Genomic DNA, 71633 nt, shown 5'->3' on the forward strand with positions numbered 1-71633 from the left:
TGCGAGCGTTGCAGACGTTTTTAGACGGGAGCGGAATAGCGGACGGACAAAGGTGAAGACGGACGCCGACGGGCATATTTGAAGTCCGTGTCTGTGCATGGCAGACGACGATAGACCGTGCATTACTCTGGAATAGCAGACGATGCCGAAGGCTGCCGCGCGTTTGCTCGCACGACTAGCAGGCGGTGTCAAACTTCCAGACTATAGAAAGTACCGGATGTCGCGAAAATGGAGACAGTAGGCATTCGAGCACGTTCGGCCGAGCAGCCAAGCCAATCCAGTAAAAATGAGTGAGGCTAGTAGTGTGTGGGCGGCGTAAATATTGCACAATTTTTTTTTTTGTGGAAAATTTATATATAAAAGAATTAGGTATCCCAGTTATGCCCTTAAACCAGACATGTGCAAATTACTCAAAAAACGTAGTTAAGTTAAGTTACTGAGTATCGAGGCCAAAAGTAGTTAGAGTAGAGTAGAAGTTACGCATTTGTAATAGTAATTGAGTAAACTACTAACTACTGTAAAAAAGTAGCGAGTTACTTTGAAGTTACTTTCGAAGTTACTTTTTATGTTCTTGTGGCAGCAAAATGAACAGCAGTTTTGATCAGTGAAAAACCCTGCCAGCCTGGAATAAATGTAGTCATTTTATGACTTCCAAAATAGTAAATTCGCTTGCAGAAGCAATTGTCTTTCAAACTTGTTATCGGAGAGTTTCCCCTTTTCCTTCTAATGACGTCCTCAGTCAATCTAAACAGATGTTCCACCGTGGCTGGATGCAAAGCCAGCGTTCAATTTCAGAAGCAGGCTGTGCAGGGTCGGGTAAGCGAGTGTCGGCACCTTTGGTGTCCATGACGAAACATGTGAGGCTTGCCTCGGCTAGAGGGTCTTTTGTAACAAACTCTCCTCCTTTTTTCCTTTTTTCTTCGGCAAGTTGAGATTGTTATAACTGGCCCCTCTTTATTCTCACAACGTTCAGAGATTTTGCCGAGCGAGTGCACCTGACCGTCAAGGGATCAAGTCTCGCGCCACGACGATCAGATCATCCGGACGACTGCGCGTCTCGTTGCAGGGTTATAGCTACGCCACTGAAAAAAAAAAAAGAAAGAAAATTGATTTTCGCCGTTGACGTTGGGTCCAACAAAATGATCTCCCAAAAGTAACTCGAAATCCTCCCCGGCGACTACGGTATCCTCACGCGCCTAAAGGGGTGTCCAAACAGGACACTACAAAACGCACGACTCCGACAAATCGTGAAATTTGAAGCGGGCGCGTCCGCTTCAATTTTCAAGATTTGTCGGAGTCGTGCGTTTTGTAGTGTCCTGTTTGGACACCCTTTAACACGCCCTGACAAGTAAAACGTTTTCAACAAAGAGGAGGTCTCCCTGGCGTGGCAGGTCGGAAGGACGCGAAAGGTTACGTGAACAAGCATCGGCGCTTGTACAGCTGCAGCTGAAAGCGGGAACGTGCTCCCATGATCGGATTATCCGTATCTGCGCTTGTGCGCGGGGGAGTCCGGCTTTGCAAGGGAGTGTGCGCTGACGACGAGGCGACCATGGGAACAGGCGTCCAGCTGCGAGGTCATTCCAGTGGCGCCTACCATCGAACCTACCACTTGAGTCAGAACTCACTAAAAACACGCAACATGAAAACAACAACAACCTTTGGAGTGTCCCCGTCTTTCACGGTTGCAGCTGGAGGCGCGGCGCCTGCTTGCATTACCGGATCAGGTCAATACCCGACCAAGGCTTGTTAAGAATCTCTGCGTTCGTGCGCGCCGGTGCTATGTTTTGGCTGCTCGTCGCCACCTTGGCCCAAGGACGCCTCTGATTCCGTTTCTACGCCTGCCGAGTATAAGTACGTGGGAACGGAATGTGAGGGGGCCCCTTGTTCGGGAATACCACTTAATCTGCCAGCGTCTTATTTATATCTGCGCTCAAACTTTTGTGATGAAAAAAAAAATAATAGGATTAGATTTCGAAAGTAGTTAGTAATTTGAGTAGAAGTTACCTGAAAAACGTAGTTAAATTAAACTACTAATTACCCAAATAAAGTTGTAATTGAAAGTTACAAAGTTACTCGAAAAAGTAGTTAAACTACAGTAGTTTGAGTAGAGTAGTTGAACTACGTCCAAGTCTGCCTTAAACTTCCCTTTCACTTCATTGTCCCTTTAAACCGCAGTCCGACTCCTGATACATCGAACAAAAGAGTCAATGTTCGCCACAGACGCGATAACAGAAGTATATCTTCGTACACGCCTGAAGCGTGTTTGCTTCACACGTGTATACTTCTGTAACATTGCTGCAGACATTTCTTGTATGACCAATGTGGCCATCATATAAGGAAGGCCTCAGACATCGTCTGCACACTGTCGTTTGAACGATGTATTCGTAGTGCGACCGCGGCTTTGGATTGCGTATGACTATATGGAGAGCAAGTCGTCTGCTGCTTGCACAGGGGTTGCGGTCTCGTCAGAACGATGCCGAGTTCTGATTGGCCCTGATTATAAACAGAGTGGGTAGAGCTAAATGCTAGATGCCTCGAGGTCTACCCACTATTCTCTTTTCAATCACCCAATAGGAGCTCGGCGTTCTGACGTCATCGCAACGCCTGTGCAAGAAGCAGGCTGAGGCGGTGGCGTAGTATGGGACATTGCGTTTGGAGTCATCAAAGCGATCTACTAAAAGCCTCTTTTGTATCGTTATCGGGTATCGTTATCGGGGGTATCGAAGGTACCGAAAATTTCTACTATCTTGAACTCTCTACTCTCACGCGGCAATGGACTGTCTTCGCGGTGGCTCGTAGCGACCGCTGCGGACAGTAGCAAGGTGAAACGGAGTGTAGAGCACGCGAAGTGTCCGCCTTCCCAAATTGCGCTTTTATTTTCTGTGCTTTTCGATGCTTCAATTTACCTTCCGGAACTCTTCTTTCTTTCTAAAATCCTTTGTATGTTTTTTTTTTTTTTTTTTTTTTGTAGAATTTATGGCATTTTCACCCCAGGAGCGAACAAATAGGGGATCCAACTGATCCAACTGTGGCCGAAAGGCTTTTGTCCGCGGCGCCATTCTTTCCTTTTGGGCTCGCGCAATAAAATAGAGAAGCTCACGCCGCGCTTTTGTGAGCCCGGCTGGCAAGAACGCGACAAGAGAGAGTTGACCCCCCTTATTGGATTGCCAAAAAAAAAAAAAGTTATTGAAAAACAAAAAAACGCATTTCAAGTTTTTGCACTCTTTTTTAGTTTTTTTTTACTAATGCTCACCCGCCCCGCGAAGAGATGCGATTGTCTCTTTTGAGGACTTTTATGGCAAGTTCAGGTGACCATTCGAAGGCATCTCAGAAAAAAGTTCTTACAAGACGCGAACTTGTGCAATCTACTTTTCTTTCATTAAGGCCGGTAATTATTGAGTAAATTATCGTTGTTCTTTTTTAACAGACTCCAATAGACTATTTCCAGACATCCCTGCATGTATATCACTGCGCCAATTGCATTATAAGACCCCTTTGGCCAGGGGGGGAGGGGCATGGTTTCGATTTTGATTGCCCCCTTCGACGAAGTACTGCATCTCCGCCCTGTATGAAAAAAGAAGTGAGTGCTCGCTTGCGTTGTAGCCACTCATCATCGCGAGAGCCACCCTTAAAACACGGACCTCCAGGACCGTAAGGACTTGCGCAGATTTGAAGAGAAGCAGTAGTAAGTAAGGCCTGCCGCGTCAGATACCTTCCTGGCGGCCCGGATGCCATTCCAGAGTGCGGCATGACCCTCCAGGGTCACGGGTCAGTTTAGAATCCTAGGACATTGAGACAGTGGAACGGGATGATCGGCCTATAGTCCAATTCTTATACGTCCTTCGTTTATTTACCTGCGCACAAAATACGGTATACGTCGGGAGCCCCCAAGAACGTGCCCCACCAATTCTGTCCGTATTGGTAGGCAACACCATGTATACATTCGAGGATATTCGGCTATTCGAAAATGCGTGCACTGTATTTGGTCGTGACGCTAAGTTCGTAAACTGAGGTTGGCAAATCGAAACCGAAACGGTGGCCAAAAGGTACCCAACATGCTTCGCGCAGTACTACGCCACTATAGGATCGCCTTGATTTTGCAAGAGGTCTCTTGCACGCCTGCACTTCTAAAAAGAGACAAGATGGCGCTTTTTTTTTGTTTTGTTAACAACCTTGTTTTTTTTTAAAAATAAATATAAGAAATATCATAATCCCAATGGAGCTATACTCGTCTCCCCCCCCCCCCCCCCCCCCCCCCAAAAAAAAAAAAAAACAACGGAAGTTTGCGGCATTATTCTTACGCTGTTGTTGGAGAAAGAGGTGATGTTTTCGACATTTGAAACGTGTACGTTTTGATAAGATAACATACATCTATTCTTAAATGCCCTTGCATATATCGTTATTCTCCACAAAAAAGTGGACATTAGTAATGCCCGGCAAGGAACCCGAACTTTTTCTTTCTTTGTTTTTTGCTCCAGTTGTTGGGGTGAAAGCGAGTATAGTTAAACTATTCGCACAGTTAGTTCACACGCATACAGAAAAAAAGGAAACACACGAAAATAATTTAAAGAATACAAAAAAAAAAAAAAAAGAACCATCGGCTGCTGCCACTGAACACAAGGCGTTGTTTATTATTTTAAGGCTTCATAATTCGTGTCTTGTTAATCGGCGTTTTAGAGGCAAATACCGATATTCCATTAGCTGCAGAGCGATAATATGATGCCCACGACAGACCACCACCTGCGATTCTTAAACTTTCGCTAACTATAAATCGTTTTTTTTTTTTTTGTGGTTATTGCTATATTAATATTTGACGTAGTTGGGTTTGTGCAATATATATCATATACCATTTTTAGCCGGCTGGAAGGCGCAAGACTTGAAGGGGCTCGAGCGAATAGGTTCTTTCACGGCTGTATTCTTTCTCTTTTTCTTTTTTTTTAAGATTGTAATTACGTTTGAATGATTTAGATTACGCTTCGCCGCCCAACCCAACTACGTCGTATTTCGAAATTGGGACCGTCGCACGAAAACGGTCTACACGAGTCTTTGAGCCATGTGCCGCACAGAAATGAAATATTTATCGACATCTTGTAAACCCTGAGATGGGGAACGATAAAAGAACGGACGAACACAACAAAATCTCAAGTTTGTTGTGTTGTGATTGAATTTTGTTTTGTTATGAAGTTTTGGTAATGCCAAAAAAACTCCCTTCCCTCTGTTTTTTTTTTTTTTTTTTTTTCTGACGTCCAGGATTGAGGCACAACCTCGGTTTTCTCCAGGGAAGATAATCCATAATACTCTTGGCGCCCTCCTCTCCTAAACTGCGCGGGCAATGGATACCGCCAAGTGTACGTCGGTCTTTAAGGCACGGAAACGTATCTAAAGACAAAGGAGATTGTTTTGGGCCGCTGCCATCGAACCATAGTAAGGTCCGCGCCGTCGGGAGTTCTGCTGGACGGAAGACGGGGGCTGCAAACTGAGGACTGCGGAGGGAAGGAATGTCAACGGGATTCCGTTATCCGTCTTCTGTCCAGTAATGGCTCCAAAGGGAAAAAGTCCAGCTGCCGCCTCTGCCACGTGACTGGAACACAGACCAAGGCGGTCCTTCGTACGCCTCGGAAGCCCGTCAACGGCGACGTCACCCGACCTTAGGTTTCTGGATTTGTCTTGTGCTTCGACGTTTTCTCTTCTCGTTGGACGCTGTCAAGAAGAAATCGAACTTAGAGATAGAGGGGTTATGTTGGTACACACGTGAAACATACGTGAAACAAAGCATACAGAAAGCTTGACTGTAGCTTTGACATTTTTCAAAAGGCGTTCTAAATGCACAGCAGTCATAACGCCTTTGCTCAAGTCCGCCCGAAATCACAATCTGTCGAACACATCACACCGGATCGAACGGATTGTCCGTGACCTCTAGCGTTTGGACTCCCTGTTGGCCTCTTACTGAGCTGCGCAGATTGGACGCTGGGCCGGGGGTTTGTAAACATTAAGAGTGACGCATGAATGCCATTCGCGTTTATTGAGCTTGTTATAATGCCCAAATTGCAGCGTTAAAGGTATCCTAAATGGAAGGAGGCCCACGTGGGCTCAGGTGGTAACGTGGGATCCCTGGGAGACCAGGTAGTCCTTCTATAACACCAAGTGAGGGAACAATGAACCCCGGACAGGCTGCTAGACTATGCGCTACTTAAAGGTAAATTAATCAGAAAATAACCAAAGTAATCCCAGTTGTCATTCAATTTATGTATATGCCCTGCGATAAAGATTTTTCTCTTTCTTCTAAACTCCTCAGGTCGGCACTAGAAAAAGATCATTTCTTTTTATATAGTGTCCACCGGAGCTCAAAAACAGTCGTGGTCGACACTAGACATGCATATGTTACTAAAATAAAGTAACTAAATATAATTGCTCGTTGTCACTCAGGAAGTGACTCTGTGTTACTCGTAATGGCGATTCAAAAGGAACGCCTTACCTCAGTTTGAATATAGCGCGTTATTTTCTCGCTTCTCCGAATGTGTCGTTTTCAGGAAGCACTAGCCACCTCCAAAATTTGTCGTCTTAATAATTCCTCGATTTTAGCGCGTTCATTGGGAGAATAATGTGGCTACTTTCACATGGCTTGTGAATATCTTTTATGGTATATCGAGCGTTTTGTCGTTGTTTAAATCGCGAGCGTGAGCCCTGGGTGAGGAGAACTATGTTTTGTTTTTGTGTTCATTTATTTATTTACAAATACTGCTGATTCCTATAAGGGATCTTAGCAGGGTGGAAAGTAACATAAAATGAAGCGATAACGTACCAAGGCGTTGCTCATTCGGAACACAAAGCGGAAACAATTGCACTTACAGACTCTTGGTTAATAATTTCGTAAGGAAACCCATTCCATTCTACAATCGTTCGAGAAAAAAAGAAGAATTTGAAACTGTTGAAGCGTTCCCCTTTATACGTAACTAGATACCGCTCCTCGTTACTTCATCAAAAAGTAACGAAATTATGTGACTCGTCTCTTCTCTTAGGGAAGTAACTGTAGTCGGTGTAAAAGGGAAGCTCCTTCCATCTTTCTGCACGTCATCAGAGCGAACTCTGGAGACGAAGCTACCTCCTTTTCAACGTTCGCTCTTCTAAAGTGGAAAGGGGTGGGAGGAGCTTGCACTTTGCTTTTAACCTGCCACCGGCTATAAGTCGTTTCTTCGTTACCGAAAAAAAGTGACTAGGTACAAGTAACGCGTTACTCACAAGTCTGGTCGACACTACCCAGGCCGTGCTTCGTGAGACCCAGCGGTCTAAACGTAGCTCCTTGAGGCCCGAAGATGAAGTTCGTGGCGGCGTCCTTCATCAATCTTGGTCGGCCTTCCCTACTCGGGTCTGGAAGGCCGCTTCCGGCACCTTCTCTTCCGGGGTTCTCTTCCGTGTCGTCCGTGTCGCTAACGGTCAAAGCTCTGCCACCCCCGACCACCAAATGAGAACGGTGATCCCGACCCTAATGAGAAGGTCCGAAAGGGTGACTCTCGATCCCATAGGGATAATTATCGTTGTCCTCGGAAGGTGTCTCCGGTCCGGTAACTCCGCCGATTTCGGCCCTTTAGTAAACTTTCTCATAGGCCGGTGTTACTGCCTGTTAACTTTTGGGGGTGAAAAAAAAGATAAAGAAGCTTGCGAGAAACTAAATACTCTTAAAACGATACGTATGGATTTTATGTTAATGATTTATTAGAGTGGGAACATACATTGCTCATGCGTTAGGACAAGCATATGGATATCTATATAAACAGTCGCAGGTCGCTGCGCCATATGACGCCTCCAGTTCTCACGTTTTGCCAATAGTGCGATCTCATCAGCCCGCCACTGCCGGCATGCACTCCGGCATACACTCTGGGAGTCCGTCTGCAAGCACAACAACGTACTCCGCTTCTGGTCTGCGAGGCAAAAGCGCGAGACAACACGTTCAGCGCCGCCTAAGGTCACCGGATCCCGGGCAAGTAGCGCCATTGCCTTCCCTGCCTGCTAGCCTTACACAAACGAATGTTAAGATCGGTCGCCACGGGAATCGCCATTTTGGTTATTCGAGTCTTTGAAGCTTCCAAAGGGTCGTTCTGTACCAGTCGCTCCAAGATCGCTATGGGGCACCATGGTATCGAAAGCGTTCCTCACCAATATAAGAATCTTTGCCACTGTGCATGCAATCAACTTATCAATCATGCTTCTCTCTACAGTTATCTTACAATGATATTGCTCTTCTCGCATGTTTTGAAACAGGGAAATTATTTTTAAAGGCCTTCAAGGACCGACGCCGCACGTTGTGGTGGTACGAAGAGGTGCTCTCGTTTCGCCCGTGTGTGGATAGCAGAACCTCGGTATACAAGAAACGTCTCTATAGAGCTACCCGCCACCAGGGAATCTAGACCAGCTCACTAAGAATGGAAAGATAAAGGGGAGAAACTGTTCACTCCGTGAACCAAAATGGCGACCACAAGTGTAGCTTGGCGCTATATACTTTCCCAGGATTCACTTACTTCAGTGCCGCCTACATCCTGTGGATTACAGTTATGGCGTAGTAACGCATGCCTGGAGCGCTTAGTTAGATCGGTCTGTTCTGGCTTTCGGCATGACTGTCTTCATAAAGAACCATCTGGCATTAAAAGTCGCAAAGACTTCTCGTTCGCTGGGCGAAGTTTTGAAGCGAGTCAACGCCTTTCTCCTTTTGATAGTCGGCTAATCGTCCGTGTGATTGCCCCCCTCCCCTCTCATTAACTTCAAAAAGTGCGCCTCGTGGTGCTTCAATTTGTAGGCAGAAAAAGCTCTCGCATAGCACAACGAAAATATTGTAGACCAAAGTCAGTTAATGACCGTGTCAGTCTTGGCCTATACACGTTCATGTAAGGAGTATTCAAGTATCGTTACAATTGCTTAATAGAAAAATTAATTTTATTCATCAATTACGCATCCTCTGAAAAGTTATTGAAAAGTGCCAAAATGTAATAATTTACTTTAAGTGTTACTTTCTCCCCGACTATGCGTTCGCTGAGACTATAGGTAGAACTTCGATAATGTGGGCTGCAGCAAATTGTTCTAATTTCCGACGACCATTGCCCTCTCATTTACAGGCTTTTGTTGACACGTGAGGGACGGAAGAGCTGTTATGCACTTTTATTTAATGCAGTACAATTCGTTTTATTAGCCCGAAAGCATGCACATTCGCTATTGAAAGGAGTCCTCAAGGAAATAAACATAGTTTGGTGAGGTACACTGCCTGGTTTCCCTTTTTTCAGGTGTTACATTCGGAAGCCTGACACACCACGACATAACGTGCACTTCAAGATCGCACCCGTCTAAAATCATTAAACGCATATTCAAACAAACAAACAAAAAAAGTCTTTTGAAACGACTCAAAATAACAGCGCATTATGGGGTTACACACAAACACACGCCACCACCGGCCATAAGAACAATCACACTAGGTAACACAATCACAGCAGACTAGGGTGCCTACATGTCTGTCTGTCTCAGGGTGAAGACATCCATCGTTGCCCCGAATGTGCCGGCGCGTGACGCTCTCGCGCACTCGGTGCGTTACTTGGGCGGTAAGACGGCGTCTATAGGCATTAGCCAAAGCTGCACGCTCGAGCTGAACGACACCGGATTGCGCGTATATTAAAATGGATAAAAAAACGATTGGGCGGAAAAATGGCTGAGATGTCACCACTCAAGCAAACGCGCGCGTGTGTATGAAGGCACTCTATAGCAGAGAAAACACCCACACAACGCGGACTCACAACTCAATTTATATTTGCGCTTCTTTTTCTTCTACGCCTTTTTGATACATTCGTGAATATTGGGTTCTTTTTCTTCAACGTCCCATGAAATGACGATCATGTGCGTTTATGAAAGATATGCCATAGTGAAAGATAAGCTAAATCTTTTCCTGATAAAGTGAATTAGCTTATCTTTCACTATAGGATGAACGCACACGATCGTCATTTCATGTTACGTCGAAGAAAAAGAACCCAATATTCACGAATATATCGAAAAGGCGTTGAAGAAAATGAAGTGTTGTGAGTCAGCGCTGTGTGTGTGTGTGTGTTTTGTCTGCTGTGATTGTGTTACTAATGCCCGTGTTCCACTAGAGCCACATACAGAAACCAGAGCCGTATATGTAGAGAGTTTGGTCAATGGGCCGATCGATCATCGAAGGTCTCTGTTCGTATATGGTTTTAATAAGTGCGTAAGAGTGAAGTGTAGAAACTCTTTATGGTTGAAAATAGGGTTCACGTGTTGTTTCATCATGATCATGCAAAAAGATGTAAGAAACGAATGCGCCGCTCAACTCTGTTTTGCGCGGACAGAGTGTGACCGCTCTGACGGCAGATTCCCGGCGCTCGGCGCTTGGCGTAAGGATTATGTCGATCTTTCCGCTAGTCGCACTCTTCCACCATCATTTTAGGTGAGTGTGATTGAAACATCAGGTGTACCATATTTTCAGCCATCGAGAGTTACTCCAATGCAGTTATCAGGTTTGTTTTTCGCGATTACCGCCAGGGTATTATTTCCGGCTTCTGGTTGGTCACATTCGAATTTCTGAAGACGCCCTGGAACACGCCCCGCCCGCTTTCGGCCAATGGCGCCGCTTCATTTGTCTCCTATACTTCCCAACGAATGGCCAAACTCTCTACATATACGGCTCTGACAGAAACAAAAGACAGCGACAAGCCTCAAACCCATGCAGCATGCTCGCGATGGTACCTTTGACGGGCGTTTAGTCGTTCGGTGCTCGTGAAGTAAGCACAAGCGATTGCAAGCCTGCCAAAGATACCCTCGCGTGCATGATGCTCGTGTTTGAGCATAGCCTCCTTTATTCCACAAAGCCTCTCAAATCGCCAAAGACTGGTTTGAGGCTTGTCGCTGTCTTTTGTTTCTATCTGTCGCTCCAGTGAGACACGGGCATAAGTGTGATTGTTTTTGTGGCCGGTAGTGACGTGTGTTTGTGTGTATACCCCATACTCGCGCTGTTATTTTGAGACATAGATAACCAACTCCCCCAGGCCACCGTTTTGTCTTTGGAACGATTGTTTAAACGCGTAATTGATGTAAATGTTCTGTCTTGTTTAGAGTATACCTTGTTAAATCTCTCATCCTCATCGTGAAGGCGCATTGAACAAAATGCATAACAACACGGTATAACATTTACAAAATAAAATGATCGTCGAACGTCTCTAGTGATGCTTAGGTGTGTTATTGTTCGTTATATCTCTTTATCAACCTCAACTATGATTCGATCAGCGCGACAGCCCGAAGATCACTCAGAACGACCCGGCTTTTTGCGACGTGACGAACTTTTTTATTTGGCGGCATTCTGACAGGAATGTTTTCAGAGATTCAGCTAGAACCCAGGGAAAAACCAGACACCAGTTTACGTGTATATTTTCAAGGTGTGTGTTCCTAAAGGGATCCCGGCCTGTGTTCACTATACCTTAAGCACTTAGAATTAAACATAACTTGTGTTCTCTTCCTGCCCCAGTCTCAGGTTTAGAATCATGTTCAACTTACACCAGCTCGCCTGCACTCTGACTATTTTTTTTAAGAAAAGAACGCAACTTTAGGAGACAAGGCACGTATACTACTCCCTCAAGAATCAATCGGCAATTTTTCTACACTCTGACTCAGATCTATACAAAGTGAAAAATAAAACTTGAAACGATTGGAATAAAAAAAAAAAAAAAAAAAAAAGAAGATAGAGGAATGTTTTTTTTTTTTTTTTTGCGCCATAATAAAAAGTCTCAAAATCACCATATATTTTTTTTTTTTCGTTACGAGAGTTACAAGATTCTAGGGGTTGACTGTTCTTTTCTATTTTATTTTGGGGAAAAAGGGAAAGGGTAGGCATACATGACTGTTAGGTACAAGCTACTGGGCCGCCGCGATGTTTCTGGGCGCGATCCCAGGGAGAGCTGGTCGATATGTAAATTACTCTCTAGAACGCGCAAGCCGCCGCCTGATCTGAAGGGTTCAGCTCTCTGCATCCAACCAATCCATCCATCCATCCGCAGAAAGCGGCAATGCAGAAGTCTGTGACGCTACCGAAACGCCGATTGCGAGAAGCAAGCGGCACTGTCCAATAAATCCATCAAGGGAACAGTACGGAGGAACTGAAGAAAAAGTCGATGCTCGTCTAAAACTCTTCTAGTATAGCTGAAGATTCGATCCGTAGAGATTTTTTGTTTTCTTTTTAAACCTTCGTTTTTCGGGATTGAGCGCGCGACAATTGCCTTTGTGCTCGGAAAACAGGAATCCAATAGATCTCGGACGTGAAGGGAGATGAAAACGTTGACATTTAGAGTGTCTCAATGTTGCTTGCTGGCTGCGTCTTGTAAGAGTGACGACATCGTTTGAAAGGGCAGGTGCCGCTTTTTCAATCCGTGCCGCCATTTTGCCTCCCGTGATGTGCTGACCTCGTACACCATGAAACCGGTGGATCGGCTTATTGTGCCCGTAAAAATGCCGAATAAGAAAACACTCGTTGAGGTCGTGAGAAAGTATTCAAACTAGAGGCTTCCTCGGTTCGGTAATATGCGATGAAGCATCGCAAGTCCAGTCACATGTGCAATCTTACCGCAGTTTCATTACACGCTGTGCTGAAAATAAACGCATGCTTGACGAAACGCGTGACGTTCGATATTCTTAAAGTTATCCCGCGTCATTTAACGGAGTCATGCTCACTAACTGCGTAAACGGCTCATAAACGGCGACTTATAAATGGGAGGCAAGATGGCAGAGCCACGTGCAGATGACAGGGTTGTCCCAGCGTTACTAAAACACTCAGTACAGATATCGATCTGGATGAGCATATCGTACCGGCGTGTGGTCACGTATCACTACTGCGTGATGCACGTTAAAGACCCAGGCTAGCGGGTGTACTGCACTGGCTAAATTGCTCATCTACAGCTGGGACACTCGTCACCTTTTGAGGCAGACCAAGTTCTAGGCTGTATAAACATACACACTGTCCAATTTTTTTCACCCTTGAAACCTGGGCCACTGGCGTCTACCGAGACCGAGCTAAATACGATGACAGCGCCACCCTTTAGCGACAAGTTGAAACATTAAAGTTGCTTTATATGGCTGCTGCTAGATTCACTGATTGTTCCCAGAGTACAGAAACTCCCAGGCTCGAAGTGCCAAAATAACGGCTCAATATTTTTTTTTTTTTTACTGTGTTTACTATGAGCTTTTAGAAAGCATGTTTTTACGTAAAATCAAACGGAAAAAAACTCTTTTTGTAGGAACGTTAATTGGAGATTAGCACAAGATAGCAGGGGCGTGATGTTTTCTAAAATTTTTTGTTTACAAGGTTTTGCGGCACAATTAAATGTCTTTTTTACAACCTTGTCTCAGCGGTGATTTTAGGTAGCACTTCCCGACCTGGAAGCGTCCTAACTTCGGTAGTAGTTCGCGGCGTGTCCACTTGGGAGGCAGAAAACCCCTTCCACCGTATATGTTTCGGCGCCAAAATGGTTGATTAAAGCCAAAATAGAGCAGTCACAGCGGGCGCTATCGAGTGCTATGCTCACGAACCAATACATGCAGCCGTGCAGTTCCCCGAAAGGCCGCTGCGGAAGAAATTGCGGCGTTGCGATCGACATTAGCCTGGTTGTCGAGTACGGATCGATGCCACTTTTTCAGAGCATTCCCTATGGCAGTTTCCCAACTGAGTTGTTCTAGTAACCTTGGGTTGTCCCCAACCTGACGGTAGCCCATGACAGCATAGAGGCACTCTATTTTCTTTAGGACACGAATGAGTGCCAAATACACAGGGAGAAAGACCACTTGAAGGAGATATAAAAATGAAATCACCAGAACGTGCAAACATGCGGGTCCAAACACGCTCATAACACATGATATACTAAACGACTTCATTTTCGCGGGATAGATATTTCGCGAATTTCGCTAACTGTTAGTTTCGAGATCATATATTATGGACACATATATTCGCGATTGGGAGTGCCGGATGCCATATACTCGTTACCGTGCATTCGCGTGATTAATTTTTCGAAATATTTTTCGAATATCAAGCTTCGCGAAAATTATGTCTTCGTGAAAAGTGAGTCGTTTAGAGCACATAAAACCGGATACGCATGCAGATGCGTGGTTATGTTGCTCACATGTCGAGTAATGCAACCGAACGCAGATTGGATGACACTCGCACGCGCATATACCTGCAAGCGCAGACACAGACTCATACGCATACACACACGCGCGCGCACACACGTTTTCGCGGGCGCAAGCAGCCTGCATGCACATTTAACCGCTCTTTGTGATCGCATCATTTACCAAACGCGAACATTTCTCTCTGGACTCTAAAAACATGCATACCACTCTGCATAGAGAAAACCGGAAAAACAGTGATAAATATCTAAAACGAGTTTCGTTTGAAAAACTGTAAAGCCTCCTCGCAGCCAAATGCTCGGAACACATACGCTCCTAAAAGAGAACAAAGCAAACATCCAACATCCCTGCCGGAGGCGGCTTTTATTTGCTCTCCTAAGTAAAAAAAAAAAAAATGGGGGAAAACAATACAGAACTTTCAGAGATAAATCCGATATCGACAAAAGATATGCACGTCGAATTGAGTCAGATTCGTTTGCTTTTCACCGAATGTTTAGTATAGGAACTGAGAGCGACGAAAATATGAAAAAAAAAAAAAAATAAATAAATAATACAAAAAAAAATGTCGCTTCCAAGTTTTCCGCTTTGCTTTGACGGGCTACTATTGAGAAAACGGTTTCGCTCTATTTATTATGCAAACATCAATTTCCTACGCTGTGTTTGTGCCTTTGGGGCGTATATTCTTTGAGTTTAGCGACCGAGAGCGCGTGTATAGGCTCAAACTCCCGCGCCTCGGCGCAATAGTTTTTTTTTTTTTTTTTTCTCCAAGGCGGTTGATTGTGTTTTCTCAACGCACTTTTCGGCGAACGAAGCTCGAAGAATGACGAAAGCTACTTATTCGAAACGGTATAAACCAGGGGTCTCAAACTCGCGGCCCGCAACTCTCTGGGACGCGGCCCGCAAGTGTGCCGTGGCTGCAAGCTCCCTTGACAATACGTCAAGCGCAGCATCCGCCATAAATAATGACCTGTTGTCGTCCATTGATTGTCACGGGAAACGTAGCTCTTCTCGCGTTTCAACATATGTGGCACTAATTTGTTTTCTTTTATATCGAGGATTGTGTCAACCTACATACCGTTGAGACGCGAGTATTTCCTTATAATTCTGCTATACAAATTGTCAGAAAGGCGGCATGAAAATATTTTCTTTCGAGACATATTGAACTCGGAAAACTCCCGAGTGAAGTGAGCGATAAAGTAACAAGTGTGTGCTTGGTTCGTTGTTTGATTGAAAAATTGCAGCGCCTTGGCGCAGTGGAGTGTCCAAGGGGAAGGCTTATGGGGCTTAACCCCCCCCCCCCCCCCCCCTAAAAAAGAAAGAATACAAGTGTTCAGCTGATTCTATATTATACAGATGCATTTTGATCCCATCTCCCCCTCTCCGCACCTCAATTCATGGGCATTCCAGCCGAACAAATTCCTGGCTACGCCGCTGCCTTAGCGGAATGGTGGTATTTTAAATCTTGTAATTTCTCTTGGTACAAACCCAAGGTACGAAAAAATCAAAGCTGAAGGCGGCACTGGCAAAACGACTATTTTACAAAAAACAAATAGCACGAGATCTTCTTTTTTTTTTTTAATGCAATCTCTGGGTATCGTTGAAAGCCAATATTTTACAAAAAACAAATAGCACGAGATCATCTTTTTTTTTTAATGTAACCTGTGGGTATCGTTGAAAGACTTGGCTGTTTTACAACGTAAAGCACCATCGCCATCGCTGTTTTTTTTTTTCTTTTTAAAAATATGATTTCCCTTCCCCCCTCCTCCACCCGCCCCTATGTTTGCCCTCGACATTTTGGGGGTGGGCTGTTTGGCCTCCACAATCAACTTAGTTATGAACCCTTTAATTTTTTGTTGATGTTTTTAATGTTATAGGTTTATACTTGAGAAATGTGATTTCCGGTTTCCAACGTTCAATTTTGACGCGACGACGCGTAACGTGGTCGGGTGTCATCAGCGTTGACCGCGGGTGTCTGCACACCTTTCCAGCGCTCATCACCGAGACAAAACGAAAAAAAAAAAAAGCCGAGTCACCGAGCACGCGGACGCGTGCGCGGCCGCCTCTCGTCTTTCGTGGAAGAGAGCTACGCCGGGACACTCTCAGAACGTGCCTTCCACAGCTCAGGAGACAAAAGATGGCGGATCGCTAGCTTATGTAGTGGCACTAGGTTTCGCTCTCACCGGCGAAACCTAGTGCCACTACATAAGCTAGTCTTCACAGTAAAACGACACTTGCCCATATTATGGCTTAAAATCATGGTTGCCAGTTATCTGAGGGTTTATCTGAAATCAAGGGAAACGCTTTTCCGCCCTCCACAAAATGTTTAAAGAATTCGCTAACGAGCAAAGCAATATTACATGAGCTTCCTAACGCCGAATAAAACGCTGAGAAAGTCGCACTTTTAATCGTGATCGATCGGCAGTTGCGTCGGCTCTGCACAAGCACCAAAATTGCGGCGCCCACAACAATGTCGCGGAACGGAGTGTCGATACTCTAAGCGCAGCTCATTTAGTGGCTCTAGCTAAACCGATCACGCGCGGGATAAAGAAAAAAAAAGAATAAGGCGCAGGGTCGTGACGCATTCAGTATGGCACCATGACGGTGCACTTTTGGCGCTGTTTGATTGGCTCCGTCGCATCGTATAGGCCAGCGCAACTCACTGACGTCACGACATGGCGGTGGCGCTGCTGTCGGTACTGCCCATGCGCAGACGCTTCCCTTCTTTTGAATTTGGTTTGTGCGGATGCGCAGTGCCTACACCTGATGTGGGCAAAGTGGGTTGTTTGGTAACACTGTGTTGGTGTGTACCGTCGGCTGGGTCGGACGAAACCGAGTACAGTAATTTATTAATGCCCCAAATCAATCGAAGCCTTCAGGTGAGGAAAAACACTCGTACAAAAAAAAATATAAATAATAACATGCGCACTTACATGCGTGCGGGACATTTTGCGGGACAATGTGGTTATGATGTGTGATGCAGACTTCCTTAAAATCGTATAAGAAAATAAACTGGGCTAATTGATACCGATTTATTGTATGACTCTCTTAAAATACCCATAATCTACACTAAAAAACCAGATCAGCAGAAGTTTGCGAAATTTATCGTAAAAGGAAAGTTTTATGCATACGATGGGACATGAATTCTTCGGAGGAGCATGCATATACTAAATTGGAATTTAGTATACAGTTTATTCGCGTGGAATGGAAGATGCAAATTGTGCTGGTTTAAGAAAAAGCAGAACCTGCTGATGGCCAAACATCCAGCAGAAATGCGTATACACTTACGAAAGAATGAACATTCATCTCGCAAATCGTCAATAAAAAAAAAATTAGGCTATAAAAAAAAAAAAAAAAGTTCTCGAAGAAATATAGGGCAATCAAAACAATACATAAAGTAACGATCAGACCCCAAAATGAAACATTCATATATGCTAAAAACTAAAAAAAAAAAGAAACAAAAAAAGAACTAGAGAACAGTTATTTCAAAGCTTTCTCGAGTAAAGATCAAATAGGATCAAATAAGAACACATAATAACCGTATAAGAATACATAACCGTAAAAGAACATATAAGGACAATATATGAATATATAACACTGATCTCCTTTAGCCTGTTTTGTTCTTATCTTTCTTTTTTCACCAAACTTTTTTATCCACCACTGAAATTTTGCCAGCTTAGCGTCCGCGAGCAACGTGAAAAATCGGAATGACGGGCGACCGAAAAGCGCCCGAGAAATATTCAATTTTGTTTGCCAGGGGCGCTGCCCGAACTTGAGAGCTACAGCCCTATTTCATCAAATATGTTAAGTATTGAAAGTTTAGACAAATGGCAAAGTTTACTTCGTTCATTTTATTTCTTTAGAATTCTTCTGGAGCCCCTATTAGTAACCTTCTTTTTTAGCTCATTAAAGCGATATAGTAATTTCATAGTATTTTTCCATAGCGCTTATGTATTCTTGAGTGACTTGCACTCAAATTTGGCTTCTGATTGATGCGAGGAAGTAAGTAGCGATGCACAACGCATGACCAAATTAATAAGCTAACCGCAGTAGCGCAAGCAAATACATAGATATATCGTAATATATATATATATATATATATATATATATATATATATATATATATATATATATATATATATATATATATATATATATATATATAAAAAAAAAAAGGGTCATTGGAGGTGCGGGGTATCGATCCCCGTACCTCTCGCATGCTAAGCGAGCGCTCTACCATCTGAGCTACACCCCCGGACGGAATTCTCGGTGACGAACGTTGAAGACCACAATGACGTAACGGTATTGTTAATTGTGTCAGTTCCGCTCTAAAAATAGATCAGCCTTGGGGAAGTCCAGACAACTCTTGAAATACAGTTTCCACCGCTGCGTAGCGTGTTACCCGTTAGTTGTTCTCATATTACAAATCGCAATCATCTAAAAAAAATCAATGGACGCAAATGTCTTAGACCCCCCCCTTTTCAAATCCTGCATCTGGGGTTTGGTGTGCATCAGGGGAAGCCGTAGAAACATCTCTATTCATTCAGCCCATTTTACCTCGACAACCGTTACTAGAGAGTTTAAGTAGATTGATCCGATAACAGCAATAACGGTATACCCGAGACTCTTGTCACGCCTTTACGCACGCGGCGTATCGCTATCGGGTGTCGTTATCGGAGGCATCGGAACGATCTACTAAAACTCCCTATACTGACCAGATTTTTTCTGCGGATCCCGGTGTTTGTATCGTCGGTGTAACCCGCTAAATTCAGCGGAAAATCGCAGTGTCCCATGGCACTGTGACAAAGCGTTTCGCCCTTAGCTTTAGCGGAGAAAATTCGCTGCTAAATTTAGCGAAGAAATGTAAAAATATCTTGAACATTTGTCAAATTTTAGATTGCGGTGAGGAGGATGGGTGTGCAGTCTGCGTGCAGAACGGTCTGCCGCGTCTCGGCTCGTCTCTGCCCCTCACGCCAGGACACGCCAAGGAACAGGAAAATTTAACCTGAAACGTTCTTTGGCTATATGTGTTGGGCATTTTGGGAAGCCTGAAAGTGAAGCCTGGATAAAAGCGTGGCCGCGAGGCTCGACACTGATTGGTTGACGGGTGGGAGAGGAGGAGTGAGGTGCTTGACGCTGACTGGTTAAAGGGGAGGTCATGTGACCAGAAGGGTAGGCGAGGAGGAGCTCGACAGTATGGAAGGCTCTGCATCCCGATTAGAGGAATAGTAGATCGCTTCATTCTAGGAACAACTATTGAGTGTACACATGGTACGCGTTAAACTATCTGATGAAGGGCGCCGGGAACGTAGGCGTCTGGCGCATGGAAACTCGGACTGCAACAATGTTTCACGTGTGTGACAGAATCGCCTAGCAACTATTTTTCTAACAGTGCGACTTGCCATTGTTGCGTGTTTCAGGCGTAAATTCGTCAGTCATTGGAAGGGGTCATATAGTCAACGCCTTACATTACACGGATAGCTTAGTTTAAATTATTAATTAAAACATCCGTATAAACTGAGCCTGATGGTAATCTTTTACTCGTCTCGTTTCAATATCACAACTTGGGAACATGGTTGCCCATCTTAAAAAGTCACACTGCAACGAACGCGAGGTCATGTAGGCAGATAGCTTCAGTGCTCCCCAAAATAGCTTATTGATGTCCGAACTACGCGAAGAAGGCGTCGTGACATTGCGTTTTCAGGTTTTGCATTTGTGCGCGTGCTTCGAGTAGCTTTTTGCCCCGCTCGGGCCTATGATGAAAAGGAATATAGAAATGTTGGCACATAACGAAAACACGTGCATATGGGGCTGAACGCAAACAACCTACTAATGTGGAAGACAAAAGAAAAACACATTAAAGCTTTTGTTTGTGCCTTCACGCTACTCAATTCCGTCTTACCTTAACGTTGTCAGGAGGAAAAAAAAAAAAAAAAACTAGCGTGAGCCAGTAGTTTTGATCTTAACGCTTCCGCTGTATAAGTGTTCCTGCAGCAGCAGCTCGGACTGATTTTTGCTTCCAGTGACTAACGAATAGATAAGTTACATGCCTCACCCTTTAACAAAGGCAACGCGGAGAGCAAGTCGTCTGTTTCTTGCGCGCAGGAGTTGCCGTGACGTCAGAATGACGCCGAGCTGTGATTGGCTTTGATTGAAGGGATAGTGGGTAGACCTCAATGCTAGATAGGCCTTGAGGTCTACCCACTATTATATTTTTTTTCAATCAGCCATTAAGAGCCCGGTGTTCTGACATCGTCGCAAGAAGCAGACGAACTTGCGCTCAGCATAAGTCCGATTCCAACTTTTCCACTTTATGAACACGGTACCGGCGTCAACTTGCCAGCAGAATGCCGGGCAAGCCGATCCCTAAAAAAAATAAAGAAAAAAAAAAGAATTTGCGACTAATACAGTCATTTTAGGAACCGCTATGATAGTTCTTGGCGCGCCTTTAAAACCCAGTGGTACCTATATTTTGTTTCAGCTTATGTCCAGACGCAACCGACGCCACAAGATAAGGGAACTAATCAGGCAGCGTCAAAAGTCAAAGTCATTAGGCCTTTCCTGTTCACGACTCGTTCAGCGAGGATAGAACACGTTCAGGAGCATGGCGAACACCATGATGGTGCTCTTTTGACGCTTGGTGCCTTCATCTCGTAGCGTTGGCTGCCTTCTGAACCAGAGGCGAAACAAAGTTTGGGTCAAGCGATTACCGAGGCAAATATTTTAGAAAAAAAGAAGAAAAAAAAAAAGGTTATTGGAGGTGCGGGGTATCGCTCCCCGTACCTCTCGCATGCTAAGCGAGCGCTCTACCATCTGAGCTACACCCCCCGACGGAGCAGTCGATAGCGAACGTCGAAGACGACGCGATATTTCACAGTTCCTTTTTCTTCTTTGTTTGGTTTCTTCGTATTGCGTAAAACTAGATCAGAGTTGGGAAAGAACGGAAGCCTCTCGAAAACCTGTTTTCACGACCGCGTTGCACGTGTCTCCCCTTCGTCGTTCTGAGAATCAGAATTATCTGATTATTATCATGTAAAAGAGCAAGTGAATACAAGTGTCATCTCTTCCCGCTCTCCAACAGCAAGCGTCTGGGGTTTGGTAGCGCATTCATAACATGGGTAAATTACTTCCGAAATGTAATTTGACTACATTTACAACTACAGGGCGTCACACAAAAAAAATTACACGGTCTTTTTTACCGCAAAAATAAACTATACATCGCCGAACGCTCATTCTCCGCCCAAAGGTAGAGCTAGAGGTCACAACCAGATGCCAAAGTTTCAGCCCGATCCGATAACTTAATCAAAAGTTATAAGCGATTTTCTGAAAAGTTCAATGGGAAAATGGTGCCCATTTTTGCCTGTTTTTGGTTTCTGGTGCCCATAGAGCCCCATGTGTTTGAAAACTCCGTCGGCCGCCATTTCCCCATTGAAATTTTCAGAAAACCACTTATAACTTTTGATTAAGTTATCGGATCGGGCTGAAACTTTGGCATCTGGTTGTGACCTCTTGCGCTACCTTTGGGTTGAGAATGAGCGTTCGCCGATGCTTAGTTCATTTTTGTGGTAAAAAAGACCGTGTAAATTTTCTTTTGTGACACCCTGTACTTTGCTCCAAAAGTAGTTGAACTACAATTACAATTACTATTACGTAAAAAATAATTGATTAAAATTACAAATTAATTTAGAATTACCTATTCCTAAGAGCGACCCGACTTCGGTCATATTACTTTACACGAGTTGTTTAGAATGCAACGTATTCGGTCATTCTTTGCCCCAATGTTTGAGGAGGCTTAAACGTCGCTGTATAAATGTCACAAATTGAACTTTCTTTTTGTGAATTTTGTTCAATTAATGATAGAACTTGACAGCTTGTTTGTAATGAAATCCTACGTTCTTATATTTTTTTATAATTAATAATAAATTACTTCATATTCTCAAGGATTCCGGATCGCTAAAGTAAAATTGGTTGGACACACTTTTGGTAGTTAGGCAAAGAAAAATGCGACCATTAGTCATATCAATATTTTAATCATGTCCATATATAACCACAACTCACTCGCGCTAATACGACCATATTCACATACAAACGTTCTATATTATTATAAATTATTTACATGAAGTTGAAACTATAAGCTGGAGTAGCAGCTTTTTGCCCTCTTTTCCACCTTTTTTTCGTTTTGTAATGAAAAAAGGAAATTAAGATTATTATTATTATTTATTATTATAATGGCTCAGAAATATATAAGAATCAAATCGGGCCTCCCGAATCAATGGTGACAATATTTTAAAGTACAAGGTCAGTCTTTAAAATGCTTCTGCAAATTATGTCCGAAGTACAACCAACAGGAAATAAACTTTAAAATAATACAAAGAAACAAATATGCCACAGTACCGAAAGAGAAACCTAAAAAAGTGAGAAAAAAAAAAAAAAAAAGAAAAAAAAATAACTTCATAGACAATTAACATTTCCAACCTCGGCTGAAAGTTCGAGCTAAATTTTGTTTCTTTCAACATTTTGGCATCTTTACACTATTGTTTTCTGGTCGCTCCGCAGACGGCGCCACAGGGCACCGTTGAGGTAGGCTCCAAAAAGGATTGTCTCTCAGCCTGCAGTGTAAGCAACAAAACAACAAAACAGCCCAACGCTATTTTTTTGCGCGTGTCTGTGCGTGCGTGCCTATGTGTGTCAGTGTGTCGCCGAGAGCTAGACCGCTTGAGCGAGCGCTGAAACTTTCAGAGAGGTTTCGTCGGCACCGCAAGTTCTCGCAAAAGTAATTCTAATTGTACCTTAAATTTTGCAACTACTGACGCTAGAAAGTAATTAAATTACAATTGCAATTCCTTTTAGCCGAAAGAAATTAACTACCGGTGCAAATTACGAGAAAAGTAATTAAATTACAATAATTCAATTATTGTAATTGAATTACTACCCAAGTATGATGCGCATATACCGGATGTTTCTATGAAGACTATAAAAAATGCATAAAACTAAATTGGCTGAGAAAAAAAAAACTTATTTCGGAAACATTTTGTTCGAAATGTCGAGGATCGCAAAAAGAACATACTATATAAAATATACTTACTTTAAATTGACTGATTAAGTTTTAATTAGTAAAAATAATCGTATGGTTCTAAATAGAAACTCGCTGAGCGTCATCGATAACCCCTAAAGTAGTAAACCTTAGGACGACATGAAGCAGGTGAGAGGGACGGGGGGAGGGGGGGGGGGGGCGCCAATCAAACGGGTTTTTGCGTCACCGGCGCAGACAAAAAGTGATTTTGTCAGACAACTGTATTCGCATCAGCCGAGTTTCGTTTTTTTGCGCATTAAAAAAAAAAAAAAAAAACGCCAAACTGCCTGTAATGCTCATCCCATCTAAAAAAAAAATATTGAAATTTTATTGGGTTTCTGCCAAGGTCCGGTTTTGGCTTTATACGTGTTCTATACGCTATAACCTATAAGTTGTAACCCAGAAGTGATTTTACTATTCTAAGCGACCACTTTTTATGCAGTTGTATATTAATAAGATCGTCTCAATTCGAATATTCCTAAAATGATGGCCCACGCAACTTTAGCTTCGCGACCCACTCAAAGTTATTCTTGAAACAATTATGACCTTTGATTACCTGGGTCAGTGGTTCTCAAATGGGGGTCCGCGAAGCCCTGTCTCATCCGTCAAGCCCGGCAATATAAGTTGTCTTTTTTCACATTGAGAAAAACGTTCCAATTTTCAGGTGAGTTCTCGATCTCGTGTCTATGTCAATGAGGTAAGTCTACCTCACACTAGCAATTAGTTATATTTATTTATTAAATAATTATCGTAATTAGCTACACCTTTCTATTTCCCTCCCCCCGAACGGGGTCCTCCATCATTTCCGCCAATCTACAAGAGGTCAGCGAAACATCAAAGGTGAGAACCACTGTTTAGGTTAAAAGTCTCTAATTCGGCAGTTAAAACGCTGGGTTTTGGGGACAGTTGTTACTTGTTCTTGCTTCATATTTTGCTTTTGTCTGAACAATAGTTTCTTGACGTGTTAACTAAGAGAAATTAACTTGGAAAGATGATACAAGAGGGACTTAAGCAGCTGTTTCTTTAACTTTTTTTTTTTTTTCATTTTAGCTGAAATATTTTGTTTGCCTTACCTGGTATACTTCGGAAACTGCACTATGTACAACCAAACATGGAACTTAATAATTATAACATACACATCGTATCAAGAGCAAAAAAAATACACGTTAACGTTGTACAATTCAACGATACTTACAGTGAGCCTTTGTCAATACCCCTAAAAAAACAAAAACAAAAACGTGACAGGATAGGTGTTTTTTTAGCAAGGTCTGTGGTCTTTTGCTTTGGCATCTCCCTCCATCTAAAACCGCTTGACTGTGCACAATGAATTCCTACGGATAAAGCGGAACTCTCCATTCCGCACCAGTGCGAGATACAAAAAAGTACAAAAGAACAGCAGCCGGCGTCGACAAGCCAGAAAACAAGCTGACAAGAAGATACGCCGGCACAACCATCGGACACCATTGTATACAGTTTGCTCGTCTCACATATGGCACAAGAGATCCTGATTCGTTCGGCCGAGCATTGATTCGCTTCTTTGTCGGCTCTTCACCGGGCTATCGGTGCACAAGATACACACCAGGTCAGGTCAAGTCCGTCTTCCTTTCTTTGATATTATTGGTTTCTCTTTCTTATCAAAAGCCTGTTTTTGGCGTCGGTGTTGCTCCGACGTCGACGACGCTTCTTTGAAGACTGCGCAAGGGGGTTAATCGTGTCTTCACCGTATCGAAATCGCATGACGTTTGCATGGTTGGGTAAAGCCCTTTTATTTGTGCAATCGTTCCAATACCTCCGACACCCGATAACAGTACGATAACCGCGCATACGCGGTGGCGGAGTATAGGGTGCATCGGAGTCGTTGGAACGATCTACTAAAACTCGATAGGTTGTGCTGTTCTACGCCCCCATATCCCTCGATCTCCCTCGTAAAACCTAAAGTAAAACCTGCACCGTCTTCGTAATCTGTTTCACTTGTCTTTATGGGAGCACAGGATCGTGGCGAGTTGATTGTGCGTGACTGGTTCAGCCGGGGATAGAAAACGCACAAAGACGACGAAGCACCGTGACCATGCACTTTTTGTCACTGATTGATTGGCTGCATCGGAAGTGAAGCGGGCTAGAAGCAGTTCTTATCTGTTTCTACACGTAAATTGATATACTTTGCAACTAAACAAAAATTCGCCGAAGACACTTAAGACTGCTTACGTGTAGGAATGCGAAAGCATTATAGTCCCGCGGGTGAACTGTTTTCGAGTAATGTTTCTGCACGTATTAAAGTTGTTTCTGTCGGTATTGTATGTGATGTCTGTTTGTGTGTGTGTGTGTGCGTGTGTGTGCGCGCGTGTGTGTGTGTGTGTTTTGCTTGTGCTGTTGTCCGGCGGTGACGTCATGATCCCCCACTGCGCAGGCGCGGCGTCCTTGCCGGCTCCACGGCTACCGTGACGAAGCTTCTGCTTTGCTGTGCTTTTTTTTGTGTTTTATTTCTGGTGACGTGCTTGATGACGTCATTTTTTTTTTTCATTGTGGGGCACAACGCCGCAGGCTTTTTGCGCAATGGGCAAATAAGGCTTTCGCCTTAAAAACAAACCGTGCTTCGTTGCGAAAATGATTTCCCGAAAACTTAACAAACAATTCAAACATCAAAAATATGTAGCTATGTTAGTTGGTTCGATATATACTAAAAATATAAAGCGCAAAAAACAAGCAATCCTTAGACTTTCTTTTTTTTTTTAACGGCAGCGCTGAGTAAAGCGCTGTCCTATCCACTTTGTGTCCTTGTCTGTCCCTTTGCACTTTATACTTTCAGTAAGTCAGAAATACCAATGCAAGGATATTCAAACCTCAAAAAACGGCTAAAACAGAAAAAGAAAACGCCGTGTAAAAAAAAAAAAAAAAAGATAATAAATAAAATAACCAGAGAGGATGTACTTTCCTGGACACCTATTTCGAAACGCGAACTAACCTTGCGGCACGTTGATTGGGAATTTAAAGCCGCCCTAGATTGTGCTTCGCTCTCACGTCGACTAGTTCCTTTCCTCGACGGTGCTTGTTGTGTAGTGGTTATCACATCCGCCTAACACGCGGAAGGTCCCAGGTTCGATCCCTGGCAGGCACAGTAATTATTTTTTTTTTTAGGCTAAACGTGCATGCTGATCGCTTTTTATTCACTCATGCTTTTCGCGGATCGTCACCATACATGTACTAGGCGGTTCCACATTTGGCAGTGCCCTCCTAAACCGCGCATTAATTAAGCATTTGGAAGGGACCGCCTGCACCGCCGGAGGTGTTGCTATTTGTCATCTCTTTGGGCAACTACATACATTATATTTGCAGGCTGTTTTATTTTACGGGAGCTATTGATAGTTTCGAATTCAGACAATCCGCCCGTGTGGTGCGCGCAAAGAGTTCGATTCGCATGTCGGCTACTCTGGCGATAGTGGCAATTAATTGTAGCACCGGCTCTTCCGATTCAGACCTTTAACGCTTATTAGAATGGATTCAGAGGATGAGAGCGAACCATACGATGCAGAAGCTTTGTAAAATACCTCTGGTTAGGAATCTCAAACCGCCGGAAGGTCGTGAACGCGAACAAAATGAAACCGAATGGGAGAAATGTGACAACTTTTCGCCTTTAATATATTCACTTGATGTTTCCAAACCTGAACAGGATTGATTATAATAAAAAAAAAAAAAGAAACGCACCCATGGATGGGCCCTTTCGTTACACTATTCCTTAAAGGGGTTATGACACGAAAATTAAACGGATAGATTATTCTTGAAATGGAATGCTCATAGGCTACTTAGTATATACACCAAGTTACGCAATTTTTAGAGCTCTGATAATTGCAATATTCAATTTACGAATTTTTATAATTTTCATCTGGCGACCAGGCAACACTGCTCAACTTAGTCACACCATGGTGTCCATAAACCACGTGACCATGAACACTCTCTCATTCTAGGCGCCCCCATGATCGCCCAAGCTTTTCTCGTCGCGGTACGAACAAAACCGCTCAAACAGCTCGGTAAACGGAAAGCTATTCTCGCTCTCGCCCCCCGGCCGGTTGACCTTCCAGCCTGCCTGCGCCTGCGAGACATTCCCGGACGACGGTGACCACGGCGAACTCGTCGTCGCTGGAACTCGTCGCCAGCGGGTCGCAGTCAGAATGAACAGCTTCCAACATCTCTTGATAGCAATCACTCTCATCGCTGCTGCGATCAATGTCGAACACTTCGACAAGGCGATCGATGCCGTAGACGTAATCGTCACAGACCGGGTGCTGGAAACGTGGAAGGTAAACGAGGAAGCTGAGGCTCGATACGCCAAGAGAGCCAAGTCTGTGAGTGCGTGCAAGGAGACACCGCGCTGGAGGCTGGCTACGTCATCAGCCTCCAGGTCCGCCCGGATCTGCCCCTCCGAGGGGCCCGCATATAAATCGATTTATCCACGAAACTATCGCGCCTTTTTCAAAACAAATTTAGCAGGATTATAGGAACATACAATGGGTCCTAGCAGTATAGTTATGTAATATTTTATTTTTGGCGTGTCATAACCCCTTTAAGAGGGGGCGCACCTCAGAGCCCCATAGAGAATACATGAGGTTTTTCACCAAATTAAAAAAATTCTCACATAATAACGGCTGCGCGGATCTTCTTGAAAATTTCGGCTTTAAAGACATTGAGTCATTATCGAGTCACTAAACGCAACAGATGTTTCGTCATAAATTTAATTATATTCTTTAAAAAAATCATGAAAATGGTCAAAATCGGCTAATTCGGCACTCTTGCGTTCGGAGCGAATTTACAAAATTATCTAAATTCAAACATAAGAAGAATTGCGTTTAATGTCTTCTAAATTTATTACGGAATCGAATAATATTCAAATTATTCATGTAAGTCGATTTGTTCCGTAACTACAGCAAATATAAAGAACCAAGGTGTCGGTGCTTGTTTTCGTCGTTTTTAAGGTACCTCTCTCTCCCGTGCGGTGGCGCTCGCTGTCCACGAAATGTTTTCGTGGACAGCGAAAGCGGAAGCGGTGAGCAAGGTAGAATTTGAGGATAGGTTGAGGCTAATGGATGGGGAGCAATGGGCACGAAAGGTTTTCAGCTATTTATACATGAGGAGTGTAGACACAAAGTGGAGACAGCGCACTAGGAAATTAAGAGGAAAGTTTTTGGGCTATAGCGAAGATACGGAAGAGCAAGTCTCAGTTAAGAAGAAAGTTAAGGCCACAGAAAGGGATCGGTGGCTAGAGGGAATGCAGACAAAGACTGCTCTGGAAAGCTATAGATTAAACAAAAGAGTTATTGCCAAAGAAAGCATTTATGACAATTCTAGGGGAAGCTCATTGCTGTTTGAGGCAAGAACGGGTGTTCTGCGAACCAGAACATACAGAGTGAAGTACCAGGAAATGGATACAGTGTGCATTGCTTGTGGAGAGGAGGACGAGACGGCTGAGCACTTGATACTCTACTGCAAAGGGCTTCACCCTATGCCTACCGAAGACAACATAGATTTAATAAAGTCATTGGGTTTTAGAGACAGCGAAGGGAGAGTGGATTTCAAGACTGTAGAGATTACCAAGCAAAGATTAAGTGAATGGTGGCAGAAATCGAGAGAAAACTAGGTATTTTCTTATTCACTGATGGCAAGGGGGTTTCATAGCCTCACTTTCTTTGCACTGCGGAGTGAATATAGATTTCACATTTAAATATTCTAAGCTTAAATGGTAAAACAAAATGGCTAGGTGGCGTAAGCTACCGCCCGATCCAAAGGGCTCAGCCGTATTCATCCATCCATCCATCCATGCGAAATCGTCCGTTCGGAGATCGGCCGGATCGGCACTGTGCGAGGTGTTCTTCCGCGGCCGTGTTCCGCGCCCGTATCCTGTTTCATTCTGCACGCCGAGGCGTCAGTGTGCGTGTCTTGCTTTCCTGGTTCTCGCTGGGTAGGTCTCCGTGTTTTCGCAAGTGGCAAATTCACCTTGGAGCTATGGGTCGAAGACAACCGTCCTGTGGCAAGCGGACCGCGAGGTGTTCCACAACCTCGCGGTCCGTCAACGCGTTGTGCTTGTTTCTACTTTTTTTTTTTTCTTTTAAAAACGGGCTTTTTTTTTTTTTTTTTACGCAAAGTTTTATTTTATTGTTATCCTTCACACAAACGTCCTTCGGCCTTGGGGTCGTGGAAATTGGGGATGAAGCGTGCACAGAGTAGATCGTTGTTTGCCTCCTTTTTATTTTTCACGGACGTCCTGTGACCTCCGTACGGTTCGTGGTCACCACAATCTAACGCGGGGAAAAACGGGTCGCCTGCTCTGTAGTCAGGGTATTCCTAGGGGAGGGTGATAACTCGCTGTTCTTCTGGAAATTCACATATCACCCAAAAAGGTGACATGGGTAATGATTACGGTATGTTTTTTTTCGGTGTTTATTTTTGAGCGAAAATCGGTGCATGTTTTTCGGTGCTTATTTTTTAATCACCAGTGTATTATGGGTTGAACGTCTTGTGATGACGCTAAAAAGCGTTGATAACCAAAGAAAAATGCGATTGGACAAGAACATTTCAAATTTCCAATTCTATTCACACATCCATTACGCTCTTCTCGTGGGAGCATCTATCCTGACGAAAAATGCCAAAGTCATTGAGCTGTGAACGCATACTCAGTGTACAATCTTTCGGCCTAGAGAGGTATTGCGCACGCTCGAACGCGCTTCACAGCCCAGTAGACGAAGTTGGTGGCACCCAGAAGGCGAGTTCTTGAATGGTCTGTAGTAGGCAAAAGAAACAAATAACAATCAACGCATATCAGCTCTTCAAGCGAAGAAGCGCGTTTCTAAGGTCAATGGTTCCGGACGGCACTAATGTTGTTGGCGTTGTCGTAAGATGACGTCAGTTCATACGAACTGACGTCATCTTACGTGATGACGTGACACAAACACGTCATCTTACATGATCTCGTTACACGAAATGACGTCATCTTACGTGATCACGCTGCACGAAATGACGCCATCTTACGTGACCACGTAACACGTCATCTTGTAAGTCAACCTCTCCACACAGCAGCGCTTTCCAGGCCCGTGCAGTGCTGTAGTCGAAAGCAAGCTCCCTATGGCAAGCGAAAGCTTCTGAAGTCTCACATTGAGAATACTCGCTAGCGACCGTCTGTGGAAGCTTCGCACGTTGAGGTTTTTGTCGAGATCGAGCCATCGTGTTCCATTAACTATAGTTGAAGTTATCGTTCAATAAAGCCCTAAAAAATATGAATGTAGTTGGTGTAGACATCAAGATCTAATCAAAAATGCGGTTTGACGTCAATTAACGTGCATATACAAGTGTAGAAAAAAATGAGTTATTTGTGCATAGATGTTTAAAAAAGTGTTTATTATTCGACATAGGACTTTGGGAGAAGGATGTGTTCAGATTTTTCTTCATGAGCGCAAATATACCTGACGCAATAAATAGTGACGATTTCATCGTCCCAGTGGTGAGCAGGTGATTTCTTGCTCGAAACAATGATGCCATTTCATAAACCAAGTTCTGTGACATATGCTTTTCCAATGTCTGGTCACTATTTTGTAAACCTTTCAGTCCAAACGAGTATACTTCTGTTTGTTTTTGTTAGCTTAGGAGGGGGTCACAGAGCCTATCTCTTTGTCTTCCTCTAGGACAGACGTACAGAGTTATACCGCAACACGCATCTGTGGAACACACAGAGCTATCGCTCTCCTGTTGGCGGTACAGTAGCAGACGACACAACGCAGCTCCGTAGTCTATCGAGGGCACGGCTAGCCGCGGCCCGTAGCGCGACCGTTCAGACTTGGGAAATGGTTTTGAAGAACCGAGAAATGGTATCTTGTGTACAATAATCACATGTCGTTAGTATACTAGTATTCTACTTCCTAAGCCAAATAAATATTTGCAGCTTGTGAGAATATGTTTGCGTGACGATTTACCGTTCACACTCCTGACGGATGTTAGCGAGTCCTTCATGTTCGTGGCTCGCAGTTATCGCTACCCCCTCGGAGTGACCTCACCATATATATTTTTTTCTTGCTTGCAGGACATCATAAAAATCACAAACACGCGAGAAAAAAAATTCTTATGAGTACGCGTGATTTTGAGCTTCGCAGCTCTAAAGATGCCCGGTAAATGTCGTCCAGTCTGTTTTGTCTATACTCCGTTTCACCGTAATTTGGCAACCCTCAGTCGCGGAGCAAAGCACGTGACAGCTACTTTTACGAGCAGTACTATGGCACCTGCAGCGCGTCTCCGACTGGTGTGGTTAGCGTCTTATGCTGGCCATACATCAAAAGTTGTCCCGAAGTGCAACAAATGACGTCACAGAAGACGGAGTGTCACGCTGTTGCATCTCGCGATCCTGGCAATTCATCGTAGAAATGCTGGCGAAAACCACGAGGGAACACGAGTGTCGCTGTCGTCATGGCGTCCCAACGAAAAGCAATTATACAATTTCGACGTTTTTGTAATTCGGTAATTTAAATTACTGTATATAATTTTTAAGAAAGTAAAGACATCATAACCAAATAGGAACTTCCGTGCCAAAACATGCAGTGCGAAGTGAAGACAACTACTATCTTTTTTTTTTTTTCTTGATGTCCACAAAAAAAAAAAAAAGGCTATGCAGCATCGATCTTACCGTTTTTTTGTTGTTTTTTTCGCACATTATGTGACGTCCTCTAACACGAAAGTACCGACGTAAAAGCGCTGTAGAGACGATATAAAAACAAAAATTTAAGGGAATCGAGCTTTGTAGTAAACGGAAAAAAATAAATAATTAACGACTTTTTACGGTAAACACTTCACCTCTAAGTAGAACTTCAAAAAAGTGACGGTTACGCGCTTTCATGCCCATTTCAACAAAGTTGGGAGAACGATGTATTGCATCTTGTGAATAGACATGTGGAGCAGCATGTTTATGTTAGAGGCATTGTGTGTAATCGCTGCGCAGTACCTGCCAAAAGAAGATATTATTTGGGCAGTCTCAACCGTTTCCGTCTGTGTGTGCTACGAATACAGCAACTCTTTTCGTAGAAGAAGTGATGAGGAAATGGCGTGCCCTTGATGATACGATTGTGATTATGAAATAAAATTTTTAATCAGCCAATAATTGCGACCTGTCCGGTCGCCTGGAACCCCGACAACAACTCTCGTTCTCTGGAAAGTTCATTCTAATATTTACACGTTTTGTGGAGTTCATCGAGCGAATAAGAATGTTCCAACGATGAGCTAAACCTACACGAGTTCCCCAATCCAACTCGGCGCTTTTGAATTTTAGCGCCGTAGATAGTTCTGCGAACAGAGTATACTTCTGTGCAAATATTCGTCTAACAGTTTTGCAACGTTGGAAAGCATCGGAATGATTCAGAATCACTGCGGAGTTGATACTCGGGAAGATAAGACGGGCACTTGGGAGAAACGGACCGTGGCATTTGAGACAGGGGCACAACCGGGGGACAAACGTGCTACAATCGCATACCCTTCCAAGGTCATCGCTTGGGCGACCGCGCGCGCGCCCAAGAAACCTTTCTTTTCTTCTTTTTAGGGGTGATGCGGGGGGGGGGGGGGGGGGGGAGGGGAGTGGAGGGGAGTGGTGTAGGCGCTGATTGTCTTCCTCCTTTGTGGCTTTTGACAGACGCACAACGAGACGGGCAGAACAAGCGCATGATTCATTTCTTTCGATGGAGGCGTTCTGTCTGTGTATGCGAACATGATTTTTTTCCCCTTTTAGTAGTTAGTTGTTCTTGCCTTGACTCGGGTCCCAGTGGGTGCGTTGTCGTTGTATGCTAACTATTTTTTTTTTTTTTTAGTTTATGGTGGTTTTTGCGCTGATGGGGTATCAAGGTAGACAAAAAGTAAAAAAAAAATAAAATAGCGCCTCGACAAAAAAAAAAAAAAGTTGTTGCGATCAGGAACGTTTTCAAAGCCATTTTAGGAGCCTGCGGTGTTACCACAGGTGCAGGATTGAGAGCGTAACCCACGCACTTGAAGAGAAGGGGAAGCTCTCGTCTTATTGGAACTCTCTTTTATGGGTTTCCACGTCGCGATTGTCCTTCAAAATCAACTGTCATTTATTTCTCGCTCGTGGCTTTCAAGTACTGGAAGCCACGACTCGAGCCACAATAGTTTTGCGAAATCAAGGTTTCGCTGAAATGGATAACTCTCACGTACAGTTCGACGCGCAATACCTTTGCCGTATTGACTCGCGAGAGATGCCCCCAACACGGCTGAGTATGGCGGTGCTCCAGACCTAACATCTAAATTTTGTTGCCTTACCTGTTACTATTTCGCGCCCATTTTGAGCCATATCAAAATGAAAGCGCATGATGGAATAAAAGTCACACTCGTTTTCCGCTCGATGGAAATTTCACACCAGCTCGCTGTCTTTGCTGGTACCTTGAGCGTTTCCCAGCAATGCGGAGAGTTAAAAAAACAAAAAAAGAAAAAAAAAAAAACGTACGATGGCATCCTTTGCGGGATGAGGACGATTCGTCACATGCGCATTCGTCACAGGACGATTGGTCACAGGATGATTCGTCACATAGGAACATTTGTCACAGGATGACTCGTCATGCGGGCAACTGGTCTCATTGATCGAGCAGGGGACGATAGTAAATTGTAAATTTCAACATCTGCCTACATACCCTGATGAGGAGTTTCACAATTTTCCACTGTCACGTAAACCAATGGTTATATAAACTAATATTACAATACTCATCCGCTTTTCCTTTCATTATATTACGGGTCTTCAGCAGGTTGATCTCAGTTGCAGGCTTGAACGAGCAATAATCCGACTGGCAGCCAAATTAGTTTTTAGTTTTGCCTTGCATACACCTATTCGACAAAACCAACAAGTATCGGAATTCCTTCTGCCGAATGTGTACGAGTACCCCTCGTGCAGCATCATGGCTCTCTCTGTTGCGATCACCTCCATCCTTTTGAATGTAGTTCAAAAATAGTCGCTCTTCTATGGCCTCCGCATTCACCGTTCAGGACGGACCCAGATAGCTAGAACGTCTGTTACAAATTCTTTGACCTCGAGAAGCGAAAGACATGCTAAGATAAGAGGTGACCGACTTTCTGAGGCCCAACCAACATTCAATGTTCGGGACCGAATCAGAAGCTAAAACGTTCCTTACAAATTCTTCGCCTTTGTCCGCCCGAACCAAATTGAACAATACATTTTTGGGGGGACGAACTATTGTGAGACCGGTTGGCCGCGTGACGAGTCATCCTATGACGAATGTTCCTGTGTGACGAATCGTCCTGTGACCAATCGTCCTGTGACGAGTGTGCATGTGACGAATGGACCGTATCCCATCCTTTGCACACTCATTACTTCTATAACACTGAGCCACCTCGTATCCTTTTGTTTTTCTTTCATGGTACTAATTTCTTTCTGCGCATTACGGCTGTTACGACGCTAAGTCTGTCTGCCCTTCGAATTTAAACTTAGGCTCAGATCAGGGAAGCTTAAATCAGGAAAATATAATTAACACTGTAGCAAAGTAAATCTATCATATCGATCGGAAATACGATTTGGCACATTCCATCTGAACACATATTGTGCACAGCGAATGCAATAGCGAGTCAGCGTGCAAAACGCCGCCACACTGAGCTACCATAACATCTCAGCGATTTTTGCATAGCACCGAGCACGGAAAAGAGAAAACAGTTATTCATTCACATAAACGAAGCAAATTTATTTAAAGCCCGGACACTCCGTACGTCCAATTTAGCTAAGGTTATCAATAGACTCGACCATGTCATTTGTCGAAACAGATAAAAGACGTTGGCAAAAATTATTAGACTGAATAAGTCAATCTAACGCACGTATTTTACCAACCGACGGTCGCGCGCCTTCAATACCCTTTCCAATTGTCATTGCGCACCTTGGACACACTTTGGGAAGCAATGCATATTTACATCGCCCCCCGAGGTCTCCATTGAATGTGTAGTACTGACCCAAATAAAATGCTAACCTGACTCTCAATCGCTCACCGCAAAGGACGATTTCGAACAGGCGGTACTGTAGGTCACTTGAGATAAAAAAAAAGAAGAAAAACAAGCTATAGAAACGAGCGTCGTAAAAAAGGGGACCGGCATTTTTATTCCTACCTCCGAACAGAAACGAGCGCCACCCACTGCATCACACAGCGCCGAGGCCGGACTCGGTCACCGCGCGTACATACCAAGCGCGCGCGAGGGATGCAGAAACTTCCTCCGCCGGGAGAACACGGCAGATTTCGGGATCTATTTCACGCAGCGGATAACGCGGGCCTTTTCACACCTCGATACTGGCGCCATCTAGAAGTTGCGCGTTCAACCACGTTTCGAGCCGCGCGCCATCTGGTGGCTGAAACGGACGAATAAATAGAGGTACCGCGCCCTGTTAAGAACAAAACCCGGTGACTAAAAAAAAAAAACAAAAAAAAAACCGGATTTTGGAAATGAGGAAACATGTCTTGTGACAAAGTCTTATTGTGAAGGTTTTTGTCGGTGCATGTTGTGTTGTGGTTATCACATCCGCCTAACACGCGGAAGGTCCCAGGTTCGATCCCTGGCAGGCACAGTGATTTTTTTTGTTTTGTTTTTTGGTCGAACTGTTATTTTAATTGCCCTTTCATCACTTACTTATTACTATATCATTATTATGTCCTATTTTAGCATTCTCTTTTTTTTTTTTTTTGGTGCTTGTTTAGTAGTAGCTGTCATAACGGCCGAACGCCCGAAATGTCCGAGGTTTGGTAACCCAGGACGTCGGTCACTACTATGGCAGAACTTTGAACCCAAAGGAGCTTCCGTTTCAAACAGCTATTAAGTGCAATACTAATATACAATCAGGGTACAACTTACGTATCAATGAAGTTATCATACTGCCAATGCCACATAGCTACTGTGGAAAAAAAGTATCTTCAATCTATTTGTTAACGCCGTGGAGACTGACGCGTTTGAGCGCTAACAGCCCTCGCGAGCACAGACAAACTGGGAAAATAAGATTCGCTGTATATTTCGCAGAAGAAAATCAATGAGCTGCTAAGTAATTAGCAAAGGCCTTAACTAAACATATTTTCGCTTTTGTATGTTTTTAAATTTATATGGCCACCAAAATGTTCCGTTACTGGTCCGTTGCAACACTGGGTTTGTTTGTTTTGTAGTGGTCATTTTTTTTTATCGGAAAAACTAAAATCCGCGTCGCCGCGACGCGACATTTAAACAAAAAGAAATAAACGAAAAAAAAAAAAAAGAAACAGATGACCACGAAACGACGCCCAATAAATTCCTTTAAATCACGATATCGGCGTATGCTCTCATCCTTTGTTAAGGGAGAGATGGGATATCATTCTGCAGGAAGCGCAAATAATCCCCACAACAGGCATTTACTGTAAAATAGGATATTAAAAGAAAAGAAATAAAAACAAGCGGAAGCTACATGCTATCATCCCGAAAGCAACGGTTCCAAAATGGGGTGACGATGTCAAAGGAAAAGCTGATAGCCTTTCCTATCACAAAATGTATTTGTTTGCCCTACCGACAAAGATTGTTGAACGAAGCTTCGCTTGTTTTCCTTCTCTGTCTGCCCAACGCAGCAAATGGGTTATATCTACCCACCCGTTTAATGTAGAAACGCGTCGCGTAATAGAACTGCGGTTAATAAAAATTTTCAGTTAATTTTCCCGGCTATGAGTTCGACTTTCAAATGTAATTGTAAATAATCTGGTATATTTGCTCAAGTTGCACTGGTACATGTGCGTTACCATGGCAACCTTCTATGGCAGTAATAAAACAAACCGCACCAACTTAACATTAGTAACATGAAAGTTTGATCGGACGTTTCGTCTCCGGCCCATACAGGAGACATCATCAGGGATGTCAAGATGGCAGTCATGGCGGGGTGGTTTGTTTCATCGCGATGTGTCCTGACTTCTGGAAGAATTTTGCTTCTGTGACAATTAAATAATGGTCACGCAAACCCGAGAGACGTTTGCGTGATAATGCCGCGAAAGGTAAACTCTGCTCTTATTATTTAGTAAGCTAAAACTACTTTTTTTTTTCTAATGTGTATTTTATTTAAACGAGTCTTACTGTGTCGAAACAACGTGTCTACTGTCACATAAGTTTACCCTAATCTTGGCACAAGTAAACAAAGAAATGCGAAGAAATAAACATCTCATTTTCTGGTCTCGGTGTTTGAGCTAACCTCATCAGTTCATGCGGACACTCGTATCCATTTAAAGAAACTTTCTACCCGCAGTAGGGCTCCGGTTAATATCGCATTTCGGTGGAGCAGCGACGTCGCGTGGCGGGAGTCTTCGGGCCACTTTAAACGGACTGGGGCTACGCCGTCGCTTCCGCTTCCTAAATGGGATTCTGGGGGGAGCGCGGCCGGCTGATAATCCGACTCGGGGACACCAGTGCGGGGACGGCTTTTGTTTGAGGGAATTGATCCTGACGCGCAGACAGTGGTCTCCCGAAGACCACTGTGTGTGTGTGTTTTTTTTTTCTTCTTTGTTTTTGTTTGTTCGTTTTGTTTTGTTTCTGATAGAACGTGGGGCATCGCGAATAATGACCTTGCGTTTCGGTCTGTTTTTCCTCTACAATATGTTTTGTGTATTTTTAGATTCAAAGTTATAGAAACAATGTTGTCGTTTTTTTTAATCGGTAAAAATGGCGGCCGTAAAGTCATAGTCGTGCTGCTCGTACATCATAGAAAAGACACCGTGTTGGCTGCAGAAATAATGCAAGAATTATCTGTGTGTACACGCCTCGAGCACGTTCGAAGTTTGCTTTATACATACGTGTGCTCGGAACATGTCTGCAGGGAGTTTTCAATGTGCGAGGACCATCATGCAAGCAAGTAAACGCGCCGTTTCTGCTCATCCGGTACGAACTGCACATGCGCTACAACAGAAGACTCGCACATCCGCAGTTGGTACCGTATCGTACGGGGAAAAAAGGTTCCCTAAAAATCCCTAGTGTCTGGGGGCTGTCTTTTGTGCGATGGATTAGCGGTGGGACCGTGTCTTTAGGATTCGTTTGGTCTACTCTATGCCTATAAAGGTGCCTTCTTCTTTATCTTTATTTATTTTATCTCGAGAAAGCAAAAAATATATTCTACGCGGATCTCACGTGTCCTCTTTACACTAAAGGAGCCCATTAGCGATGCTTCATTACGAAATGTTACTCCAATGAATGTAAGAGCGCGAAGAGCGTGATGTTGTTTTAGCTTTCAAAAGATTTTGTCTGTATTTGATACGGATTTTTTTTTTTTTTTTTTTTTTTAACGGGTGAATAGTGCATTTTAGCTGTGAGACAGCGAAGTTTTCAAGACTTTGCAAGATTCTTTTCAGGCCGGAAGGCTTTTAGCACTCCAGCGAAAGGATTGAAAGGTGCAAACAAAGGAAAACGCTTACGGGCAAGATTTTTGGTAAAATCTTAAGAAACGTTTTTTTTTGTCTGTGTGTGTGTGTGTTGAACACATTAGGTAGTAGCATATATCCTCGCTAATTACGTGTATCTGGTCCCCAGAAATGTTTCCGAATTCGTCTTTTCATGACGATAACTCAACCTGTGCGCACAAGGCAGTCCCCCCCCCCCCCCCCCCCCCCCCCCCGCCCCTTCAAAGAAAGACGTACGGTCATGCACAGCATATTTCTGCCTAGAACATAATCAAACATCGCGATACACTTTTCTCTCTCCTAATTTTCGAGGCCTGTCGCGTTGAAACTGATTTGTATATTCGTTCTCAGGACTATAGCATAGTTTCCGCACTGCTCCAAGTCAGTCGAAGCTATGATCGCCAAAGGGGCTAGAACAACGGGGCGTGTCTTTTGAGCGCCCAGACTCCAGCAGGCGCCTCGTGCCTTCGACCGTGTTTTTGGCTGCACGCTTGCGCTCGAGACGCCGCAGCATTGTCGAAAGTATGAGACGCCGCAGCATTGTGGAAAGTATGAAGTTGGTGCTAGCGGCCTGACAACTAAAGCTCTTCTCTGGGTGCCTCAATGTCATCGATTTAGGGTGACGCCATCGTTTGTAGTACCATAGCCTCCTTATACTGACACAGCCTGGCAGATCACCACGAGAAGCGGCCGCCGAGATGGGAAAGGTGGAGCGGTAGACAACGGATGAGAGGAGAGCCACGTGACTGGCGCCCCGCTGCGGCGAGACGCCGAAACACACTTCTCCCGAGCGAACAAGTGTGTGTCGGGTCCTTGCCGCTGCAAAAGCCGTGCGCTGACGTCCAAGTTCCCCGAGAAATGGCTCTGTGATGCTCTGTGCTGCTACCAGATCCTCGCGCTGAAAATCTGCGACCGGGCAATCTATGGCTCCGGCGTTAAACTTCCAGGGCCCGTTTTCTCGAACGCGAACCGTGGGTTAAAGTTAACTATTGTCCCTAGAAGAGGGAATTCTAGGTCACGTGACTGAGAGAGCAGGGGCGCCGAGGGAGAAGCAGTACCTACAAGCAAAATGGCCGCGACGTCGCTTAAAGGGGTACTCCGCCGATTTCTTCATGGTCCCCGATTTGCTTGAAATTTTGCTAAACTCGCCAAACAACATCGCCAAAATAGTATCCCAAATATTAGGTCTAAATAATTTTTTTTCACGAAGTTATTGAATTTACAATTTTGGTCCTCACCGTGTTTTTCAAACTGAAAGTCTCTACTGGCAACAATGAAAAAGTGACGTCATTGGAAGTGCAGGGGTTCACTCTTTGGACTGTAGAATTTGTTCCCAACTGATTTGAAGCAGTTTCATGGTGTCAAATGAATGCCTTGGAAGCTCGCTCCAGTCCCCGCGCTCCAGCACGGAACAAATAATTGGCATATTCTATTTTTTAGACTGCTCGCCCGACTGGCAAGCCAAACTTCCACTGACGTCACGGCCCTGAAAAGGGCGGGTGTATTTGAATGTCTGTTTTTGCATCATTTTCATTTGCCGATTTCGCAATAACTATTATGAATTTCACGATATTAAATAGCATTCCAGAAAGGGTAAAGGCCTGGTAGTCAGAAAATATAGTTAGTTGAGGTAGCTCAAAAATCGGCGGAGTACCCCTTTAATGAGGGCTAATAGTTCTTCTTGGTTCTGCTGAACATTCATTTCGATCCGGCTGTGATTCTAATGACGCACCATCAACCTATTAGCACGTCAAGCAAAGCGGTAGTTCAGAGGGACTACTAAACTAACCGACGGCCGCATTCCGCGAACGCATCACTCTTCAGCAGTCCGGGATCCAAGACATATGACGGTACATCAGCCTTGCAGGTGTTATTATGATGAGTAAAAAAATGTTTTGCGAACGAGTGTTAATAAAAATTTACACTAACACGTTTAATTTGTTACACTATGCACGCCAACTCGTGAGCAGCGATTACTTCGCGAAGAAAGGGGGTTATCCTCGATAAAGTCTTCATTCCGGGTGAACAGCTGGGACATCGTACTGTTTTTTTGTTCGCAGTGCGCCGACAGTATGCCGACAGCATCGAGGTTTCTACATATCCCCGGTGGCCAGCAATTCAACGGTGACGAGAAGCTTACCTCCTCGTCACCGGTGGATCGGTTGGGCAAAAGGAAAAGGGGGCAAACAGTTGAGATCAGCAGGAATCGCAGAAACGTGCTTCGCAAGGAACAAAAACGAGAATACAGCACCGGCGTTTCCAGACTGGAAGGCACACGGGAAAGTTATGCGTTGTTTATGGCAAAACATATTGAAGGAAATGTTTCCTACAATTTCGAATATTCGTCGGCAAACTCTAGCATAGTAGCTAAAATTTCTTCGTACCATCTAAAGCAAATAAATTGGTCTCCAAGTACAGCATTACTATATTTTGACTTAAAATACCATACTAGATCGACGACAACCAGCGAAAAAAGAGGATAAACAAAATGACTGGCTTGTTTCACCGATAGATGGCGCATCTTACTGCCCAATCAAAAATAATTATTGTTGTTCTGTATCCAGCCGTTTATTACAGTTACCTAGGTACTTTTTCCTTCCTAGGCACCGCGGTTTACCAAAATAGGTTTACCATCGCTTCGAGAAAACCGGCCCAGGCTTTGTGAGTATAAAGGAGGCTATGGTAGTATCCGATGCCGACAGCACGAAAAACTACGAAAAAAAAAAAAGCGTGGAAAAAGAAATGTCGCCTAGGGAAGAACGGGGCCCCGCACCATAGTGGTGGTTGACTTCACACCGCGCAGATGCGCTTACCAAGGCGTAGAATGCCGCTAAGTGTCCGGACATGCGCTGACATGCACCATATTTTCAACAAAGGTACCAGTTATGTTACATGTGAACTTGGGAAAACGGGCCGAGCTTACGATGATGACGTTTAGCCAGTACGTGCAGAATTTTTCGGCATTGGTGCGATCGCGCATACGAGCAGAGTTTCGATATGCCCCGCCAACGCTTTTTTAAGACATAAAAACTGTCGTGTCGCAAAACAAAAATGATGAATTATGTGTTTCAACATTTGACGAGCGGCTCTAGGAGTCGCTTGTAGAATAATTGTTACGATTTTGCGAAATACTGGTAAACAACGCAAGGTATACCGTCATAATCTAGACACGGAGACAAGGACAAATCAAATAAGGGAGGGTTTATATTATGATGTTTCCTAACCGGCTCGCCTGCATACTTTCGATCCTTGCTAAGGTTACCGTTCTCGCGGATGGCACAAACCGATGCCTCGCGGCGGCGGCGGCGTCTCGGCGAGCTTGCACCCGGGGGCCGCCGCCGACCGATCGCCGTCTGGCCGGGCTCGCTTCGCGACAATCGCCCGTACTCAGACGGGAGCCCCGAAGGTGCGCTCGAGGCGTGGAAACGGCGTTATGTAACGAAATACAAAGGCCATCTACACCACGAACGGGCAACAGCCGATGCAAAGGCGTAGGTGAACGTAAACAACGGCAGAAAAGTGCCGTCGCTCGCCGTTATGAAATGCGTCCCGCAAATTCGGTAATCCGGGGCCGCATCCCTGTCTGCCGCTCGTACTTTCGCTAACTTCACGGCTACTCTGTCTCGCGGGGCTTGCTGACGAAACAATCGGACGATCGTCAGGATGAGCAGTAATTGCTGCAGCCGAGCGCGGCGCAGTTTACCATTGCTCTCGCTGCGAAGGGCTGTCGAGGCAACCACCAACATGGTGGATACCGGTGTTCGGCGTTATCATGTGTCGTAGGTGCAAGGCATGTATACCACAGTTAGCGCCACGCGCATATGCAAAGACACGTTCTTTTGCGCGCTTCGGAACAAAAGAGGAAAATAAGCGTTCGGGACAAAATGGCCAGATGCCATCACCCTAAGCAAAGCGCACATGAGGCATCGTACCCCTGCCGATCTCAGAATGGGACGCAAGACGAAGCCACTTGCTCTCCTCATCGCGTGTCAACCGATGTGTCCGGCTCCGGGCCGGCCACATGACCCCGGCCCGGAGACCTGGGTCATGGGGAAAGCGATGGAGCTTAAAGACACTGTAGCCGCTTTCTACTTGCCGGATTCCTTGCAAGCTACATAGGTCCTCCGACAGTATTCGACGCTTTCTGTCGTTATAGACCATTCCATTTAGCGCTCTCTAGGCGGCATTTTGTTCGACTGCAGCGCCCTCTCCATACATCCGTGAAATTCAGCGGGTTCGGCGGGGTAAAACGAGAGAGAGTGCACGCGCCCGACTCCGCTAGCAGACGACAAACCGGGAAGTTGCCATTCTCCATCTTTGGGCTGTACCGGCGGGCTGCACGGAACATCGAACTCTCGCTCGTGGCTGCCGTTGTGAAGTGGTTCGCGTTCTTAGAATATTTCTCCAAAATCAGCCCAGAGCTCTCTGTTGTTCTATTTCGGCAAATGATCAACTAGCACATCTTTTTCCGTTATTTAAATAGCAGTTGAGTCAGCCGGCAGTAGTAGCCTCAACTACTGCGTGTATTGCGGCAGGAGAGCACGGTTTTATTTATTATTTCAGACTTCCACTCATGGTCGCTAAAGGCCTACACCAGTACGAACTTTGTATAGTAAAAAAAGTACAGCAACCGGATTTACTTTTCGCCGGAGAGACCGGCCAGTGTGACACAGTTTTCCCCCTTTTTTTTTTATTTGCACGCAGGTAACAGCACAATAGACCGATCTCACCAAGCGTTCCACGCATGCGTGACGCCGCCATAACTGTAGTTCGTGGGAGGCAGACGCCAGTTCACGAGAGAGCTCATACCGCCTCGTGCTCTGCTCACGCAGACCTCCAGCAGGGTTGTCGCGCGTGCAGAAAGACTACAGCTCCCACGATGCATGTCGGCAGCGGTGGCGTACTCAAACTAACTGTGAGATCGGTGTTAGTCTTTTTATCTAGCATAGTGTTTCACGATAACTGGCATACCAAAATCTGCGCATCTGCGCTTGAAATTTCCGAAATGACGCGATTTTAAACAGAGTTTGTACGCCACCCGGATGCTAGGTACAGCCCACTAGGCGGAGCAGGCGTCAAACGGGTGAGAGGGGGAGGGCATTTTTTTTAATCTTTTTACCCTCTCTGCTATGACCCCAATGAAACAGTCTGTTCGTGCACCCTATGACGGAGCAATGGTGTCCCGATCAGGACCAACTTAAATAAGGGGGAGACCTGTCTACTGAACGGAGGCTCAGCGCCGGCTCAGTAGTACGCGCATTCCTCACGAACGCTTGTGGTGGCGCTCGGAGCCCCCCTACCTTCCCTCCCGGATCCAGTCCGGGACGCCTTGGGAAACACCGAACCGACGTGGCTACGCCGCTGGAATCTGTGTGTTACGATACGAAAATTTAAGTGTCGGCTCCAACTGCGGGTAATTGGTGCACTGCTGCGTGCCGCTGTGTACCTCGCACATCAAAAAGGGCGAATGATTTCTATTTCACAAATTTCCATCACCAAGTATCCGTTGAATGGATTAAAAGAATCTCAAGAGCGGGTAAGTGTCGACTTTTTTTTTTCATCTCAGTCATTTGGAAAAATAAAAATAATAGCGTCATATTATATTAGAAGAAAAAAGGCATTCAGGACATGTTTCAATGTTTTTTTGTTTTTTTTTTCGTTCTTTTCTTTTAAATGTGAAAAGAACTCCCAATGGCGCCCAAGTGATAGCGGGGGCACTGTCCTATTCTCTCAGAATTTTACAGCAGATAAAAATGAGGAAAATGTGAATTAAAAAAAAAAAAAAACAAAAAAAACAGTGCGGTGCCAGCGATGTTCCGTGTTCGAGATTTATCCGATCGACAAACAGTGCAATTCAAAGCAGACTTGAAAACACCCGGCGACGCATGCACCACCATCGCAAAAACAAAAAAAGTGTGCTTTTTTTTTTGCGTGCAATTCATTTTTTAGGATAATTGCAACAGTTATATATGGCGACACAAGATTTTTATCTGCTACAGACGGCGAGCCCGGTGAACGAAAGGAATACTGCCTCAGAGGGGCCGAGGTGGAGGCGATGGACCCCTCGATATTTTCGCTTGAAAACAGATTCTTCGAGTGCGTGGACAACTGGAAGAGAACGGCACCGTCGTTCAGCGTATTTCTGACGTCCGAGACGCGCGAAGCCTTAGCAATCAGAACGTTGTCTACTGTATTGTGCACACGCAATCTGTTGGACCAAGGAGTCAAGCACGTTTTAACGTCCAAGTTCTCTTCACACAGAGAAGAGTCGCCTTTCTCTGCGGTGGGGCTGAACGGATGCCTAAGGCGCCCTCTCCTCTCTGCACAAAATTGTTATCATCATCATCATCATCATCATCATCATAATTTATTATCCTTGTAGGTTCTCACGGGCATTCCTCAAAGGAGCGGCACAGTTCGATATCGGTGCGCTGCTGCAAAAGCCAGAACTGCAGCCTGCTGCTCCGCCACGAAATATGAAGAATATTTTGCAACCCTTCTTAAAGGAACTTCAGACGTTCCCAGATAAGGAACCACTTTATTGTTTATAACAAATTAAAACTAGTAAAAAACGCAAAACAAAATTTTTGGTAGGTTTTCCAGCTCCAGGATTGCAAACCAGCGCGGAGGCACACATCGGAGGTTTCCTCGTGAGGGCGGCTGACGACAACATTGCCAGCGACAGGTGCTTGCACCAGCTCAAGTCCCCTCTACACAACAGCACAACCGTTACGATAGCATAAAACCTGGACCGTGGGGTACCGCCCAACCCCAGCCCCCGCTTCGTCAACTTTCTGATTACGTTTGAGAGCGCAGCCAATTCTGCCCAGGCGGGGTTATTTGCACCGAGGAAGCCACTGCTGACGTTTACTAAAAGGGTTCTGCCGGCAATTGCGAGCAACCTGCTATTTGCCTGTGGAGTCAACGACTGACAAGATCACAGAACCGGCCCTGGCTGCAGTCGTCGTCAGGAAGTTCACGAGGCCTTTTCTGACGATCATTGCATCAAACATGATGGAGGAGCTCCAGGCAAAGTAGGTCATAAAAGGAAAAACCGACTTCCCGAATTGTGTTGAAGGTGTAGGACTTCTATGAAAAAGCACGCATAAAATTTGTTTTGTAATTAGTGAAAAAAGCTATATATATATTTTTTTTTTAAATTATTACTGTGTGAATCTAATAAAATGAAATATTTGTGCACATAAGCTGCACCAGTGCTAAATAATTTCACGCTTTAATAGACGCCTGTAAGACAAAATCACCGGTTTCAGTATCGCGCCGTGAATCGCGCAGCCTTCCCAGTTCAAATCGATGGGGGGGCTTTGCGCGCCGCCTCGTAGCCGCAACGCCAACTAGAGCTCCAGTAGCTCTCCCATAGGAGGGGCGCGCGATAGACAGGTCTCCCCCCTATTCAAGTTGGTCCTGGTCCCGATGACCGGGCGACCGTCGCCATCGAAGCCCGTGGCTCTAAGTAAGCTTGCGAGTTTAAAACAGAGAAGAAAGCGCGAACGAAGTTTGGGCGCTGCTGACACTCAAGACTGGCGAAGCCTCTCATCCGGGACTTTTCACTCTTTCTAACGATTCAGCGAGGGGGAAAGCACCGGTAGCCCTTTCCCCGTTTCTCTCTCGCCCTCTTTTAGCTCTCACATTGGTCGGCCACAAAACTGCGCAGGCGCATGTTCGAAACGATCATATCTGGACGAATCCAACGTGCTTTGATGCTTCGGGCAAGTCCGCAGTTATTTCCGTTATCATATCTGTGGAGAAATTTCGTGTCTTCCGTGCCTCGGTGGGCTTCAGAAAACCTATCTCTCTCTGAGCAGCGATGTGTGCATGGCCCGTTAGCAAAGCCGCCTCGCGTGAAAGTGCGCGAGGCTTACATTGATCCCTCTGGTAATCTCCCACGTCGTGGCGTGATGCGCTGTTAAACCAGCTTCTTAGAAACAACGGCGCCGAAGTTTCCAAGGAACGAAGAAACTATAATTACAGTTCTTCGACAGTGTATCGATTTCTGTGTCGAAGCGGCGGGAACGCGTTCGGGGGCTTCCAACTCATGCAGGCGCGCGCTTCTCAAGAAACTGCGCGCTTCGCTAATCTTCGTCTTGTTTGTTTGCAGGCTAATAAAACATACCTGAAACGTTTATTATATTTTTTTTTTTGCTAGGCGCGTTTATTTGGAGTTTTATTAATACCGCGTGTAAGTGATTTAACTTTGTAAACGAAACATGCCTCCCTCAGTTCCACAGGCCCTTCCATGGATTCCGAGCAGCGACACGCGGGGCGCGTATGGTCACGTGGTATATTCACAGCGCCTGATTGGCTAGGATGGCTCGTAGCTTGCGCTGCGGTTCATCGTACAAGGTGAAACGAAACATTGTTTCGATCGCGTAGGGAGAAAAAGAACTTCGTTGGGCATTCCGGGCCCTGCATTTTTCAAGAACGCGCCGCAACACCGCCTTCTTATTCCCGGCGCTCTTGAGCTGAGATTCGCGCTGAGATTCGCAAACAAGAGTCGGTTTTCGGACGCGAGAACTTGGGGGGAAGGGGGGGGGGGGGGGGCATGAAAGCGGCCAGGGACGTCAGAACACCAAGCTCTGGTTGGAATGATTAAGTGGGCGGACGGAAAGCTAAATGCCTTTATTTATACTCACTGTTCGAACGGTTTTGAACGCTGAGAGACAGAGGCAGCTACGCCCCAATCGTTTCAAACACGGCTCAGTGTTCTGACGTGCCCGCGCGAGTTCTCGTCTCTTCTTTCCCTCGGTTTCTTTCCGTATTGGCGACTCCAGCGAAATCGACGGCAGCTATCGGTTAGAGGTCCCCGTGAATAGGTTGTAGGGCTTTCGCGACAGGTTCGCTCGTCAACCTTCTCAAAAGAATCAGAAGCGCCCGTCGGCTTTAAAAGACGTACTGAAACTTTACCAATATACGGTCGAGGTTCTTGGCTTTCTGCGGCGTTTCGATTGCCCCGATCCAAAATAGACCGTGTTGGGACGTTGTGGACACCGACTCGTGTTCGGGGAGGAGATTCGCACGTCCCGACCCTAGAGGCTAAGTTGGAAACTAAACCCGCGCGAGGACAGCAACGACGTGAACGGACCGATCTCAGCGGCAAGTCTGGCTACGCCACCACTGCCGCGATGCATCGAATAAATTGTATTCTTTCTGCACGCGCGACAGCCGGCTAGCCCACATGGCGCGTTTTTCAGTGCGTCTAGACGCGCGTCTCGGCTTGGCGCGCGCGCTAAGCGGGACGCGTGCGCCCAGTCAAACCACACGCAGCGCTTCCGCGCAGCGCTTCGCGTCTGCGTTTCCGAAGCGTCTGCCCAACGTAGCCAGACGCGCTGAAGAAACAAATGCAAACATTAAATAGAAATCGCGCGGTAGATGATGGCTACATGCCGTAATATTTAATTTTAGTAATAGTAAGCACTCATTTTTATTACAGTAATCGCAATGAAGCTCAATTTCACTAATTTTCATCCTTTTTAGTGCGTACGCATCATCCACGTTTCGATACGCCATTGGCATCACCATCTCCCGCGCCTAAACGCTGGCCGCTACAGATCAGAAGTTGCGTTGCTGCTGTTATTGCCGATAGTGTCAATTTATTACCTTTGTCTCTCGGATTAATATATTACTTTTAACAAAGCTCTGTGACGCGGACAAAATGGAGCGCGAGCTGGACGTGCTTCTTTTGCGCAAGAGGCTCGTGCTCTTGCAGCTGCTAGTTAAGAAAAGAGCACGAGTAGAGCGTAAATGGTGGGTTCGCCCAATCTTCGAGAAGCGAAGAGAAGAAGGACTTTACCATACTGCGGTAAGCTCCTCTCACGTGACTTATGTGCATTCGCATGCATAACACTTTGTGATTTCTTCACTTCAGATGAAACGTATGAGAGACGGCGACGTCGACTTCTTTGTGAGGTTTTACCGCATGACTCCTCCGACTTTTGATGAACTGCACGACATGGTGAAGGAGGACCTGACACGGCAGTTCTTCATCCGTGAGCCGCTTCCATCGGAAGAACGCCTTGCGATTGCCCTGAGGTATCGTATTTTCAGAAGCTGCCTCTATTGTTTACATGTGGGTCAGATATTCCCGTCTAGGGTGATAGCCATTTCTTTGAGTCTGCCTGCGCGTAATGTGTGAAAAATATGGCAATGAAAACTTCCCATTCCCATCACATAGCCCTTCCAACGAACGACAGCTAGCGACGAAGGTTACAATCAGTCAGCCAAACTTGCGTAGACTGGTCGTGTGAAGTAAGATGCATCAATGAAGTGAGCAAAGGTTGCACTCTGTATTTCATTCTGTTCTGTTGCAGCTACCTATCATCTGGCCAACAGATCAAGGACGTGGCCCTGCTATACAGGGTTGGGCTGGAAACAGCGCGACAGGCAGTCCATGTCACGTGCCGGGCCCTGTGGGAGAGGCTGCACCAACCATTCATGAAGGTATGTTCTACTAACTTGATGTGATATGTTTCACATTTCTTTGTAAACAGGAAAAAATTAAAACATGGTTATACTTGAAGCGAAAAAAGTCAGCGATGTAACTCTATTGATAAAAATTTGTAGTCTTTTATAAAAATGCAAACAGGTGGGTTTATCAACCTACAAAGAAAACTAACAAATCTACTACAGATCGCAACCATGCTAACACGAACAAAACTTTGAGAAAGTTGCAATTCATACATTATTGTTACCACAATTACTCAGTCGGAAAGGATACTTGGTGAGAGATCCGACAATAACCTCGAGAAAAACCTTAGTACGTCATATCTGCATCAGTGCTTCGAGTGCGGGACCTCCTCCTCCAATTTCGGCAGGGGGTAGGAGACCCTCCCGTTGTACCCGAGGTTACTCTGTCTTAGTCCTGTGCTTGGGGAACAGAGTCCTGGTAAATTGTAAGAATACATAGCTGTAGATGTGTCGGTTTAATGTTTTCGAAAAAGAACAAATAGAGCCCCCCCTCGCCCCAAAAAAGCGTTACTTTTTAACTTTTTTTTAGCAGCATTGTGTTTCAAAGTTTGTTTGGGGGGTTGCGGGAGGGACTACAGTTGGGGAGGTACAAATGCTGAAAGCATGTGTGTTTGTGCACCGAATGTTCTGCCAGAGCACCAGCGCCACGGCGTTCATTTTCGTTGCCTGCGGCGCCGCTATCGTAGTCGCTCTTCTATTAACACGCACAGATAAGCAAGCGCCTAGACATTGCATACCCTCGCAGGCGTACATCATCTGTACATACAAGTGCGTGCATCCACAATATGGATGAAGAGGTTCGTCTCAAGGGTGCTTTTGCTAAACAGTTTCTCAGAAACCACTGCAAGAGACGGCGGTAGTTTTTTTTCTTTTCTTTTTCGATTGCTTTACACAACGAGAGTAGGCAATTTAGAACTTTGCCCGTCTTTTGTCCGAACCTGTCATGACGTTTCCCTTCCTTTGCAACTTTGGCACATGGTTCTGTTTACTGTTGCTTGCCATTTTTATTTTTTAGTCATTTTCAATATGTGTGCTTTCTCACAAAACGATAGAAGGGATTTTTTTAATGAGCTGTTTATGCCCACAGATTTATTAATCCAAGGAATGATAGCAGAAAAAAAGAAAGAAAGATGCTTGCTTTAGTGACTATGAAGCACCGTAGTCAACATGTGCAACAGTGGCAAGCAAGCTGCCATGCCGCGCAACTTGTGAGCTATACATACTGGGCGAAAATACAGCGGGCCTCAGCGGGTACTTGAAAATTAGCGTCGGGCCGGGCCGGCTGTCTAAAAGAGCTAGCGAACCGCTGGGCGGGGCTGGGCTTAAGTGACATGAACAGCCTGTACCTGTGCTCGAGCTAGGAGAGACCCCCCCCCCCCCCCCCCCCCCTCCCCCCAGACTGGAGGGGGACTTTAAGCCCTCTCTGCATGTGAAAGAAAGGAACAAAATGGACATGAACAGGATGAGACGTCTTTCTAGGTGCTTAATTTTCCCCAGAATGTAAGCATTTCATTCCAGCAAGCATACTTTCATAAGAATCAATAGATTGGGTTGCTACATTCCATGATAAAATGAAGTGCCGAAAACACATTAAACAAGAATGTTTCGCAACTTGATTTTGTCCTTGTAACTTGCTTTTATCCCTGTTTAAAATTTAGTGACCTTTATTGTGTGAAGCATGCTTCTTCTTTATCACATACCCTCTTCCAACATGTTTCTCTACTCCAGCCTTTATTGGAATATGTCAACAATCGCTCTTTTTGATCTTGGCTGTGGGAACCTTCGCATTTTTGTATGGCCACTTGTCACACTTCATAGGGCATGTTAGGCTCCACTAATGGCTTCTCTTTCTAGCCTCCTACTGAGGCTGAGTGGGTGGAGATCGCGGAGGGGTTCAGGAGGAGGTGGCAGTTCCCCAACTGCCTAGGAGCTGTCGATGGCAAGCACGTTGCAATCACCTGTCCCAAGGACTCTGGCAGCGTTTTCTACAATTACAAGGTGTGTATCACATGAAGAAGATGTCTAAATAAATCATGTCGTACAAATTAGAGAAAGTGGTAAGGAAAAGACAAACTATGAAGTGGGAGAAAAAGACACAGGGGGGCTACAGCTGAGCGTCATTTTTGAAGAAGGGTAACATTCCAGCATCAGTTCTTGAGAAGAAGTCTGTGGAACCTCTCAACTCACTCTTTCTTGAATGCGTGGGTAACATTGAAAAAATAAGGAAGACTATCGTCACTATCCTGAAGGATGATATAAATTGCCTGGCGAGACAGTGAACCAAACAAGGATAATGTTAAGTTTAAAGCTTCCCCCTAAAGATCACAAACCAGGGTCGCTAATCTCGTCAAGCACAACTTTGTGCCCAAAGTTTGCGGAACGCGCTAATTGGACTCGCGCGACGCTGACGTCACGCCGAGCAAGGTGTCAATCATTCGAATGCTCATTTCTTTGAGAGAAGCAGAATGTAGCGAAGTTCATCGAGTCGCGCGTGAGGGGCGCGAGGAGCCCGCTGATTGAACGGCTTCGCCGATGACGTAGCGCCCGTTTGTCCCTACATCCCTACACCAAGCTAAAATTAATGCTTTGCAGATTGTCCCTTGGCGACCGGCTGACGCTCCAAATCCCTCCAAAGTTTGTGTTTAAAAAAAAACCTCGTTTGTCGAAGTTGTCGCTGACGTCAAAGTGACGTTTCCGAACTTTGCGAGAGCCGTGGTTTGAGCTCGAGATCTTCGCTTCGGATCGAGGCGAAGTTTGTCAACATGGCGGTGCCGTACGCTGCGACTGAGCTTATCTTCCGCCATCGTCGGCGTCGCTACCGAGACCACCGGGGACGCCTTTCAACTCCCCGACGACGACTTTCGGCCACAGTACCGGCTATCGAAAGCCATAGTGCGTTGACTCTGCGACGAGCTTCGTTCAGCGCCCGGACTTCGAGGTGGCCGACAATCGCGTCTACCATGACCGTGGAACCACAAGTTCTCTGCGCGCTCCGGTTCTTCGGAACCGGTAGCTTTCAAGGCATGGTGGCGACTGACGAGCACCTGTCAGTCTCCCACATGACTGTGAGCCGGGCTGTCAGAGTTCTTGCGGCTGCCATCGCTTTTTTCTGTAATATCCGAAGAGGTGCTAATAAGCTGGTTGACAATTCAGAATGTTGGAAAACAAACAAGAGCCGGGGTAATTCTAGGGTAGGGTCGAGTCTCCCGGCAGCCGGCAGAATTATTCCCCGGAAATTCTACTGGCAGTCGTTGCTCATTGGCGGTCAAATCAGTTCATCGAACGAGGTGTCATTGACAGATCGTTTCATCGGCACGCAATGTAATCACATGAAGAGATTTTCTTCAGTTAGAGGTATATACACATTCAACATTTTCACACCTTTATACATGTAAGTGGGGTGTCCCATAAATAACCCAAATAACCCTCTAAAAAGTGTATCAATAGACCTTATAAAAAAAAAATGTAAACCTCACACCTTTAAAAACTCATAATTTTTTAAACACGTTCCTTAAAACGTGTGATAATGCACTACACCTTTTTAAGATGTAAAACTACAATACCCCTTCTTGTCAGGCACGTAGCCAGGGCGGGGAGGAACCATAAGGCCCCCCCGAAATCTTCCATTTGCTGAGGCCTCCTCTCCCCCCTCCCCCTCATAGAGCACTTTGTCATGACCGCCCCCCCCCTCCCCCTGAAACAAAATCCTGGCCACGTGCCTGCTTCTCGTCAAGGTGTAATTACCACAGTACATTTCTTTTTTGGGGTGTACACAGTGGCCCGGGACACAATAAAATGACTGAACAAATAAATTACGCAAACGAGTCGCCAAAGAAGTGCGTTGCTTCTTGGCGAGTGTCGAGGCAATTTCAGCCGAAAACCGGCTTCAATACTGGCCGGATGTACGGTTTTGCGCCTCGTCCCGACATCCGGCAGGTATGGGTGTACCGATGCAAATAAACGATTTATGTCTAATAGCACTGCCACCACTGATCTCTTAGTAGGCTGGATCGCGGATATAGGCCTGTATTGCTGGGGTCGAGCGGCACCACCGGCAGTCATTGCTTGACATGAGCTAATGCATGCTATAGGAGAAACGGGAAAACTCAATTTTATTACGTTAGTAGGTTGTTCTCAATAATGAAACTTCTATCGTGCTTCCCCAAATAACAGTTAATATTGTGTGCAAGAATATTAAATGCGTTAGAATACCAATCTTGTTTAAATAAATGTTGTGTGGTTGAGGGTGGAGGGCGACTTTGTTGGGCGTTAACTGTGATGTGTTTAATGAGACAAGGGCTACCGAGAGTTATTGTGGAGTCATACGTGATCTCGGAGTCATCAGAGCTCAGCAAATGATAAGTTAGAAGGCCTTTACTGGGGACATTCGCATCGCATCGTTTTAACCGCTTGTCATAGTACTTCATGGTGAAAGCTTTTTCTTTGAACTGCTGCGAGGGCTTCCGTGACAAACTGAAACTCGGAGCGGCCGTTCAGTCGCTGAACGCGCCATTTATTTAGCAACCGAAGCAAGCGACGTCGGTAAAATCGGTGGTCCTCCGGGCCATTTTTTTTAATCAATGTTCGAAAGTTTGACGAATGTCTATTTGACCTTTAAGCACCTGATATAATCGTCGCAGCACGTCATAAAATACTCGCCCTTGAACACTGCATACAAGCTTCCTATTTTTGCGTGTTTCTCCCTTAGACTTGCGTGTATTGCCTCATGGTGTAATACGCCAAAACAACAAGGACGAAACCGAAGGGAGAACTAGACAGGACGCGGCGTATTGCCTGTTGTCAAGCAATAGCCGCGGTGAGGCCAGTGACGGGCTCCCGATCCGCGATCCAGACTTGCACTTTGAGAGTTCTAATGCATTGCACCCGTGGAGTGCTGCACGGAGAACAGGCCCCGAACGAACTTGCCGAATGCACCGAGTGCAGACTGGTACTGACGCCGTAGGTGTTGTAGAAAAGTACCAACCTCAAACCGAAACTAACACCTTTTTGTTCGACATGATGGGTGGGCATGCGAGAGCGCAGTCGCTGCCATTGTTTATCTATAAACTTTGGTTGCTGCAACGTGTAACTTATATTTGCGATGACTTCTAATTAAGGAACTCGGCTGTTAGAAATATCTACAGACGGCATAAGTTTCCGAAACCAGCTGACTACAAAACAGCATACACTTGAGAAAATTGATGGCACTGTAAGCGCAAGATCTTGCTTCGTTTTAAGCATAGTATAATGAGTGAACCACTGAAAGGATGCGGCTTAAATCTAGTTCTTTGGAACATCTAACAATACGTTTCGTGAGACTTTTTATTTCCCTTGTGAGGGCATTGAAAACGAGACCTTTCTCAAAAAAAAAATAGAAAATACGACGGGGCAAGATAGCTGTCGTTCAAATATGACTGCGTGAGCCTCGGGCAACGTTTTCATGTTTAGACTTCCCGGACGCTGAGTAAATGCGTCACAAGTTTCTGGCAAGGGAGCTTTGTCGAAAATGTTCCACTTTTCACCCGCACATACATGATGCAATATCTCGCGGCCTCTGCGTTTGTCCTGGGCCTTTCATTACACACTGGTAGGTTTCAGCGTCTGCACGGCTAGAAAGTGACTCAAATTTTGCAAATAAAACACGGGTCGTCGATTCCTCCCTTCGTGAAATATCGGACGCTTACAATTCAAGCTCGCGTTTGGGTTTGTGGCCTGCGGGACGCGATTTTGAGCAGAAAACCAACTTTTTCTTTTGGTTCCGCTGTGCGAATGCCGCATCATAGCAGACAAACTCTCGTCGTCTGCTCTCGCTCCTCGCCTGGGCGAGGCATGACGGGATTGTCGGCGCTAGAGAGCTCAAAGACAATGTACAGTGAGCGGCGTGAACGCTCGCCTCCCCGCGCTGTCTCGTGCTCTCGTGCACCGCCTAGAGATTGCGGGGGATTTTTCGTCAAAAGTTGCGAAGTTGAGCGCGCGCAGGGAGGAGGAAACTTTGCGGCATTCTTTTGGTCACTCCTCACGCTACGTCGGAAAGTGAAGAATGTTTTTCTCCACGAGTTTAGCTACCCAGAAATGTCTTTCCACGCACGTAATCAACCAAAATAAAATTTGCAGTATATTGGCTCTAAATTTCTCTGAGGGCACAATGTAGTGAGTCTGGAAAAAAGTCTTGTGCTAACAAATTGAGAACTAATTGATGTTAAGATGTCACCCTCTTGCTTGTGTCGTATTCTTCTGCTTCCAAGTTTCTCTTTTCCTTACCGCAGTCTCGGGTTCAGATCACATTGATTGCACTCATTGTGCGACTTATCCCTGGGCAGTTTGCCTGAGACAGTAAGGTTTTACACGTGTACAGGCATTCCACGACCATATCCCCCACCCGACATTTGTAGAAGAGTTTTTGGAATTTACCACTGTGTCGTGTTGCCTAAACTCAACGTCCAATTGCGACACATTATGTGTGTCTTTAACAAATGCAGACCTAAGATCTATCGGTATACCACTGCTCCCGCCAAGCACATAGCCAGGAGTTCTTTTTTGAGGGGAGGGGGGAGGCCCATCGTTGTCAGTTTGGCCTGGGTGAGGGAGAGGGCGTGCCATCAAATTTTGTAGGTGGCCCGAGAACCCTGGGCCTTGCCTCTGGATATGTGCCTGGTTCCAACATCAACCTCCACTCTGTCTGATGCACACTTCTTTGATGTGCACAATAATCTCGCGAGTCTCCTTCCACCATCAGGAGGCTACTAATTTACACAGTGACATTTGCTGAGTGCTGTGGCCGGCAATTTAAGTCTGTTATTTCAAGTACTCTTCAAAACGCATAGTATTTAGCATAGTTTCTCTGCACAGTGGAATTTCACCTCAAATCGAGTCGTTGAAATATTTTATGGGAAGCTCATAGCTGGTAAAGTATCACATTAAGTTTAATTTAAGACGGGGCAGTCTAAAGGCTTGTCTAGCCTGAAGGTGTTGCAAACTAAGAATATGGAACTCGGTGATGTTGTCCTTACAGTGAATGCTTTGATGAACTAAGTTGCCCTACTTTTGTTTCAGGGCACTTACTCCATAGTCCTGATGGCTGTGGTAGACAGCAAGTACAAGTTTGTGCTTATTGACGTCGGTGCAGAGGGACGACAAAGTGATGGCGGCATTTTCAAGGCCTCCGAGATTGGTCAAGGCCTAGATCAAGGCACACTCAACCTGCCGAAGCTGGGAGTGCTCCCAGGGTGTCAAAAGCCACGCCTGGTACCCTACGCATTTGTGGGCGACGAGGCGTTTCAGCTTCGCACCGACTTTCTCCGCCCATATCCGGCGAAAGGTCTTGCTGATGAGAGGAGGGCCTACAACTACAGACTCAGTCGAGCTCGGTAAGTTCATACCAGAGCTGTATATGGGGAGAATTTGGCCAGTTTATGATCTCGCCGCCATAACGCCCCTCTCCCAAGTAAGCCAGTCAGCCTGCGGCGCAGAGCGAGAGGAATGAGCGCATGCGCACGAACTCCCGGCTGCTCCCAGCTGTGCGGGGAGGGCCACCATTTTCATTCATTCGTCCGGCAGAATAAATGGGATTGACATCAAAATTTCGGTTTTCTCTTTTGATTTGGCAGGCTCTGGCAAGAAAATGATATAGTGTTATTCCCCAGCGGCTTAAAGAGCTAACGAATAAAGTTTCTCCATGTTTAGACGCAAACTTTTATTCAGGCGAAAAAGAAATAAGCTCGTAGTAGACAACTTGTAGCCTCAACAGTGCTTGGCGCGCCGACAGCGTCGCATCAAAACGGCGGTAGTCTTTTCTTTGCTCCCTTCTTTCTCTCTCGCTCCTTCGTCACTCTCCTCCCCTTCTTTCACTTTTCTCCTCTCCAGCACCTTCGTCGCCACACCCACTGGCCAGATTCTCCCCATATACGGGTCTGGTTCGTGTTGCACAATCAAACCACCAGACACAAAATTGTGGTGCAGTGCATGTTTTGATCATAGAGTTATTATAATGTACGCTAGAGGTTCAAGTGGCGCTAGTGTGCTGACGCAAATTGAAGCAGACAGCAACCAGTCGAAAATTGACTTCCGGTAATACATTTCTATGGGAAAAAGTGAGTGCATTTTCTCTCTGCGCTCGATCATAAGAGCAAATATCCCGAATAATTCATACGCAATAGGTAGCTTAGAACATTTCTCAGTAATGCCGACGAAATATTTGGTCAGTTACGGTGTTTTTCTTTCAAATTCATCGCATTAAAAACGGTGCTAAAAGAGCTTCGTACGTGTATTTATGTGCACTGTCGGACACTGTTAGCGCGAACACGACGTCGGCGCTTTTCAGCGTGGGGGATATACGTGCCAAACGAACGAAGAACATCTGGAAATTAAGAAAGACGGCAAGAACTACGCAGTAACACCGGATCAGAAACATACACGTGCATATACAATCAAAATTAATTGAAGGCCACGTAATCTATTCCTATTTTAAATAAGTAAGTATACCGTTTTATTCTTTCTGCTCTGGGCGAAGCTGCTTGTTCTACGTTCAAAATATCACTCGCACGCTCGAAATCTTTGAGAACAAGTGGCCGATAAAAGCTGCCCAGCAGAGAAAACAATACGAAGAGACAACTTTTATAGCCCACGGACTTTATTCTCTACGTTTTGAATGTTTTTGTCCGCTCATGCACGACGGGGTCATTTTTATATAGTGACAGGACTGGCATATTAGCAATATATAAGCGTCACCGGATTGCTGGCGAGCCTTGAACACACTCTACATTCCTTTCGATTGTAATTTTGCTTCGAATCGTCGCTTGTTTTTACACACCTGCTGCGGAACACACGTTTGGGACTGAAATGTAGCGAAGTTAAACATCGGTCACTGATGAAGAAAAATGCGCTAACTAAAGCAATACTTTTACAGTGTTAATCAAGGTACATACTATTCGGTACGACCCAAATAACCAAAGTGTTCCGTGTTATTTTCCGGCGAAGAGACAAAATGCACGCGCGCTTTCCCATAGGAATACACAGGAAGACTGGAAAAGTAGACTGGTTGCTGTCTGCTTCAATTTGCGTCACGGAAGTCGCATAGACACTAGCGCCAGTTGAACCTCTAGCGTACATTATAATAACTCTATGGTTTTGATAACTGCTATAGATAAGAAGTTGGAGTCAAGATTAATGAAAATCTTTGCACTAAGACAAGCTTGCTAAATTGGTGAAATCTGAGCACATGAACACAGTCTTAAAAGGACACTGAAGACAATTTGCATGTTCTATTTAAAATTGAAGTATATGTCAGGAGTTTCCCCGGCTATGTTGACCATGTTCCAACCGAAACTGAACTTCCGTCTGGTACAAATCATGAAAGCAGTCCTCTTAATAGTCATACTGTGAGCAACACTTCTCGGGGTATCTAGTGACCGGGAAAACCGGGACAAACCCGAATATTTCGGAATATGCAATTTGGATCAAGCCTGCAGAAAATTATCCTCACAGTGCTCAATTTCTTGTGTTGTAATTGTCTTGTATATTTAACCAGATTGTTTTATATATTTAAGTGGTCAGGGAGTTTTGCCTGAAATTGTCAGGGAATTTCAAAATAATAAATTGCTAGACACCGGGCTTCTATTTTGGGGGACGAAAATCCAGTTAGTTTTGATTTTGCTAGTTTATTTGCAGATGCAGGCACAGGAGTTAACAAAAAGGACAGCGACACGTTTCGGCGCATTGCAAGTCCTGAACATCTTGAGAGTGGGCTATCCAAGGAGTTTATTAGTACTAGGAGGGGGCACATTGCAATATGTGTGAAGCCCAGTCATAAAAAAAGTTTAAACAATGTTGTACCAAACTTGACCCAAGATCTCTCTGGCAATTGGTGCACGTGACATGTCACGTGCGAGATGGATGGTTGATTGTAGCAGGATTCCTTGCAGGCTTGCGCGCGCTCCGTCCGGTAGGTTTTATCAGATCGAAGGCTAGATGTGAAGCAAGCAGCTCCGTCCGGTAGATTGCGTCTTGGGCCGATAAGTGAGGAGTGTAAGGAGGAAAATGAGAAAGGCGAGGCGTCAAGGGAGCTTGGATTGTGGAGGCTACACGGCTGACGTCATGCCCCCTCCTACCCTTCTAATCTTCCAATCGACAACACTTGTTTGTCGATTGTGCCCAAGCACTGCAGACAGTGCCAACAGGGCAAGCCGTCTTGAATTTTCAACTTCAATGACCTTGGTCACACGGCAGGATGCCGCGGATGACCTCGAGCTCGGCATACACCGGATGTGCTCAACTCGGGAGCTCATCACTGCGCAAACTTCCACCTCCTCCTCTAATTTCACTATCTTGAGTTTAGCGCTCTAGCAGCATTGTAGTCTACTACGAGGAGGAACTTTTTAACCTCGCGACTACAGAAAGGTGCACCTGCCTTGCAACAGAAATTTTGCCATCTTTTTTTTTCTTTTTGCCCCCAATAGTATTACTTTTATAACTGCCTCTTGTGAAGTGCTCAGCACATTTAAGAAACTGTCGTAGGATTTTGTCTTGCAATGATTTTGTGAATCGATTTACACTCGGGTTTCATCATACACATTTTTTAGTCTCAAGTCTTTCATAAATTGCTTAGAAGTGCATCCAGTTTCCATGTTTAGAACATCTGTCAGTGTTTCACTATTCCTTTTATTCCAGTGCTATTGTGTGCACACTAATCACTTTAATAACTTCTGTCAAACAGGAGGTGTGTGGAGAATGCCTTTGGGATCATGTCCGCCCGGTGGAGAATTCTCCTCCGGACAATCAACCTCCTGCCAGAGAACGTCGATTACGTCATCAAGTCCTGCTGTGTCCTGCACAACTTTCTCTTGGCACACAGCGAACACCCAGCAGCCTATGCTGATCAAGACGACAACATGGGAAACCCCACGGCAGGAGGGTGGCGCCGCGAGATCCCAGACTCAGCGAGGGAATTGCTGTTTCCGCTGGAGGCCACACGTGCACGGAACTTTGGCGATGATGCAGACTTCGCCAGGAAGATGTACATGTATTATTTCTGTAGTCCTGCTGGGGAGGTTTCCTGGCAGTGGGACCAGCCTGGCGTGAACAAACAGGTTGCACGAAGCAACCTGCGAAAGCTCGGAGTCCATGTGAACCTCATGTAAAATTTTGAGTCAAGTTGACATTTATTTGGCGAACCTCGGAAGACACAAAACAAAATATTAACTAGATTCTGAACTTTAATAAACACAATAGACCATTCGCAATATCCCCCAAGCGCCCTGGCCCATGCTAGAGGAATCATGGGAACGGTGTCCCTTCAGCTCCTTAGTGATCGGTAATTTCGACCCAATTTATGGTTACATAGCTTTTGAGTGTAATTCGGAGTCACCCTGAACAAGCGCCTGATATACCCTAAGGCCTTATCATATCGCTCTTAAAATTTCTTAATGTCAGCGTTTTTGACACTGTGCATGCTGTCCACCCTTCAACCTGGACGGGCTGCAGAAATCTCTTGCATTATTATCATTTTCGTGATATTAAGTTGGAAACTTTAAAAATGCTATAAGCCCCACTGACTCCGAGCTAAATCCTGGTTTTTGTTGTTGTGAATTGTCGGCTTTTTAAACCATTGCCGCTAAAACAACAATCACGAGAATGATAATATTGCAAGAGATTTCTGCAGCTCGGCCAGGTTGAAAGGTGGATCGCATGCACAGTATCAAGAATGCTGACATTCACGAGCAATTTGAAAAGTGGTACGACAGGTCCTTGGGGGTAGGGTGATTCCGAGTTGTGCTCAAAAACTGTGTAACCATTGAATTGGTCAAAATTGGCAATCACCAAGGAGCTGAAGGAACACCGTTCCCATGATTCCTCGAGTGCGGGCCGAGGCGCTTGCGAATATAGTAAATGTTCTATAGCAAGAATCGTACATCATCAGAAAATATCGTAATTAACAGTACATTTCTGAACAACAAAATTGCAGCATAAAGTGAATGTCTATACTCGTCGCCTCTACAGCTGTAACAAAAAAAAAAAAAAAAAAAAGGATGGAGTTGCATGTTCAGAGATAACATTTTAGGCTATCCGTTGAGTGCATGTGCCCCACGGCAATGACTAGTTAATTTGACTAGCCATGATTATTTCAACTAACCTGTACATGCAACACCAAGTCCCAATTACATTTCTATCCATTTGCTTCATTAGTAAGTTGCTGTTTGAAGGCACTTAGTAGATGCTGTAGGTATATTGATTCACAACATCTTGTCAAGTTTACATATTTCTCACATTGCATATTTTGTTTTGAATTTATTATTGCACTAGTTGTATCAATGTATTTGAATTCTTGAATAAATATTCTGTATATAGATGTAACTTGAACATATCACCATCTTTGTAAATTGCCTGCTGCAGCAGTACAGAATCCACGACTTAAAATGGTAACAGTAACAACATACCAGGTACATATAATCAAAGTGAAACTCGTAAAAGAAGATTAGTCTTGACAACTTTCATTCCTAGAAATAAGATATTGTTAATAGTATGAAAACATTGCTTGGGCACACAATATGCTATGCAGCAATCTTACCAAAGAAAAAGTTGTACACAGGTAATGTATTGCACACAACAGCCTCATGTCTGTAAATGCCTTGCAACTGTAGACTAAATGCACTGAATGTTACATTCCACTATTGCACCCCCAGTAGCTTTTAAACATTAAAAATAGAACAAAATTAAACCAGGTACCCTCTTGGCAGCGCGAAGTCCCACTACAGACAGAGCAATTTACACATCCTCGAGCTGAAACACGGAATTGCTGGAATTGATCCGGCTCGATGCCACCTATACCCGTTTTCACCTCAAGAAAAAAGGAAGTTTTGCTCCATGTTCCTACGCCGCGCGAAGTAGTTCTCACAAAATTTGGTCGTCGGAGGAAGAAGCGATGCTTTTGGCGTTTGAAACGTGTACGTCTTGATAAGAGAACACATATCTAATCTAAAATACACCTACATATGTCTCAAATCTCAGCGTAACGAGGGAAATTAGTAATGCTCCGCAAGGAGCCAAACTTTTTTTACTATGGTTCTTGAGGTGAAAACGGGTATAGCAAGAACGGCGGGATTACTAGAAAAAATTGCCCCATCTGAAACAAGCCTAAGTTATCTAGTCCTGGCAGTCTTCGATAGCCTGCAGGATGTTTTTACGCATTCTTAACACCTTAGATGGATGAATAGATCGCATTGGATCGCACAACGATAGGGCAAAGTATTCATGCGCATCTGGCTTCTTCTGGCATGCAACACTAGAACTTATATTTTGGAGCTCCGTCAAGAGCGGGTCAGGATTGCTCTTTTTTTTTTTTTTTTTGCGGCTCGTTCGTAGCGCCACTGGAAAATGCTGGAGGGAATGGGCTTCCCACCCCCCCAGACTGGTGCTCCTCGTCCACTTCATACACTTCGACAATGCAAGCCTCCGGCTCCGGCCCATCCGCTGCTCCACTTTCGTCTAAATAGGCACCCTCGTTCACCGGACGGATGAAGTCGTTATTACACGATGTGCCAGATGTCTTCACGTTTCCTGACGTGCTGTTGATTAAGAAGAAAAAAAATTACTTTAATAAAACAAACAATCAGTGCCACACATCAGGGGCACAGCCAGGAATTTTCGGGTAGGGGAAGGCTAGGCCCACTAGTGCAGTGAACGATTGTGTGAAGCGCTTCGGCAGATTTCGCTGAGTTAGCATGAAAAATGGTCATAAGTCGCTGCACACTGCTAAAAATAGCCCAATTCTATTTCATTCTTTCTGTACCTTTCATCACCCTGAGTATTAACCAGTAGAAAGTTCACATTGTGCAGGAAGCTTATGCTAGCCGAAATGTTCGATCGGCACAGCTACTACGCAGCTCCAAATCTACTCAGACCTTAGTGTATCAGAACGTTACTAAAAGCGCCGTAAAATTGCGTAATTATAATAATGATCATGTTTATTTGCCCTCGGATGCCGGTGACAGCAGAAAGACCGAAGGGCCATACCAGAGGCATGCACACGTGGAATCTATGAGTGGCGATCTATTATTTGGGGACAGCGAAGCCTGGACGGCTATCAAATAATTTAATCAAATAACACTATCGGAGAATTCGCAGTGCACGCATTACCTTCGATGCTGCAGGGTATCTCGCACGAAATACATCTGCTCGAAGTGCGGCCACGACATCGGGTCTTCGACGTCGTCGGCGCCGGCACCGCTCGTCCTGGTTTTCTTCAAGTCGCGCAGCAAGCGCACCAGCTTGTCCCGGAGTGATCGCCAACGTTTCTGGACTTTGTCCACTAAAATAAAAAGAAGACTGAGATTGAGGCGGGCACTTTCGTTGGTGAAAGTTAGGACTTACCGCGATCCTTGTCTCCCGGCAGAAGGAGATCGCCGAGTTCACCCCAAATGGCCGATTTTTTTTTTGTATCCTTATAATCCTTACATTCCGGCTGCCAGAGCGCAGGACGCTTTTCAACTTCACTAATTAGGCGTTCGTTGTTCAGTGCCATTTTCGCAAGGCCGTGGCAAAAACTACAATAGTCCTACAGCGGTGAAAACTGAAGAAACTTCAAACGCTGCTTGCTACTAAACACGGCCGTTCATTGGTTGTTGCCTGCTGGACGCAGCGGGAGACGCGCCGCCTGGACGCAAAATATCTGGCTCCTCCAGATACGCCGGAATGCGCCTAAAAACGCTGCGTTTCGTCCTTGCGCCGGAAGTGACGTCAAAGCGCAGGCGCAGACGCGACGCAGACGCGGGGAAAAACGCACCATGTGGGCTAGCCAAGTAGTCTGCGCGTGCATGCGTCTCCGACGCTGCGGACAGCTGCGACCAGCTGCCGGCTGTGAACTAAAGCTATGACGGCTTCGCGCATGCGCGGCGGACGCTTGTTGAGATTGGTCTGTAATTTGTGTTTCTGACGCGGCGCTCAACCGACGTATAGCCGCGAACGCTGCACGGATCAGCGTTCGGCAGGAGCTCGTGTTCGAGTGGTGACGTACCAATTGCGCGTCCCGGGATCGATCGAAGAAGATGACGAAAAAAGCATCCAGTCCCGATGCCTTTTTTGTTGGGTAAACGCCGAGCTCTGGAGAAAACAAGCTGCACAAAGCGCGTCGTATGTGAACGGTGTTTTTCTTTAGGCTTTGCAAGATTTGTTTAAAAGAGAGCCGGGAAAGATGCACTAATGCTGATTGTGGACGTGAGTTTTACGACCAGGGCGCGTAATATGGTTGGATAATCGTCGAGATGAGTGGGCGCATTAGCTCAAATGTATTGATTAACTTTTTTTTTTTTTTAATTAGTGAAAACAAACCTGCGCGGTTTCAATGGGAAACTTGCTGAGCGTCATCAAAAACCACGAGAACTAGACAATTTTAGAAAGACACGAAGCACGTTGAAAGTATACGGTGGAGCACTAAATTGATCACTCGTGCGGCCGGAGCAAGGCTTGTGCGATTATGCGCTCGCGCGATTTTTTCCGCCGCTTATCATCCCCGTTTTCTCGCTGCCAGCCTTCTGACTGTTGAACGAGTGGCAGCTAGCTCGAAGTCTTTCTGAAAATGACTGATTTAGTGGTTTCCGATGATGATTAAGAATTAAAACAGCGCAAGGACACGGACAAGAACAAGAAGGTAGACGAACAAGGCGATGATCCTCAGCAAGTTTCTAATTGGAACCAAATGTTTATTTTCAGTTATTAAAAAGTTAACTAAAGAGCTTTAGAGAAGCAGCCGATTTATCGTAAGAATTAGCCTCCTGCTTTATGTCCCCCTTGCCCTATAACTCGTCTGCACAAGCCAAATTTGTATAACTCTCGCGGCTTTTTTTTCCTTTCTTTTTCTTTTTAACAAATATGTAAAGCTTAAATCAAAACACTCTTATTACAGACCGATATCGCGGCTTTGAAACGTGCATTCGGTGAACTAGCGCTCGTGCTAAAAAGGCACGCCTCAAAGCACCGAGCGCGGGCGCCCTTATAGCGTTTGCTGCCCTGCAGCTTAAACGAAACAGAGTATAGTACTAGCTACTCATGAGCAGATAGGAAGGCGCGAATGCACGTGCGTCCTAAAACATCGTAAGGGCGCCACGAAGCTTCAACTAGTTTCAACTTTATATATATATATATATTGCAGCAGGAAAACGCGAGCATCCACCGAAACGCCTTTTTTTTTTTTCAATGTCTTTTGATTAATTTGTTATTAACAATTCGTTTTTAATACTTTGATCGCTTGCTTTCTTATTTTTTTTTTTTTTTTGTCATTTACGTGAAATCAGACACGGGGAAGGCGAGCGCGCGCGGCGTGTACCTACATTCCCGGCATTCTCGTTGATGCTCGGGTAAATTAGCAATATCTCTATTGGCGCAGCAGCTGCTAGATGACGTACGCTCTTGGAAAGGGTCTATTGGCATCTCGAACGTTTGTCCGTGTGTTGCGTTCACACACTAACGGCGACCGAGTTAGCGTCTTTCCAGCAACGCGAGATGTGGGGAGTGGGTGAGAGGGTGTTACCCCGGGGGAACAGCGGAGCCCACGGGGGCCTGACGATGATTGAACAGCGGTCGGATCAATAAGCCCCATCCGGGCTGCTTCGCGCACTCGCGTTCTTCCTTCGTGGCCGGACGCACAGAAAATCCTCCCGTAGGCCTGGACTGGGCTAATCAATCAGGCCCGCGGCCGCGACTGCAGCCGCCTAGTGGTGCGAAGGCCATCATTTAGCACTGTTACATTTGCCAGTCCTCCCTGGTTACGCAATGCCCTCTGAAAATGGCCCGTAAGAAAGGCGGCCCTGTCCGGCACTAGAGCTCGAGGACCGGCAGCGGATGGTTGAGTGCGAGCACGCCGGATCGGGGCGGTTAAAGGAGCCCCTGGGCTATGGGTGCACCGACCGGAGACCGCAAGGTCCTCCCACTTTTGAATGAATAAAATTTATGAGAATGACGACGAAAGAAACGACGCGTCGTTGTCGCTGGATCTGACGGTAGCTGTGTGCACGGAGATTGGAACCAGTCTGTATGGAACGGCTTTCCATTGAAGGTCGTTCCTGAAACACGTTCCTTGTAAAAGTAATGGAGGAACGCTGCCGTTTCGTCTCGCATCGGTGCAACTGGCACCCCAAATTGTAACAGCTTGAAGATGAGCTAGTTGCTTCATTGTAGTTAAACTGAGGAAAACTATGTCGCGCTTTTTTTTCATCTTCCTTTTTTTTTTTTTTTTTTTTGCTGCGATAGCTGTAAGTTGGACGCTTCGCGGGCTTCGCGCCGTTGTACCGCGCTCCATATTCACGCGGGCCACTTTCGGCACTCCGCCAAAAGATTCCGATATGACGTCACGCCGCTAACGTCACGTCGGTCGTGACGTCGGCGCCATACTTTAGTATGAAAGGCGGCCCATGAGGTGACATTGTTGAGTCACGTTGCACAGGGACGCCACGCTACTTAATGACGTCAGGTGACACCATGAGTCACGTGACGTCATAACAGCACGTGGAAACACAAACACGAGACTGCTGATCATAGAAACATTAAAAACAAAATTTAGGTAGGGCTACACCCTTGACACTTGAGTGCGCGGTTTTGGAAGTGTTCTTCAGTGACCACGAGGCGCGGTGTAAGTTTCTGTCCAATAACATTGCACAAGACGTTCAGGCACCCACGCCAACGACATGGGAACGGTTCACGCACACGCGTGCCGTTTCGTCATTTCATGGATTTCAAACTTGGGCTCGCGATTTTCGAAGTGTTCTTCAGTGACCACAAGGCAGTCCCTGTAATAGGTATTCACTGGTCGCCATATTTGTGGGTGCTATATAAAGCGCATGCTCAGAACGAGCTCAAATCAATAGGCCGCTAAGACCGGCACTCTTGATGGTGCAGAATGCACGTTGCAAAAGAACCCTGGAAGTTAGCCATCAGCACGCGCTCAGCAACCACTGTCGTGTGTCTCGCGGCACGATGAAGAAAGTGACAGCCAACCAAGTAGTTCCCAGCAGAACAACCCCCAGCCTTTATTCCGCGCGCGTATATATCGCCAACCGCCGTATCACTGATAAGCGGAGAGCGAGGCGAGTCACGTACGCAGGTCAGATAGTGAATGACAGTCAGTGATGGTACAGCAATATTATGATGATGCGGTCAGGATGACACCACAACCACGCACACAGCTATGGCCGCCAGTGAATACTCCCTATAGTTTGTGTCCAATAGAATTGTTTAACGGGTTCGCGAAGTGCTCTCTACTTAATACACCCTCGCTGTTTCCAAAACGCTTTGGAATTTTTGTTCGGTGTATTACTCGGTTTAATACGAAATGCTTATGTGAACCCTGTATTGTGCGCGCTTGTACCGTTATAATTCATTCAGTCCGTCTGCTCGGAAATGACGCCTTAGCGGCTCAACCCTCGGATCTCCCTCCGCCCAGCCCTCTGGCCTGGCCCAGCGCAGCACAGCTCCCATGTGCGGGTCCTCTTGACTTCAACAATAGGGAGTTTCAGCGAGTCGCTTTTGGAGCACGCGGTTCCGAAATCACGAACGGTGCAGCTGGTCGGTTACGTGACACCGTACGTGAAATTTGACATATTTTAGCGAGTCGTGAAACTGGCGCGACCGTGTAAACGATGATGATGATTATTTGTTTGACCGGTGGTGCCATCTTCTAGTAAACATGGGAAACATTCTGCAACGTGTAAATCCGTGGCGGCTCGCGTTTCCGGCGTACGACTGACGTAAACAAGACGGCCGACGTAGCATTTGCCGGTCGGAATTTCAAGAACTGTGAAGCTAGAGTAAAAACTATTTGAACGACCGTAAAGTTATGTGATGTGTCCCCGTCATCTTGAACTTGAACGATGGTTCACGTTGTATGCCGTCGAATCAAATCATTTCGTCTGCTCGCGGTCGCCACGGCAGCTAGTCTGCCTGCAGATCGCAAAAATTTACTAGCATGCGCAGTTTACAGCATTTACGATCGCTTACCCTTATGAGAAGTCCTCGAAATGATTTGGTTCAACCTCTCAAATGAAACAGACTAACAGGATGGCAAATCACCTTCCGCCGACCTAAGCCTAACGCTCGACTGGGTCGGCGAAGTCAGTAACCGAACCGACCGCCATTTTGTTTTTTAGCCGAGTCGTGAACGGTGCTGGCTGCGTTGAGGTGACGACTCCCATGGCTGGAATGGGAGAAACGAACGAAAAGAGCCTCCCGACGTCCCGAACGACTCGCGCGCGCATGCGCAATGGCGTCGCCGATGCGTTCGAGCACGAACCGTTCGTGTGGAAACGACCTGCTAAAACTCTCTAATATTCCCCCAAGCTCCGACCTTATCCGCGAAGCCTCCCCGGAAGGCCTCACACCTCTAGTAACCACTGTCCGGACATGGGCGGCTATAAAAACATGTTTCTCTCTCTTTCTGGCGTCACACACCATTCTGTCGCAGTGTTTCACCTTACGGGTAAATGAAGTGTTTACACCAATTTTGTGTGGTCGTTGTTCGGAGATTTTGAACTATACGGTGAAACTGTTTATAATCACATTAGCAAATCACAAAAAAGCCCGGAGGTATGGCGAATTTCAAGCGCCTGTATTTGGGCTGCATTTGGCAGCCAATAAAATTGCGGCGTTCGCCGATAACGACTCCAAGGAACGAATCGGGAAGCATGTGGCGAGAGATTGGTGCCAAGGGGATCGTGTGTGCGCTGCTCAAATAAGATTACCGTAAAATCCCGAGAGATGCCCCAGCCCCGAAAAATAACACACCCCTATGTTTGGTTTCATTTGCTATATCTTTTTTTAAACACCGAAAGATAGCCCACTCCTAGTCATAGTAGTGCTGGGATCAATAAAGGCCTCGGCGTAAATGCGGCTAGTTCGCTATGGCGGGTATAGGCGAACGTTGTTGACTGGGAACTACAGTAAGTCCTCTTTGCTTCGTTGGCCCTCGTCACCATAAAAAGCTTGGGAGGGACACGACCTAAAAATAGCCATTTTTTTTAACGTTTTTTGATTGTCCACTGAAGTATTCCATTTTGTAAGTATTGTGAAGTATTCAATTTTTCAAAAAACAAAACACAATTTCGAAAGAAACCCTCCATTAAATTTCAATATAAATCAAAAGTTCTAAAACGTTTTAGTAGATTTTCTTCTTTTTCTTTTCTTTGGAAAGGGGGGGGGGGGGGGGGGGGGGATGGTTTACACTATTAAGCGCAGACAACACGTCTCTGCCGCTTAATGCAAACACGTGTTTATCACTTCCTGCATGATCACGTGTAACTGTCGTCCCGAGCGCGCAGACTGTCATGAAGACGGTTTTCGAACCTTCGCTTTTATCTGCGACGATAATGAGGATTAAACGTATATAGCCATACTGCGCCGAACAAAAAATGATCTTAAAATGCATACGGTAGGTAATATTCTAAATCGTCCGCCTTAGTGAAGCGAAGGAATTAGAGCAGAATAATAAGCGAGAAGAAAAATACAGCTGAGAATATAATCAGGAAGAATTCTATGTCTATGAAATCAATACCCCGAAAAAAAGAAAAGATGAATATTAATTTTCCGCAGTCAGTTCACAGCTGGGGACCATACGGCACACGGTGCTCTTCCAAAGAATAAGTCGCATCGACAAACAAGGATAAAAGATAAACGGCAGTAATAACATTAAGCAGAACGACTGTACGAATGACGACAGCTGGGAACAAAAGAAAAAAAAAAAAAGCAACTCCCACTGCATTAGCCGAAAACCACCGCAACCGCCCCCCCCCCTTTTTTTTCAAGAAAAGAACAAAACAATTTAAACAAATACAACGCTTTAAAACCAAACAAAAGAAAACAATGCGTGCTTTAAAGTACGAGTTCGAAACAACACAATGCCCCCAAAGACACTGAGACCGAAGAGAAAAATGGCTACATAGAACACGTACGCTTTTCACTGCTGCCGCCAGCTTCTGACAACTTTCATCGGTGTTTCGTTTTTTTGCCAAAAAGGTTTGTTCTCACGTTCGCGAAACCGCGTCTAGATTTTTTTTTTTTTTTTGCTTTCCATTTTGGCCGTGCTGCTTTTATTGTGGAAAACTTTAGGGAGATGCTATACGTGTTCCCCTATTCGACCTTTTTCTGCGCGACCGAGCGTGCCCCACATTTCTTCTCAAACCCGTAATTCCGCTACGCGCACGCTCAAACTTTGAAATACAAGGAGGCGTCAGACACCACACGTTCAACAATAGATAGTACTAAAAATAAAAATAACACAAAAACAACTAAACACCCACCAGAAAACGATGGTACTTTACCGCCCCCTCTTCAGGGAGCGAAGCCAGCAGCGAATGCCATGTATGTGTACACGCACACATGGCCCGTAATATCTACACTTCGTTCGCCCCTATAGGCTGAAAGTGCGGTGGAAGCTACGGGCTCGCTGGTTCAGTCAGGCGTCTATCTTGCACCACGTGATCACGCTTCCGCCTATCCACGCGCAGAGGACAAGGTCACGTGACGAAAGGGAGGCTGTTGAATGGTTCTCCGAGCGCGTAGCTCGCACCGTGCTGTGCACTTAGGTGTGAACAGAGCAAAAAATAGCGGTGGCACGCATAAAAAAAAAAAAGGAAGTTCCTTTGAGAAAGAGACGAGGTGAGAACAAAAAGAGAAGGCAGAATTCCTGCAAGGAAGTCTTTGTAGCTTCTTTGCCGCCCCCGAAAGGATAGCTGACGACGCGTCGCGGATCGATCTCACGCCTTGTGGTTCACAATGAAGTCAGTCCGGAGAGGAGAGCCATTCGTCGTGTCGAGGAGGAGACCAAGGTCTTCGCTGCAGCATACGGGCAGGATGCGTCGACTGCGGAATCGTCTGCTTCCACCAGCTTTAAAGGGATACTGAACCGACATTTTGGATTTCGTAAAGTAGGGTCGCGGAAGCTTTGAACGGGACGCTACGAACTCCAAAACATCACTCATACATCGATATGTCTGAAAGTGACGGCCGTATATGTTTAGGAAAGGAGGGCGCGATCAAGCCAGGTCTGTGACGTCACGATCCTCCTGGAACAGTTGAGAATCAGGGGAAGCAGCCTAGCTTCTCTCTTCACCGTTTCGGTTCACCAGCTTGAGGGGACGAAGCGAGGAGGAAAGGGGATGAAAATTGTGACGTGACATGTCTCGTCTGTTCGTTAACCGTGTTCAATCGCTGTTCTTTTTTTAATGGATTAAGGTTATTTGTTAGAGATATTGCTGCATGAGAGATTTTTGAGGTTTTTTGCAGCGTCTCGCCCATCGCTCCAGCCTTTTCTTGTGAGCTCAAAATTTCGGTTTAGTATACCTTTCAAAGAACCGCCCTCCGGAGTCGGAAGGTACTTGAAGCGATCACAGCCGCCGTATTCACAAAAGAAAGCATCCGGGAAAAGGTTTTTATTTGTTTTTCTAGAACAAAAAATGTTGTTTTCTTTTTTAACAAAGCCTTCTAATAAAAAAGAAAAATTGTATATCCGTGAGACCGTACGT

General features: G+C 45.3%; 2 protein-coding genes and 3 non-coding genes across 5 annotated transcripts; 3 read left to right on the forward strand and 2 right to left on the reverse strand.

The window, feature by feature from the left end:
* Positions 1 to 18342: 18342 nt before the first annotated feature.
* Trnaa-agc lies at positions 18343 to 18415 on the reverse strand. Its single transcript has one exon. It is a non-coding gene; the product is annotated as a tRNA-Ala (tRNA).
* Positions 18416 to 26275: 7860 nt separating this feature from the next.
* Trnav-aac lies at positions 26276 to 26348 on the forward strand. Its single transcript has one exon. It is a non-coding gene; the product is annotated as a tRNA-Val (tRNA).
* A 9404-nt stretch (positions 26349 to 35752) lies between these two features.
* Positions 35753 to 35825, forward strand: Trnav-aac. Its single transcript has one exon. It is a non-coding gene; the product is annotated as a tRNA-Val (tRNA).
* A 12386-nt stretch (positions 35826 to 48211) lies between these two features.
* On the forward strand, positions 48212 to 60447 carry LOC115332295 (protein ANTAGONIST OF LIKE HETEROCHROMATIN PROTEIN 1). The gene is made up of 6 exons (XM_040213367.3): positions 48212 to 48469; positions 48536 to 48699; positions 48978 to 49107; positions 50989 to 51132; positions 56188 to 56501; positions 59846 to 60447. The coding sequence occupies exons 1-6, from the start codon at positions 48323 to 48325 to the stop codon at positions 60267 to 60269; spliced, it is 1323 nt and encodes a 440-aa protein (XP_040069301.1). The 5' UTR covers positions 48212 to 48322; the 3' UTR covers positions 60270 to 60447.
* Positions 60448 to 62039: 1592 nt separating this feature from the next.
* Positions 62040 to 63803, reverse strand: LOC120842296. The gene is made up of 3 exons (XM_040213332.2): positions 63499 to 63803; positions 63265 to 63436; positions 62040 to 62693 (listed from the first exon to the last, which is right to left on the reverse strand). Exons 1-3 carry the CDS (start codon positions 63647 to 63649, stop codon positions 62447 to 62449), a joined length of 570 nt encoding a protein of 189 aa, XP_040069266.1. The 5' UTR covers positions 63650 to 63803; the 3' UTR covers positions 62040 to 62446.
* Positions 63804 to 71633: the final 7830 nt, after the last annotated feature.

Source organism: Ixodes scapularis, unplaced genomic scaffold (genome assembly GCF_016920785.2).
Source record: "Ixodes scapularis isolate PalLabHiFi unplaced genomic scaffold, ASM1692078v2 PGA_scaffold13__105_contigs__length_92229423, whole genome shotgun sequence".
Classification (NCBI taxonomy): Eukaryota; Metazoa; Arthropoda; class Arachnida; order Ixodida; family Ixodidae; genus Ixodes; species Ixodes scapularis.

Excerpts from the sequence above, each read along its gene's own strand:
- LOC115332295 (XM_040213367.3), top strand. The coding sequence starts at position 48,323 with ATGGAGCGCGAGCTGGACGTGCTTCTTTTGCGCAAGAGGCTCGTGCTC. Across the intron at positions 48,700-48,977 it reads CGCCTTGCGATTGCCCTGAG|CTACCTATCATCTGGCCAAC; the intron begins GTATCGTATTTT and ends GTTCTGTTGCAG. Across the intron at positions 56,502-59,845 it reads TACAGACTCAGTCGAGCTCG|GAGGTGTGTGGAGAATGCCT; the intron begins GTAAGTTCATAC and ends TCTGTCAAACAG.
- LOC120842296 (XM_040213332.2), bottom strand. The coding sequence starts at position 63,649 with ATGGCACTGAACAACGAACGCCTAATTAGTGAAGTTGAAAAGCGTCCT. Across the intron at positions 63,437-63,498 it reads GCCGGGAGACAAGGATCGCG|TGGACAAAGTCCAGAAACGT; the intron begins GTAAGTCCTAAC and ends TTTTTATTTTAG. Across the intron at positions 62,694-63,264 it reads GATACCCTGCAGCATCGAAG|CACGTCAGGAAACGTGAAGA; the intron begins GTAATGCGTGCA and ends CTTAATCAACAG.